We start from the raw sequence: 71,522 nt of genomic DNA on the forward strand, positions 1-71,522 counted from the left end.
CTGTCATGTGTAAGTAACAATCACCACTGGGCAGTATAATAGGAGCAGGTAACATGGTGTCAGTGATGTCTCCAGTAACACAGGTGCCGGGGCTGATGGGGACAGGGCTGGGGACAATGTGTCATGTGTAAGTAACAATCACCACTGGGCAGTATAATAGGAGCAGGTAACATGGTGTCAGTGATGTCCCCAGTAACACAGGTGCGGGGGCTGATGGGGACAGGGCTGGGGGACAATCTGTCATGAGTAAGTAACAATCACCACTGGGCAGTATAATAGGAGCAGGTAACATGGTGTCAGTGATGTCTCCAGTAACACAGGTGCGGGGGCTGGTGAGGACAGGGCTGGGGACAATGTGTCATGTGTAAGTAACAATCACCACTGGGCAGTATAATAGGAGCAGGTAACATGGTGTCAGTGATGTCCCCAGTAACACAGGTGCGGGGGCTGATGGGGACAGGGCTGGGGACAATGTGTCATGTGTAAGTAACAATCACCACTGGGCAGTATAATAGGAGCAGGTAACATGGTGTCAGTGATGTCTCCAGTAACACAGGTGCGGGGGCTGATGGGGACAGGGCTGGGGACAATGTGTCATGTGTAAGTAACAATCACCACTGGGCAGTATAATAGGAGCAGGTAACATGGTGTCAGTGATGTCTCCAGTAACACAGGTGCGGGGGCTGATGGGGACAGGGCTGGGGACAATGTGTCATGTGTAAGTAACAATCACCACTGGGCAGTATAATAGGAGCAGGTAACATGGTGTCAGTGATGTCTCCAGTAACACAGGTGCGGGGGCTGGTGAGGACAGGGCTGGGGACAATGTGTCATGTGTAAGTAACAATCACCACTGGGCAGTATAATAGGAGCAGGTAACATGGTGTCAGTGATGTCTCCAGTAACACAGGTGCGGGGGCTGATGGGGACAGGGCTGGGGACAATGTGTCATGTGTAAGTAACAATCACCACTGGGCAGTATAATAGGAGCAGGTAACATGGTGTCAGTGATGTCTCCAGTAACACAGGTGCGGGGGCTGATGGGGACAGGGCTGGAGACAATGGGGGTCATTTACTAAGGGCCCGCTTCGCGTTTTCCCGACGTGTTACCCGAATATTTCCGATTTGCGCCGATTGTACCTGAATTGCCCCGGGTTTTTGGCGCACGCGATCGGAATTTGGCGCATCGGCGCTGGCATGCACGCGACGGAAATCGGGGGGCGTGGCCGAACGAAAACCCGACGTATTCGGAAAAACCGCCGCATTTAAAAAAAAAATGGTGTCGCGAAAATTTCACTCACCTTCATCCTGGATAGGCCGGTGTATTTCGAGGCATTCCAGCGGACTTCAGCGCAGCAGCGCCACTTGGTGGACAGCGGAGGAACTGCTTTGATGAATCCCGGCCGGACCCGAATCCAGTGCAGAGAACGCGCCGCTGGATCGCGAACGGACCGGGTAAGTAAATCTGCCCCAATGTGTCATGTGTAAGTAACAATCACCACTGGGCAGTATAATAGGAGCAGGTAACATGGTGTCAGTGATGTCTCCAGTAACACAGGTGCGGGGGCTGATGGGGACAGGACTGGGGACAATGGGGGACATTTACTTAAAGTGTCGGTGTCTGCACTGGCTTTGTTACCGACCTGCTCTCGGAAAGAAGATACACATTTAATATTGTAGAGCTGTGCAGAGACATTTCTGGCGCCGAGACCATTTTCTGTCCCCGAGACCATTTTCTGTCCCTGGGACCAAAATCTGTCCCGAGCACCAGAAATATGTCCAACAGTCCCTGCTAGACCAGTTTTCTTTTGGTCTACTTTCCGCCAGTTTACAGCGCCCAAAAATGGCTGTGACACATATTAATTCTGTCTGAGTTTCCACTCCGCCAAAGCCACGCCCCTTTTCGGAGAAGAGTCGGAGCAGACGGAAAAAGTCATTTTTTCTGTCCCCGACAGCTAATAAATAGGTCTGAGAGCAGAACATGTGGTGAGAGCGCCACAAAACTGGCGGAAACACCATAGTACATGTCCCCCAATGTGTCATGTGTAAGTAACAATCACCACTGGGCAGTATAATAGGAGCAGGTAACATGGTGTCAGTGATGTCTCCAGTAACACAGGTGCGGGGGCTGATGGGGACAGGGCTGGGGACAATGTGTCATGTGTAAGTAACAATCACCACTGGGCAGTATAATAGGAGCAGGTAACATGGTGTCAGTGATGTCTCCAGTAACACAGGTGCAGGGGCTGATGGGGACAGGGCTGGGGACAATGTGTCATGTGTAAGTAACAATCACCACTGGGCAGTATAATAGGAGCAGGTAACATGGTGTCAGTGATGTCCCCAGTAACACCGGTGCGGGGGCTGATGGGGACAGGGCTGGGGACAATGTGTCATGTGTAAGTAACAATCACCACTGGGCAGTATAATAGGAGCAGGTAACATGGTGTCAGTGATGTCTCCAGTAACACAGGTGCGGGGGCTGATGGGGACAGGGCTGGGGACAATGTGTCATGTGTAAGTAACAATCACCACTGGGCAGTATAATAGGAGCAGGTAACATGGTGTCAGTGATGTCTCCAGTAACACCGGTGCGGGGGCTGATGGGGACAGGGCTGGGGACAATGTGTCATGTGTAAGTAACAATCACCACTGGGCAGTATAATAGGAGCAGGTAACATGGTGTCAGTGATGTCTCCAGTAACACAGGTGCGGGGGCTGATGGGGACAGGGCTGGGGACAATGTGTCATGTGTAAGTAACAATCACCACTGGGCAGTATAATAGGAGCAGGTAACATGGTGTCAGTGATGTCTCCAGTAACACAGGTGCGGGGGCTGATGGGGACAGGACTGGGGGACAATGTGTCATGTGTAAGTAACAATCACCACTGGGCAGTATAATAGGAGCAGGTAACATGGTGTCAGTGATGTCTCCAGTAACACAGGTGCGGGGGCTGATGGGGACAGGGCTGGGGACAATGTGTCATGTGTAAGTAACAATCACCACTGGGCAGTATAATAGGAGCAGGTAACATGGTGTCAGTGATGTCTCCAGTAACACAGGTGCGGGGGCTGATGGGGACAGGGCTGGGGACAATGTGTCATGTGTAAGTAACAATCACCACTGGGCAGTATAATAGGAGCAGGTAACATGGTGTCAGTGATGTCTCCAGTAACACAGGTGCGGGGGCTGATGGGGACAGGGCTGGGGACAATGTGTCATGTGTAAGTAACAATCACCACTGGGCAGTATAATAGGAGCAGGTAACATGGTGTCAGTGATGTCCCCAGTAACACAGGTGCGGGGGCTGATGGGGACAGGACTGGGGACAATGTGTCATGTGTAAGTAACAATCACCGCTGGGCAGTATAATAGGAGCAGGTAACATGGTGTCAGTGATGTCTCCAGTAACACAGGTGCGGGGGCTGATGGGGACAGGGCTGGGGACAATGTGTCATGTGTAAGTAACAATCACCACTGGGCAGTATAATAGGAGCAGGTAACATGGTGTCAGTGATGTCTCCAGTAACACAGGTGCAGGGGCTGATGGGGACAGGGCTGGGGACAATGTGTCATGTGTAAGTAACAATCACCACTGGGCAGTATAATAGGAGCAGGTAGCATGGTGTCAGTGATGTCTCCAGTAACACAGGTGCAGGGGCTGATGGGGACAGGGCTGGGGACAATGTGTCATGTGTAAGTAACAATCACCACTGGGCAGTATAATAGGAGCAGGTAGCATGGTGTCAGTGATGTCCCCAGTAACACAGGTGCGGGGGCTGATGGGGACAGGGCTGGGGACAATGTGTCATGTGTAAGTAACAATCACCACTGGGCAGTATAATAGGAGCAGGTAACATGGTGTCAGTGATGTCCCCAGTAACACAGGTGCGGGGGCTGATGGGGACAGGACTGGGGACAATGTGTCATGTGTAAGTAACAATCACCACTGGGCAGTATAATAGGAGCAGGTAACATGGTGTCAGTGATGTCTCCAGTAACACAGGTGCAGGGGCTGATGGGGACAGGGCTGGGGACAATGTGTCATGTGTAAGTAACAATCACCACTGGGCAGTATAATAGGAGCAGGTAGCATGGTGTCAGTGATGTCTCCAGTAACACAGGTGCAGGGGCTGATGGGGACAGGGCTGGGGACAATGTGTCATGTGTAAGTAACAATCACCACTGGGCAGTATAATAGGAGCAGGTAGCATGGTGTCAGTGATGTCCCCAGTAACACAGGTGCGGGGGCTGATGGGGACAGGGCTGGGGACAATGTGTCATGTGTAAGTAACAATCACCACTGGGCAGTATAATAGGAGCAGGTAGCATGGTGTCAGTGATGTCTCCAGTAACACAGGTGCAGGGGCTGATGGGGACAGGGCTGGGGACAATGTGTCATGTGTAAGTAACAATCACCACTGGGCAGTATAATAGGAGCAGGTAGCATGGTGTCAGTGATGTCCCCAGTAACACAGGTGCGGGGGCTGATGGGGACAGGGCTGGGGACAATGTGTCATGTGTAAGTAACAATCACCACTGGGCAGTATAATAGGAGCAGGTAACATGGTGTCAGTGATGTCCCCAGTAACACAGGTGCGGGGGCTGATGGGGACAGGACTGGGGACAATGTGTCATGTGTAAGTAACAATCACCACTGGGCAGTATAATAGGAGCAGGTAACATGGTGTCAGTGATGTCTCCAGTAACACAGGTGCAGGGGCTGATGGGGACAGGGCTGGGGACAATGTGTCATGTGTAAGTAACAATCACCACTGGGCAGTATAATAGGAGCAGGTAGCATGGTGTCAGTGATGTCTCCAGTAACACAGGTGCGGGGGCTGATGGGGACAGGGCTGGGGACAATGTGTCATGTGTAAGTAACAATCACCACTGGGCAGTATAATAGGAGCAGGTAACATGGTGTCAGTGATGTCCCCAGTAACACAGGTGCGGGGGCTGATGGGGACAGGGCTGGGGACAATGTGTCATGTGTAAGTAACAATCACCACTGGGCAGTATAATAGGAGCAGGTAACATGGTGTCAGTGATGTCCCCAGTAACACAGGTGCGGGGGCTGATGGGGACAGGACTGGGGACAATGTGTCATGTGTAAGTAACAATCACCACTGGGCAGTATAATAGGAGCAGGTAACATGGTGTCAGTGATGTCTCCAGTAACACAGGTGCAGGGGCTGATGGGGACAGGGCTGGGGACAATGTGTCATGTGTAAGTAACAATCACCACTGGGCAGTATAATAGGAGCAGGTAACATGGTAACATGGTGTCAGTGATGTCCCCAGCAACACAGGTGAGGGGCTGATGAGGACAGGGCTGGGGACAATGTGTCATGTGTAAGTAACAATCACCACTGGGCAGTATAATAGGAGCAGGTAACATGGTGTCAGTGATGTCTCCAGTAACACAGGTGCGGGGGCTGATGGGGACAGGACTGGGGACAATGGGGGACATTTACTTAAAGTGTCGGTGTCTGCACTGGCTTTGTTACCGACCTGCTCTCGGAAAGAAGATACACATTTAATATTGTAGAGCTGTGCAGAGACATTTCTGGCGCCGAGACCATTTTCTGTCCCCGAGACCATTTTCTGTCCCTGGGACCAAAATCTGTCCCGAGCACCAGAAATATGTCCAACAGTCCCTGCTAGACCAGTTTTCTTTTGGTCTACTTTCCGCCAGTTTACAGCGCCCAAAAATGGCTGTGACACATATTAATTCTGTCTGAGTTTCCACTCCGCCAAAGCCACGCCCCTTTTCGGAGAAGAGTCGGAGCAGACGGAAAAAGTCATTTTTTCTGTCCCCGACAGCTAATAAATAGGTCTGAGAGCAGAACATGTGGTGAGAGCGCCACAAAACTGGCGGAAACACCATAATAAATGTCCCCCAATGTGTCATGTGTAAGTAATAGAGATGAGCGAACATGCTCGTCCGAGCTTGATGCTCGGTCGAGCATTAGGGTACTCGAAACTGCTCGTTACTCGGACGAATACTTCGCCCGCTCGAGAAAATGGCAGCTCCCGCCGTTTTGCTTTTTGGCGGCCAGAAACAGAGCCAATCACAAGCCAGGAGACTCTGCACTCCACCCAGCATGACGTGGTACCCTTACACGTCGATAGCAGTGGTTGGCTGGCCAGATCAGGTGACCCTGGGATAGACTAGCCGCTGGCCGCGCTGCTCGGATCATTCTGTCTCTGGATGCCGCTAGGGAGAGAGCTGCTGCTGGTCAGGGAAAGCGTTAGGGTGTTCTATTAGCTTACTGTTAGGCAGGAGTGATTCTACAAGAACCCAACAGCCCTTCTTAGGGCTACAATAACGTTCTACTTTTTTTATTTTAATTTGCATCTTTTACCATTTTGTGAGGAATTAGCAGGGGGACTTGCTACCGTTGTGTTTAGCTCTTAGTGGCACACATATCCATAGCAAAGGCCGAAGTGGCAAAATTCAGTAGGGGTTGGATTTCTATTAGGCAATAACTCAGTGTCATCTCATCTGGCATAGTAGTGTGCTTCCTTTGATACTTGGCTAGAAAATAGCCATAGGAGAATACAAACAGCTTCTTGAAGCCTACAGTAGCGTTCTATATATTTGATTTCTGGTTGATCTGCTGGTGGCTGTAGTTTCTGCAGTGCATGTACTTGCCAATTCTGAGCAATTTGTAGTGAGACTTGCGACCGCTGTGTTCTGCGCTTAGTGGCGCACATATCCATAGCAAAGGCCGAAGTGGCAAAATTCAGTAGGGGTTGGATTTCTATTAGGCAATAACTCAGTGTCATCTCATCTGGCATAGTAGTGTGCTTCCTTTGATACTTGGCTAGAAAATAGCCATAGCAATAGGATAGGATTGTTTGGTTTTAAAAACTCAAAAAAAAACAAAAAACACAAAAAAAAAAAAAAAAACACAAAAAAACACCAAAAAAACAAAAAGAAGTAAAAAAAAAAAAAAGTTATAACTCTCATTTTAAAAATGTTTAACCCGAGGGCTAGGGGTAGAGGACGAGGGCGGGGACGTGGGCGTCCAACTACTGCAGGGGTCAGAGGCCGTGGTCCTGGGCGGGGTGAGACACCACCTGCTGATGAGGGAGCAGGGGAACGCCGCAGAGCTACACTCCCTAGGTTCATGTCTGAAGTTACTGGGACTCGTGGTAGAGCACTGTTGAGGCCAGAACAGTGCGAACAGGTGATGTCGTGGATTGCTGACAATGCTTCGAGCAATTTGTCCACCACCAGTCAGTCTTCCACGCAGTCCACCCATGTCACCGAAATCCCCACTCCTCCAGCTCCTGCACCTCAGCCTCCTCCCCCCCAGTCTGCCCCCTCCCAGGAAAATTTGGCATTTGAACCGGCATACTCTGAGGAACTGTTTTCTGGACCCTTCCCACAGTCACAAACCACTTGTCCGGTTGCTGCTGAGCAATTTTCCGATGCCCAGGTTTTCCACCAGTCACAGTCTGTGGGTGATGATGACCTTCTTGACGTAGTGGAAGTGTGTAAAGAGGTGTCCGACGATGAGGAGACACGGTTGTCAGACAGTGGGGAAGTTGTTGTCAGGGCAGGAAGTCCGAGGGGGGAGCAGACTGAGGGATCGGAGGATGATGAGGTGACAGACCCAAGCTGGGTTGAGAGGCCGGGTGAACACAGTGCTTCTGAGACGGAGGAGAGTCCTCGACCTGAACAGGTTGGAAGAGGCAGTGGTGGGGCCAGACGGAGAGGCAGGGCCAGAGCTGGTGCATCAGCGCCACTGTCAACTAGTGAAGCTCCCGTGGTGAGGGCTCTTGCGGCGAGGGCTAGATCTTCAGAAGTGTGGAGGTTCTTTAAGGAAACACCGGATGACCGACGGACTGTGGTGTGCAACATTTGCCAAACCAGGCTCAGCAGGGGTTCCACCACTACTAGCTTAACTACCACCAGTATGCGCAGGCATATGAATGCTAAGCACCCCACTCAGTGGCAACAAGCCCGTTCACCTCCGGCCGTGCACACCACTGCTCCTTCCCCTGTGTCAGCTGCTAGTCAGCCCCCTGCCCAGGACCCTGGCACAAAAACCCCATCGTCTCCTCCACGATCCTCCACAGCATCCACCAGCGTTCAGCTCTCCATACCCCAGACGCTGGAGCGGAAACGCAAATATAGTGCAACCCACCCGCACGCCCAAGCCCTTAATGTGCACATCTCCAGATTGCTTAGCCTGGAGATGCTGCCCTATAGGCTAGTAGAGACCGAGGCCTTTCGCAACCTCATGGCGGCGGCCGCCCCTCGGTATTCGGTCCCCAGCCGCCACTACTTTTCCCGATGTGCCGTCCCAGCCCTGCACCAGCACGTGTCAGACAACATCATCCGTGCCCTGACCAACGCCGTTTCTGACAAGGTCCACCTGACCACGGACACGTGGACGAGTGCTGCCGGGCAGGGCCACTATATATCGCTGACGGCACATTGGGTTAACTTGGTGGAGGCTGGGACCGAGTCTGACCCTGGGGCTGCTCATATACTGCCGACGCCGAGGATTGCGGGGCCTACCTCGGTCCAGGTGTTTCAGGCCTACTATGCCTCCTCCTCCTCCCACCCCTCCTCCACCTCCTCCTCCGAACTACCATCCGTGGGCACGGCGCCATCAGTCGGTAGCTCTAGGCACAGCAGCAGTGCCGTCGCTAAGCGACAGCAGGCGGTGCTCAAACTGCTGAGCCTAGGCGACAAAAGGCACACCCCCCAAGAGCTATTACAGGGCATCACGGCGCAGACTGATCTGTGGCTGGCACCGCTGAACCTCAAGCCGGGAATGGTTGTGTGTGACAACGGCCGTAACCTGGTGGCGGCTCTGCAACTCGGCAGACTGACACATGTGCCATGCCTGGCCCATGTGTTAAATCTGATAGTGCAGCGTTTCCTCAAGACATACCCCAATCTGTCTGATTTGCTCACGAAGGTGCGCCGCATCTGTGCGCATTTCAGGAAGTCCAGCCCAGATGCTGCCACTCTCAGGGCAGCGCAGCGCCGCCTCCAACTGCCCGCTCACCGACTGTTGTGCGACGTGCCCACGAGGTGGAATTCAACACTGACCATGTTATCCAGAGTTTACCAGCAGCGCAGAGCGATTGTAGACTGCCAGATGTCAACTTCCACCAGAACTGGTAGTCAGGTCAGTCAGCTTCCTCAAGTCTACAATGAGGAGTGGACGTGGATGTCTGATATCTGTCAGGTGCTGAGTAACTTTGAGGAGTCAACACAGATGGTCAGTGGCGATGCCGCCATCATCAGCCTCACCATCCCGCTGCTTGGCCTGTTGAAAAACTCTCTGGTCAGCATGAAGTCGGAAGCTTTGCGCTCGTCACAAGAGACGGGGGAAGAATATTCCCTTGTTGATAGCCAAAGCACCCTGAGGTCTGTTTCTCAGCGCATATCGGAGGAGGTGGAGGTGGAGGAGGATGAGGAGGAAGAGGAGGAGAATGTTGGCGAGACACAAGAGGGGACCATTGTTGAGTCCTTCACTGTTCAGCGTGTATGGGCAGAAGAAGAGGAGTTGGAGGAGTTGGAGGAGGAGGAAATGGACAGTCAGGCCAGTGAGGGGAGTGAATTCTTACGCGTTGGTACTCTGGCGCATATGGCAGATTTCATGCTAGGCTGCCTATCCCGTGACCCTCGCGTTCAAAGAATTTATTCCAGCACCGATTACTGGGTGTTCACTCTCCTGGACCCACGGTACAAGCAAAATCTTCCCACTCTCATCCCTGGAGAGGAAAGGAGTGTGAGAATGCATGAATACCAGCAGGCCCTGGTGCACAAGCTGAAACAGTATTTCCCTTCTGACAGCGCTAGCGGCAGAGTGCGTAGTTCTGCGGGACAAGTAGCGAGGGAGAGTAGGCGAGCAGGCAGCTTGTCCAGCACTGGCAAGGGTACGCTTTACAAGGCTTTTGCCAGCTTTATGTCACCCCAGCAAGACACTGTCACCTGTCCCCAGTCTCGGCAGAGTAGGGCTGATCTTTACAGAAAGATGGTGAGGGAGTACGTAGCTGACCATACCATCGTCCTAAATGATCACACAGCTCCCTACAACTACTGGGTTTCAAAGCTGGACATGTGGCACGAACTGGCGCTGTACGCCTTGGAGGTTCTTGCCTGCCCTGCCGCTAGCGTCTTGTCCGAGCGGGTTTTCAGTGCAGCTGGTGGCATCATCACCGATAAGCGTACACGCCTGTCGACTGACAGCGCTGACAGGCTGACGCTTATTAAAATGAATAAAGGCTGGATTTCTCAGAATTTCCAATCTCCACCAGGTGAAGGAAGCTCAACCTGAATAATTGATCCACTCCTCCTCCTCCTCCTCATTTTCCTCCTTCTCCTCCTCTTTGTACAGTAAAGCAGAGGAAAATGGCTATTTTTTGACAGGGCCCACTGGCTCTTGCTATAGTACTTCATGCATTTAATTTTTCTGGAGGGCCACCTACCCGGTCCTCTGTTTGAAACAATTTTTGTGAGTGCCACATACAGGCACTCAATCTATTCCATTTTTCTGGAGGGCCACCTACCCGGTCCTCTGTTTTAAAAAATTTTTGGGACTGCCACATACAGGCACTCAATCTATTCCATTTTACTGCAGGGCCACCTACCTGCTCCTCTGGTTTGAACAATTTTTGGGACTGCCACATACAGGCACTCAATCTATTCCATTTTACTGGAGGGCCACCTACCTGCTCCTCTGGTTTGAAACATTTTTGGGACTGCCACATACAGGCACTCAATCTATTCCATTTTACTGCAGGGCCACCTACCTGCTCCTCTGGTTTGAACAATTTTTGGGACTGCCACATACAGGCACTCAATCTATTACATTTTACTGGAGGGCCACCTACCTGCTCCTCTGGTTTGAAACATTTTTGGGACTGCCACATACAGGCACTCAATCTATCCCATTTTACTGGAGGGCCACCTACCTGCTCCTCTGGTTTGAAAAATGTTTGGGACTGCCACATACAGGCACTATCCAAATTAAATTGTCTCCATAGCAGCCTCCACACGTTGTCTCCATTGCTACCTCCAAAAGTCGTCCATATAGCTGCCTCCATACATCGTCCCTTTATCAAACGAGGTGTGTCAGGCAGAAATTTGGGTTGTTTTCATGGATTCCACATCAAAGTTGTTAACTTTGTCGCCACCCTGCTGTGTTATCCACAAAATATACTGGCAAACTTTTACCATTTAGGGATATTATTTCAGCGCTTCTTGCGCATCTGTTTACATTCCCCTCACCCGGCATATCCTAAACTTATAAGAACGCTACTACACTTGATCTTATACAAAAGGTTCTTAGAAGTGCTGTTTGGGGAGTAGCCTAGAGACAGGGGCTTGGATTGGCGAAAGCTCGCCTGGCAGCGGAACGCCAGCTCCATGCGCATCATGCGCTTCTTGCGCATCTGTTTACATTCCCCTCACCCGCCATATCCCAAACTTATAAGAACGCTACTACACTTAACTTGGTGCAGGCTGGGACCGAGTCTGACCCTGGGGCTGGTCATATACTGCCGACGCAGAGAATTGCGGGGCCTACCTCGGTCCAGGTCTCAAAGGCCTACTATACCTCCTCCCACCCCTCCTCCACCTCCTCCTCCTCCGAATTACCATCCGTGGGCATGGCGCCATCAGTCGGTAGCTCTAGGCACAGCAGCAGTGCCGTCGCTAAGCGACAGCAGGCGGTGCTGAAACTGCTGAGCCTAGGCGATAAAAGGCACACCGCCCAAGAGCTATTACAGGGAATTCCACATCAAAGTTGTTAACTTTGTCGCCACCCTGCTGTGTAATCCCCAAAATATACTTGCAAACTTTTACCATTTAGGGATATTATTTCAGCGCTTCTTGCGCATCTGTTTACATTCCCCTCACCCGCCATATCCTAAACTTATAAGAACGCTACTACACTTGATCTTATACAAAAGGTTCTTAGAAGTGCTGTTTGGGGAGTAGCCTATAGACAGGGGCTTGGATTGGCGAAAGCTCGCCTGGCAGCGGAGCGCCAGCTCCATGCCAAGATCCAACTAACATAGTTTTAACTGCAGCACCTTTAATCTACTACTAGTTCACTGCCTCCATACATGGTCCCCTTATCAAACGAGCTGTGTCAGGCAGAATTTTGGGTTGTTTTCATGGCTTCCATGTTAACTTTGTCGCCACCCTGCTGTGTAATCCACAAAATATACTGGCAAACTTTTATCATGTACCGATATTATTTGAGCGCTTCTTGCTCACCTCCTTTGGTTCCTCTCTGCCACCCATTGGTTTGAAGCCTGAGTCCATTTAGGGTATGTCGCCATGACACTCTCTAGCCTGCTGCCGCTGCCTCTGCATGCCGTCCCCTATAGTGTCAGGGTCAATTATTGGATGTTTTAGATGCTATCTAGCTTCATTCTGTCACTCTGTCATGGCCATGCTGTTGCCCATAATTTTGGCATAATGGTGCGATTATGCAGCCTCAGAGGCATCCATGCATGCTGCCCCTGCTGTTTCCTGTCCATTTCCGTGGTGTTTCCATCCTTTTCTGAGGTTCCCAGGTGTTTGGCCAAGCTTCCCTGTGCAGAGCCTTGGTCCCCTTGAAAAATGCTCGAGTCTCCCATTGACTTCAATGGGGTTCGTTATTCGAGACGAGCACTCGAGCATCGGGAAAAGTTCGTCTCGAATAACGAGTACCCGAGCATTTTAGTGTTCGCTCATCTCTAGTAAGTAACAATCACCACTGGGCAGTATAATAGGAGCAGGTAACATGGTGTCAGTGATGTCTCCAGTAACACCGGTGCGGGGGCTGATGGGGACAGGGCTGGGGACAATGTGTCATGTGTAAGTAACAATCACCACTGGGCAGTATAATAGGAGCAGGTAACATGGTGTCAGTGATGTCCCCAGTAACACAGGTGCGGGGGCTGATGGGGACAGGGCTGGGGACAATGGGGGTCATTTACTAAGGGCCCGAATCGCGTTTTCCCGACGTGTTACCCGAATATTTCCGATTTGCGCCGATTGTACCTGAATTGCCCCGGGATTGTGTCGCACGCGATCGGATTGTGGCGCATCGGCGCCGGCATGCGCGCGACGGAAATCGGGGGGCGTGGCCGAACGAAAACCCGACGTATTCGGAAAAACCGCCGCATTTAAAAACCGAAAAAGTGTCGCTTGGGGACCGCTTACCTTCACCTGGTCCGAGGTGGTGCATTCCGGCGCGTGGAGATGATTTTCAGCGCAGCATCGCCACCTGGTGGACGGCGGAGGAACTGCCTTCATGAATCCCGGCCGGACCCGAATCCAGAGCAGAGAACGCGCCGCTGGATCGCGAATGGGCCGGGTAAGTAAATTTGCCCCAATGTGTCATGTGTAAGTAACAATCACCACTGGGCAGTATAATAGGAGCAGGTAACATGGTGTCAGTGATGTCTCCAGTAACACAGGTGCGGGGGCTGATGGGGACAGGGCTGGGGGACAATGTGTCATGTGTAAGTAACAATCACCACTGGGCAGTATAATAGGAGCAGGTAACATGGTGTCAGTGATGTCCCCAGTAACACAGGTGCGGGGGCTGATGGGGACAGGGCTGGGGACAATGTGTCATGTGTAAGTAACAATCACCACTGGGCAGTATAATAGGAGCAGGTAACATGGTGTCAGTGATGTCTCCAGTAACACAGGTGCGGGGGCTGATGGGGACAGGGCTGGGGACAATGTGTCATGTGTAAGTAACAATCACCACTGGGCAGTATAATAGGAGCAGGTAACATGGTGTCAGTGATGTCTCCAGTAACACAGGTGCAGGGGCTGATGGGGACAGGGCTGGGGGACAATGTGTCATGTGTAAGTAACAATCACCACTGGGCAGTATAATAGGAGCAGGTAACATGGTGTCAGTGATGTCTCCAGTAACACAGGTGCGGGGGCTGATGGGGACAGGGCTGGGGGACAATGTGTCATGTGTAAGTAACAATCACCACTGGGCAGTATAATAGGAGCAGGTAACATGGTGTCAGTGATGTCCCCAGTAACACAGGTGCGGGGGCTGATGGGGACAGGGCTGGGGACAATGTGTCATGTGTAAGTAACAATCACCACTGGGCAGTATAATAGGAGCAGGTAACATGGTGTCAGTGATGTCTCCAGTAACACAGGTGCGGGGGCTGATGGGGACAGGGCTGGGGACAATGTGTCATGTGTAAGTAACAATCACCACTGGGCAGTATAATAGGAGCAGGTAACATGGTGTCAGTGATGTCTCCAGTAACACAGGTGCGGGGGCTGATGGGGACAGGGCTGGGGGACAATGTGTCATGTGTAAGTAACAATCACCACTGGGCAGTATAATAGGAGCAGGTAACATGGTGTCAGTGATGTCCCCAGTAACACAGGTGCGGGGGCTGATGGGGACAGGGCTGGGGACAATGTGTCATGTGTAAGTAACAATCACCACTGGGCAGTATAATAGGAGCAGGTAACATGGTGTCAGTGATGTCTCCAGTAACACAGGTGCGGGGGCTGATGGGGACAGGGCTGGGGACAATGTGTCATGTGTAAGTAACAATCACCACTGGGCAGTATAATAGGAGCAGGTAACATGGTGTCAGTGATGTCCCCAGTAACACAGGTGCGGGGGCTGATGGGGACAGGGCTGGGGACAATGTGTCATGTGTAAGTAACAATCACCACTGGGCAGTATAATAGGAGTAGGTAACATGGTGTCAGTGATGTCTCCAGTAACACCGGTGCGGGGGCTGATGGGGGACAGGGCTGGGGACAATGTGTCATGTGTAAGTAACAATCACCACTGGGCAGTATAATAGGAGCAGGTAACATGGTGTCAGTGATGTCTCCAGTAACACCGGTGCGGGGGCTGATGGGGACAGGGCTGGGGACAATGTGTCATGTGTAAGTAACAATCACCACTGGGCAGTATAATAGGAGCAGGTAACATGGTGTCAGTGAGGTCTCCAGTAACACAGGTGCGGGGGCTGATGGGGACAGGGCTGGGGACAATGTGTCATGTGTAAGTAACAATCATCACTGGGCAGTATAATAGGAGCAGGTAACATGGTGTCAGTGATGTCCCCAGTAACACAGGTGCGGGGGCTGATGGGGACAGGGCTGGGGACAATGTGTCATGTGTAAGTAACAATCACCACTGGGCAGTATAATAGGAGCAGGTAACATGGTGTCAGTGATGTCTCCAGTAACACAGGTGCGGGGGCTGATGGGGACAGGTCTGGGGACAATGTGTCATGTGTAAGTAACAATCACCACTGGGCAGTATAATAGGAGCAAGTAACATGGTGTCAGTGATGTCTCCAGTAACACAGGTGCGGGGGCTGATGGGGACAGGCTGGGGGACAATCTGTCATGAGTAAGTAACAATCACACCCCTGGACACTTTACAAGGAGGCTGGTGCCTGGCATCATTGTTTCTCTTCTGTTACCCATGGTTATCTCTAAAGAAACACGTGCAGTCATCATTGCACTGCACAAAACTGGCCACAGGGAAGAGTATCGCAGCGAGAAAGATGTCACCTCAGTCACCGATCTATCGCATCATCAAGGAATTCAAGGAGGGAGGCTCCATTGTTACCAAAAATGCTCCAGGCGCCCAAGAAGGACCAGCAAGCGCCAGGAGCGTCTCTTACAAGTGTCTCAGCTTGGGGATGGGGCTCCCAGCATCACAGAGCTCAGGAATGGCAGCAGCAGGTGTGAGGCCTCTGCACGCACTGTGACACTGCGGAGACTCCTGGAGCAAGGCCTGGTGTCCAGGAGGGCAGCAAAGAAGCCACTTCTCTCCAGAAACCATCAGGGACAGACGGATATCCTGCAGGAGGTGCAGGGAGTGGACGCTGAGGACTGGGGGAAAGGCATTGGGGCACATTTACTTTCCCGGTCCATTCGCGTTCCAGCGGCGGCTTCTCCGACGAGCGTTTGGGTCTTCCGGCGATTCATGAAGGTCCTGCGCCCGATGTCCACCAGGTGTCGCTGCTGCGCCGAGGCCCGCCGAGTTGCGTTGGAGTTCACTGATCTCTTCCTGGTGCATGTAAGTATGGCGCGTGCGACCAATTTTTTTTTAAATGCGGCGGTTTTTCCAAATCCGTCGGGTTTTCGTGCGACCACGCCCCCCCATTTCCGTTGAATGCATGCCAGCACCGATGCGCCACAATCCGATCGCGTGCGCCAAAATCCCGGGGCGATTCAGGAAAAATCAGCGCAAATCAGAAATATTCGGGTAACACATCGGGAAAACGCAAATCGGGCCCTTAGTAAATGACCCCCATTGTCTCTGATGAATCCCCTTTCCGATTGTTGGGAGAAGACAAGGTGAGCGATGCCCCCACTCCTGTCTCCTGCACCTGTAAAGCTCCTGTAGCCATTCATGTGGGGGGGGGGGCGGCTTCTCAGCCAAGGGAATCGGCCTAAAAACACCTCCATGAATAAAGAATGGACCAGAATGTCCTCCAGGAGCCGCTTCTCCCAACCCTCCAGGAGCAGATGGTGATGAGCAGAGCCTCCTCCAGCATGATGGAGCACCGGCCATAAAGGGGAGAACTAAATGGCTCCGGGAACAGAACACAGAGATTCTGGGTCCATGGTTCCGGGAACAGAACACAGAGATTCTGGGTCCATGGCTCCGGGAACAGAACACAGAGATTCTGGGTCCATGGCCCGGGAACAGAACACAGAGATTCTGGGTCCATGGCTCCGGGAACAGAACACAGAGATTCTGGGTCCATGGCCCGGGAACAGAACACAGAGATTCTGGGTCCATGGCCCGGGAACAGAACACAGAGATTCTGGGTCCATGGCCCGGGAACAGAACACAGAGATTCTGGGTCCATGGCTCTGGGAACAGAACACAGAGATTCTGGGTCCATGGCTCCGGGAATAGAAAACAGAGATTCTGGGTCCATGGCTCCGGGAACAGAACACAGAGATTCTGGGTCCATGGCCCGGGAACAGAACACAGAGATTCTGGGTCCATGGCTCCGGGAACAGAACACAGAGATTCTGGGTCCATGGCCCGGGCACAGAACACAGAGATTCTGGGTCCATGGCCCGGGAACAGAACACAGAGATTCTGGGTCCATGGCCTGGAGACTCCCCAGATCTTATCCCATTGAGAACTTGTGGTCAATCATCAGGAGACGGAGGACAAACAAAACCGACACATTGTGACAGAATGCAGCAGTGATAGTGCAGGAATGGACGGCGATCAGTCAGGATCTGGTGCAGGAGGTGAGTGAGAGCTGCTGGGGAGAATTGCAGAGGTCCTGAAGAAGGAGAGGTCCTGCAGATACTGACTCGCTGCAGTAACTCCTCCCACCTGACAATAAAAGCTTCTGCTCCCCATAATATGATTGCACTTGTATCTCTGTATGTGATAAACATCTGACAGACCAGAGGGACACATCATGTGACCATAGAAGATTTGGGTCATTCTCAGGACTTATGGCCAGGACTGCAGTCACAATGAGGTGAAGACGATCCTGTGGATTCCTTCTATGTCAATCTCCAGGTCCACGATTCATTCTAGAATCCACTTGTGAGGAGACGGATGTGGAAGGGCTTCCTCCTGAGCTTGTCCAGCTTGTCCTAGTATACATTGCAGGAGGAGGCTGTAGCTTCAGATCTTAAGGATCGGTTAGATGAAGGGTTGATTGTGCCCATTTAGAGCTTTTTTTGTATCCCCAGATTACTGTACGCTGCATGACCCACAAGCAGTAAATGCTGTGACTGCCGAAATCGAGCACAATCCCCAATCCACTCACATTGCTCTGAGCCTCTAGATGCCAAAAATACTTGGAGTTTGGATCGTCTTACCACCCATGCACATGGTTTGCTCTAACCACACGGGGCTGCAAAGTCCCCAGACATAATTCACCCTTCATTCTGTTGATGATTTATTGTTATGTCATCAGACTACATCAGAGGTACAAAGTCTCGGTCTCCACTGAGATTTGGTGGGTTCAGCACTCATGGACCCAGAGAACGAGGTGCTGCTATTTGGGATACAGATCTGTGATCGGCGGATACTGCAAGAAGCAACCTGATGCACTGCTGAGCTACTAGTCATGCAGCTCGCTGCCCCTTAGCAACCACTGGACTGTCCTCTGTAGGCATGCCTGTGGTGGGCTGGGGTGGACATGTGACTCCAGAAGCCATTACACACAGAAGACACAGCTGGAAGTTGTTGCTGCTCATCATAGAGTCCGTCAGATAACCAGGGACTTCTGAAATAGCAATGATTGCACTTTTCAGGGCAATGTGAAGAACAGAATTAGGCTACTCATAAACTGCTTGGGGTGTCTGGGAGGCAGCCACAGACGACGCATAATGGGTAGGACACTTGTCTCTTCATTTAGTATTGAGGTGTGACTCATATTGTATTTGTATACCCTGTTGTACATCTATGTTTTGGATTTGGATTTCCTCTGCACAATTATATTGTTTTAATCCATGACAATACAATTTTGTGTTGTCTTTTGTGTATAATAAAGATTATATGTATGGATTTTATAAGAACGTTGTAACTCCGTTTTTGTGTGGTATTATCATAAACTGCTATAGTTGTTATAGAAATATCTCTATGATGTGGGTCCAAATTGTTGTATAGTACGAGCTGCTGGGAGAATCACTCACACCTTCACAAGTGTTTGAGACAACTCCATATAGATTGTGTCCTCACCTCGTGTCTCCATCTCCCCTCCATATAGATTGTGTCCTCACCTCGTGTCTCCATCTCCCCTCCATATAGATTGTGTCCTCACCTCGTGTCTCTATCTACCCCCTCCATATAGAATGTGTCCTCACCTCATGTCTCCATCTCCCCTCCATATAGATTGTGTCCTCACCTCGTGTCTCCATCTCCCCTCCATATAGATTGTGTCCTCACCTCGTGTCTCCATCTACCCTCCATATAGATTGTGTCCTCACCTCGTGTCTCCATCTACCCTCCATATAGATTGTGTCCTCACCTCGTGTCTCCATCTACCCTCCATATAGATTGTGTCCTCACCTCGTGTCGCCATCTCCCCTCCATATAGATTGTGTCCTCACCTCGTGTCTCTATCTACCCCCTCCATATAGAATGTGTCCTCACCTCATGTCTCCATCTCCCCTCCATATAGATTGTGTCCTCACCTCGTGTCTCCATCTCCCCTCCATATAGATTGTGTCCTCACCTCGTGTCTCCATCTACCCTCCATATAGATTGTGTCCTCACCTCGTGTCTCCATCTCCCCTCCATATAGATTGTGTCCTCACCTCGTGTCTCTATCTACCCTCCATATAGAATGTGTCCTCACCTCGTGTCTCCATCTCCCCTCCATATAGATTGTGTCCTCACCTCGTGTCTCCATCTCCCCTCCATATAGATTGTGTCCTCACCTCGTGTCTCCATCTACCCTCCATATAGATTGTGTCCTCACCTCGTGTCTCTATCTACCCTCCATATAGATTGTGTCCTCACCTCGTGTCTCCATCTACCCTCCATATAGAATGTGTCCTCACCTCATGTCTCCATCTCCCCTCCATATAGATTGTGTCCTCACCTCGTGTCTCCATCTCCCCTCCATATAGATTGTGTCCTCACCTCGTGTCTCCATCTACCCTCCATATAGATTGTGTCCTCACCTCGTGTCTCCATCTCCCCTCCATATAGATTGTGTCCTCACCTCGTGTCTCTATCTACCCCCTCCATATAGAATGTGTCCTCACCTCATGTCTCCATCTCCCCTCCATATAGATTGTGTCCTCACCTCGTGTCTCCATCTCCCCTCCATATAGATTGTGTCCTCACCTCGTGTCTCCATCTACCCTCCATATAGATTGTGTCCTCACCTCGTGTCTCCATCTACCCTCCATATAGATTGTGTCCTCACCTCGTGTCTCCATCTACCCCCCATATAGATTGTGTCCTCACCTCGTGTCTCCATCTACCCTCCATATAGATTGTGTCCTCACCTCGTGTCTCCATCTACCCCCCATATAGATTGTGTCCTCACCTCGTGTCTCCATCTACCCTCCATATAGATTGTGTCCTCACCTCGTGTCTCCATCTCCCCTCCATATAGATTGTGTCCTCACCTCGTGTCTCCATCTCCCCTCCATATAGATTGTGTCCTCACCTCGTGTCTCCATCTCCCCTCCATATAGATTGTGTCCTCACCTCGTGTCTCCATCTACCCTCCATATAGACTGTGTCCTCACCTCTTGTCTCCATCTACCCTCCATATAGATTGTGTCCTCACCTTGTGTCTCCATCTACCCTCCATATAGATTGTGTCCTCACCTCGTGTCTCCATCTCCCCTCCATATAGATTGTGTCCTCACCTCGTGTCTCCATCTACCCCCCATATAGATTGTGTCCTCACCTCGTGTCTCCATCTCCCCTCCATATAGATTGTGTCCTCACCTCATGTCTCCATCTCCCCTCCATATAGATTGTGTCCTCACCTCGTGTCTCCATCTACCCTCCATATAGATTGTGTCCTCACCTCGTGTCTCCATCTACCCTCCATATAGATTGTGTCCTCACCTCGTGTCTCCATCTCCCCTCCATATAGATTATGCCCTCACCTCGTGTCTCCCTCCATGTAGATTTTGTGTCTGGTTTCCTCCTGGTTCAGGATTGGCTGCAGATGAGCAGTGAGTCCCCGCCCCTTCTATCAGTCTCCTCTATGAATGATCACATGGCCCCCACTGCTCCGCCCCCACCTAACAGTCATATGATCATGACGTCATCACAGGTCCTGTAGCTCCTCAGCTCCTCTCGCAGTACCGGTCACATGACTAGACGTCATCAATGTCCTCCAGGTTCTGGGCTCCGCCCCCGGCACTGGTCACATGTTGGTGACGTCATCGCAGGTCCTCGGCTGTGGTCAGGTAGGTGCCGGTGTGTCTCTGGTGGTGACGGCCGGAAGCAGGGAGGACGCGCCATCATATCCCCCCCAGCTCTGCCCCGTCATATCCCCCCCAGCTCTGCCCCGTCATATCCCCCCCAGCTCTACCCCGTCATATCCCCCCCCCAGCTCTGCCCCGTCATATCCCCCCCAGCTCTACCCCATCATATCCCCCCCAGCTCTGCCCCATCATATCCCCCCCAGCTCTACCCCATCATATCCCCCCCCCAGCTCTGCCCCATCATATTCCCCCCAGCTCTACCCCATCATATCCCCCCCCAGCTCTACCCCGTCATATCCACCCCCCAGCTCTGCCCCATCATATCCCCCCCAGCTCTGCCCCATCATATCCCCCCCAGCTCTACCCCATCATATCCCCCCCAGCTCTACCCCATCATATCCCCCCCCAGCTCTACCCCATCATATCCCCCCCCAGCTCTACCCCATCATATCCCCCCCCAGCTCTGCCCCGTCATATCCCCCCCGGCTCTACCCCATCATATCCCCCCCGGCTCTGCCCCATCATATCCCCCCCCCAGCTCTGCCCCGTCATATCCCCCCCAGCAATACCCCATCATATCCCCCCCAGCAATACCCCATCATATCCCCCCCGGCTCTGCCCCGTCATATCCTCAGCTCTGCCCCATCATATCCCCCCCAGCTCTACCCCATCATATCCCCCCCAGCTCTGCCCCGTCATATCCCCCCCCAGCTCTACCCCATCATATCCCCCCCCAGCTCTACCCCATCATATCCCCCCCCAGCTCTACCCCGTCATATCCCCCCCCCAGCTCTGCCCCATCATATCCCCCCCAGCTCTGCCCCATCATATCCCCCCCAGCTCTACCCCATCATATCCCCCCCCAGCTCTACCCCATCATATCCCCCCCCAGCTCTACCCCATCATATCCCCCCCCAGCTCTACCCCATCATAATCCCCCCCCGGCTCTGCCCCGTCATAATCCCCCCCCCCCCCGGCTCTGCCCCGTCATAATCCCTCCCTTCCCGGCTCTGCCCCGTCATAATCCCCCCCCCCGGCTCTGCCCCGTCATAATCCCCCCCCCCCCCCCCCCGGCTCTGCCCCGTCATAATCCCCCCCCCCCCCCCCCGGCTCTGCCCCGTCATAATCCCCTCCCCGGCTCTGCCCCGTCATAATCTCCCCCCCCCGGCTCTGCCCCGTCATATCCCCCCCCCCCACCTTTGAAGGTTGTTGTGTTTTCTGTTGTATTCTTTTGGCATTTATATTAAAAAACCAGCGGGGGCCGTGTGTGTGGCGGCTGCGGGGGCTGTGTGTGTGGCGGCTGCGGGGGCCGTGTGTGTGGCGGCTGCGGGGGCCGTGTGTGTGGCGGCTGCGGGGGCCGTGTGTGTGGCGGCTGCGGGGGCCGTGTGTGTGGCGGCTGCGGGGGCCGTGTGTGTGGCGGCTGCGGGGGCCGTGTGTGTGGCGGCTGCGGGGGCCGTGTGTGTGGCGGCTGCGGGGGCGCTGTGTGTGTGTGGCGGCTGCGGGGGCGCTGTGTGTGTGTGGCGGCTGCGGGGGCGCTGTGTGTGTGTGTGGCGGTGGCGGGGGCCGTGTGTGTGGCGGCGGCGGGGGCTGTGTGTGTGTGGCGGCGGCGGGGGCTGTGTGTGTGTGTGTGGCGGCTGCGGGGGCTGTGTGGCGGCTGCGGGGGCTGCGTGTGTGTGGCGGCTGCGGGGCTGCGTGTGTGTGGCGGCTGCGGGGGCTGCGTGTGTGTGGCGGCTGCGTGTGTGTGGCGGCTGCGGGGGCTGCGTGTGTGTGGGGGCTGCGTGTGTGTGTGTGGGGGCTGCGTGTGTGTGTGTGGGGGCTGCGTGTGTGTGTGTGGGGGCTGCGTGTGTGTGTGTGGCGGCTGCGGGGGCTGCGTGTGTGTGGCGGCTGCGGGGGCTGCGTGTGTGCGGCGGCTGCGGGGGCTGCGTGTGTGCGGCGGCGGCTGCGGGGGCTGCGTGTGTGCGGGGGCCGTGTGTGTGGCGGCGGCGGGGGCTGTGTGTGTGTGTGGCGGCTGCGGGGGCTGTGTGTGTGGCGGCTGCGGGGGCTGTGTGTGTGGCGGCTGCGGGGGCTGTGTGTGTGGCGGCTGCGGGGGCTGTGTGTGTGGCGGCTGCGGGGGCTGTGTGTGTGGCGGCTCCGGGGGCCGTGTGTGTGTGGCGGCTGCGGGGGCCGTGTGTGGCGGCTGCGGTGGCCGTGTGTGGCGGCTGCGGGGGCCGTGTGTGGCGGCTGCGGGGGCCGTGTGTGGCGGCTGCGGGGGCCGTGTGTGGCGGCTGCGGGGGCCGTGTGTGGCGGCTGCGGGGGCTGTGTGGCGGCTGCGGGGGCTGCGTGTGTGTGTGGCGGCTGCGGGGGCTGCGTGTGTGTGTGGCGGCTGCGGGGGCTGCGTGTGTGTGTGGCGGCTGCGGGGGCTGCGTGTGTGTGTGGCGGCTGCGGGGGCTGCGTGTGTGTGTGGCGGCTGCGGGGGCTGCGTGTGTGTGTGGGGGCTGCGTGTGTGCGGCGGCTGCGGGGGCTGCGTGTGTGCGGCGGCTGCGTGTGTGCGGGGGCTGCGTGTGTGCGGGGGCTGCGTGTGTGCGGGGGCTGCGTGTGTGCGGGGGCTGCGTGTGTGCGGGGGCTGCGTGTGTGCGGCGGCTGCGTGTGTGCGGCGGCTGCGTGTGTGCGGCGGCTGCGTGTGTGCGGCGGCTGCGGGGGCTGCGTGTGTGTGGGGGCTGCGTGTGTGTGGGGGCTGCGTGTGTGCGGCGGCTGCGTGTGTGCGGCGGCTGCGGGGGCTGCGTGTGTGCGGCGGCTGCGGGGGCTGCGTGTGTGCGGGGGCTGCGTGTGTGCGGCGGCTGCGGGGGCTGCGTGTGTGCGGCGGCTGCGGGGGCTGCGTGTGTGCGGGGGCTGCGTGTGTGCGGCGGCTGCGGGGGCTGCGTGTGTGCGGCGGCTGCGGGGGCTGCGTGTGTGCGGCGGCTGCGGGGGCTGCGGGGGCTGCGTGTGTGCGGCGGGGGCTGCGTGTGTGTGTGTGCGGCGGGGGCTGCGTGTGTGTGTGTGGCGGCGGGGGCTGCGTGTGTGTGGCGGCGGGGGCTGCGTGTGTGTGGCGGCTGCGGGGGCCGTGTGTGTGTGTGTGGCGGCTGCGGGGGGCTGCGTGTGGCGGCTGCGGGGGGCTGCATTTGGCGGCTGCGCTTCCTCTGCGCATTTCTTCCTCTCGGAGTGATGACTGTTTGCTCAGATCTTTAGTTGAACGAGTGAATAGAGCGAAAATGAGACGACCTTGGCCTGACCACACCCCCTTGTGACCACACCCCCCTTGTGACCCCTGTGTAGCGTGGGAAGGGCTATGAAGGGCTTTATCATATAGGAAAGGCTCGATAACATAGGAAGGGTTATCCGGGGTTCTGTGGCGTGGGGCGGGCTCTGTGGCGTGGGGCGAGCTCTGTGGCGTGGGGCGAGCTCTGTGGCGTGGGGCGGGCTCTGTGGCGTAGGGGTTATAGATGCTCGATGCAGCACGTGGGGTCCATCACATGTCCGTGTCATTGGACGGCGCCGAGGCCTTGGGGTGGGATATTGGGCCGCACGCTGACTTCTATGATGGCGTTGTATATGCGTCACCCATGTGTAACGGCTGCACCTCCGCTAACTTAACCCTTAGCAGCGCTACCACACAAGGCCGTCCAGTTTCACCTTTAATTTCCACCACGTTCCCATGACGGCCCCCACCTGGAGGTTGCTCCTTATATCCTGTAGGGGCTGCGTGTGTGTGGCGGCTGCGGGGGCTGCGTGTGTGTGGCGGCTGCGGGGGCCGTGTGTGTGGCGGCTGCGGGGGCCGTGTGTGTGGCGGCTGCGGGGGCTGCGTGTGTGCGGCGGCTGCGGGGGCTGCGTGTGTGCGGCGGCTGCGTGTGTGCGGCGGCTGCGTGTGTGCGGCGGCTGCGTGTGTGCGGGGGCTGCGTGTGTGCGGGGGCTGCGTGTGTGTGGCGGCTGCGGGGGCTGCGTGTGTGTGGCGGCTGCGGGGGCTGCGTGTGTGTGGCGGCTGCGGGGGCTGCGTGTGTGTGGCGGCTGCGGGGGCTGCGTGTGTGTGTGTGGCGGCGGGGGCTGCGTGTGTGTGGCGGCTGCGGGGGCCGTGTGTGTGTGTGTGGCGGCTGCGGGGGCCGTGTGTGTGTGTGTGGCGGCTGCGGGGGCCGTGTGTGTGTGTGTGGCGGCTGCGGGGGCCGTGTGTGTGGCGGCTGCGGGGGCCGTGTGTGTGGCGGCTGCGGGGGCCGTGTGTGTGGCGGCTGCGGGGGCCGCGTGTGTGGCGGCTGCGGGGGCCGCGTGTGTGGCGGCTGCGGGGGCCGCGTGTGTGGCGGCTGCGGGGGCCGCGTGTGTGGCGGCTGCGGGGGCCGCGTGTGTGGCGGCTGCGGGGGCCGCGTGTGTGGCGGCTGCGGGGGCCGCGTGTGTGGCGGCTGCGGGGGCCGCGTGTGTGGCGGCTGCGGGGGCCGCGTGTGTGGCGGCTGCGGGGGCCGCGTGTGTGGCGGCTGCGGGGGCCGCGTGTGTGGCGGCTGCGGGGGCCGCGTGTGTGGCGGCCGTGTGTGTGGCGGCTGCGGGGGCCGTGTGTGTGGCGGCTGCGGGGGCCGTGTGCGTGGCGGCTGCGGGGGGCTGCGTGTGGCGGCTGCGGGGGGCTGCGTGTGGCGGCTGCGGGGGCCGTGTGTGTGGCGGCTGCGGGGGCCGTGTGTGTGGCGGCTGCGGGGGGCTGCGTGTGTGGCGGCTGCGGGGGGGCTGCGTGTGTGGCGGCTGCATGTGTGGCGGCTGCGGGGGCTCTGTGGGGCCCCCCCCCCTCCGGATGAGGAGGCGGAGTCGCTTTGTATTTTATTCTGATCACTTTAGAATAACATAGAATTTCTGCATTTATCTTTTGCTTTCTCTGACGTGAAGAAGGTGATTATAAAGATACTTCACACTGTACCCCGAGAACTGTGGGGGGCGATGGGAACCGGGGTCATCATATTAGGGTGAGATCCAGGGGAACGCTGGTAACCCTGTACACCCCAGACGCTTCCTCTGCGCATTTCTTCCTCTCGGAGTGATGACTGTTTGCTCAGATCTTTAGTTGAACGAGTGAATAGAGCGAAAATGAGACGACCTTGGCCTGACCACACCCCCTTGTGACCACACCCCCCTTGTGACCCCTGTGTAGCGTGGGAAGGGCTATGAAGGGCTTTATCATATAGGAAAGGCTCGATAACATAGGAAGGGTTATCCGGAGTTCTGTGGCGTGGGGCAGGCTCTGTGGCGTGGGGCGGGCTCTGTGGCGTAGGGGTTATAGATGCTCGATGCAGCACGTGGGGTCCATCACATGTCCGTGTCATTGGACGGCGCCGAGGCCTTGGATGGGATATTGGGGCGCACGCTGACTTCTATGATGGCGTTGTATATGCGTCACCCATGTGTAACGGCTACACCTCCGCTAACTTAACCCTTAGCAGCGCTACCACACAAGGCCGTCCAGTTTCACCTTTAATTTCCACCACGTTCCCATGACGGCCCCCACCTGGAGGTTGCTCCTTATATCCTGTAGGGACAGGAAGTCACAAAAGTTTAAAAGGCTCCTCCCTAGCACCCCACACCAGTGTCTTCCTGTCCCTAGGGGATACAAGTCGCAAGAGTTTCCTATCTGAGGAACACAAATGGTAAGGTTCTTAGGAACCAGTCCGCTCCCACACTTTCTTAAGTGCTGGGAAAAGACCTAAAAACACCCCCGTCCCCTGTACTCTCCCCGGCTAGAACCTATCCAACGGTCCTGCGCGGCTAATGCTGGGTTCAGCAAGGGGAAAGAAGAATAGAGTACAGGGGCAGAAAAGTTACCTGCCGGGCCGGCGGCCAAAAGTTGGTCCTCCGCTCCGGGGAAGAGGAAAATTGGAAGCGGCATACCTCGGGAAAAATCTGTTGCACGTTCCGGCATCGAGTCATTGTGGCGCGAAATTTCTGGCGCATCACGAGGAACTTCCGGTCCGGACATCCAATCAGGTAACACTTCCGGGTCTCTCCGGAGGGGGTGGGGGAGGAGCCCAGACATAAAACCGCCAAGCCTCAGGCATATGGCGCTGGTCTCGGACAAACACTAAGTTGGCTCCAGCGTCTCCATCTCCCACATGGCAGATGAAGCGATTAACGTGTTCCAGGTCCTGGTACCTGTAAGTACAAGCCCTGGGCTACCCCTCTGTCACATTTCAGCTTTTCTATGTATTAATGGCTGTTATTATGTGTACCTTCTCAGGGCAAGGATCAGAAAGAGCCCAGAGAAAAGGAGCCAAGTGAGAGGGAAAAACCAGTTAAAAAGCCTTCCAAACGTTGTGGGCCGTGTAATACAAAAATGGCAGAGGATTATAGAAAGAGTTTATGTCCAGACTGCTGAATACAATCCTCAAAGAGGAGAGAGAGAGGGAAAAACCAACTAAAAAACCATCCAAACGTTGTGGGCCGTGTAATACAAAGATGGCAGAGGATTATAGAAAGAGCTCATGTCCAGACTGCGTAATACAATCCTCAAAGAGCAAAGATCTTCTTTAATAGATGAACTAAGATCAGTGATTAAAGAGGAAGTATCCTCATCTATTGCGGCCCACTAACCTGAACCCCCTAGGAAAAAACTAAATATATCCAAACATTCTCTTCTGAAGAGGATTCGGATTTTCCCTCAGGATCCTTTAGTGAAAAAGTGGAGGATGACCTTGAAGAGACTCAACCTGGAGAACTAAATCAGGCAAAATATCTATTTTCCTCAGAGGATCTGGATAATCTATTAAAAGCATTAAAAAATCCTCTAGATATCGAGGAAGTGGTTGAACCATCCTCGGTTCAGTCTGAACTCTTCGGAGGACTATAATATAAAAAGAAAGGGGTCTTTCCAGTGGTAGACACATTAAAAGATCTAGTTCTAGAGGAGTGGAAGGTCCCTGAGAAAAGAATATCAGTCCCTAAAGAATTTCGCAATAGACTACTGTTTGAAGTTAACGCTTTATGGGACTCTATACCTAAAATAGAAGTTCAGGTCACCAAGTGGTTAAAAAACTGACCTCCCCTTTGAGGATATCGCACAGCTTAAAGACCCTTTAGATAGGAAGGCTGATGCCCTTTTGAAAAAAGCGTGGGAAGCATCCTCCCTAAACATAAAAACAAACATTGCGTCCACTTCTGTAGCTAGAACCCTCTTTTTGTGGCTCTCAGAATTAGAAAACCACCTTATAAATAAAACCCCTAGAGAATCCATCATAGAGTCCATGCCCCTCTTAAAATCCGCTACCGCATTCCTTGCCGATGCATCTGCTGAAGCCTTAAGATTCTCGGCTAAAGAAGCGGCCCTGACTAACTCAGTCCGTAGGTCATTATGGGTAAAACAGTGGGCGGTGATCATGTTATGTGGAATTCCATTCCAGGGAGAATTCGTATTTGGCAGCGAACTGGATTCTATCCTGGAAAAAGCTGCGGACAGAAAAAAGGGGTTTCCAGTTAACAAACCTTCCCCCAAAAGACCCTCTTTTTCCTTTCGCCCCTCTAGGGAAAATAAAACCCAATATAGAGGAAAGGGAAAGACTGGCAGGTGGAGCTACGCAAAAGGCGGAGTAGGTCGCGGGTACCTCTTTAACCCTGACCAAAAACAAAAAAGACAATGACTTACAGGTGGGGGGGAGGCTTTCTTATTTTGTAACAAAATGGGAGGAAATTTCCCCGAGTCCTTGGATTCGGCAGATTATAAAATCGGGTTACAGGATAGAATTTCTCCATTCCCCCCTCAAAACTTCCAGATTTCTCCCAAATTTACCAAGACTCAAAATCTTCAGTTATGGGCCAACATTCAGCAGCTGTGTCACATGAATGTGATTGTCCCGGTACAGGAGACAGAAGAAGGTAAAGGATTCTACTCCCCTCTATTTTTAGTAAAATACCACGCACCGTTTAATCATAAATCTAAAAAAATTGAACAAGTTTATAATAACCAAACATTTCAAGATGGAGTCAATAAGATCTACAGTACCTCTCATAGGTCAAAATTATTTTCTATGTACAGTGGATCTCAAAGACGCGTACTATCACGTCCCAATTTTCCAAAACCATCAGAAATATCCGAGGTTTGCGATTCAATCCCCTCAGGGGAAAATCCTTCATTTCCAGTTCAGGGCACTACCGTTTGGAATTTCATCCGCTCCACGCATATTCACCAAGATAATGGTAGAAGTAGTAGCCTACCTAAGAATGAGAAACCTTGTACTAGTACCCTACTTAGACGACCTGCTCTTAGTGGCCAGAACAGAAGTAGAATTAAAAAGTCACCTACAGACATCTCTACTTCTCCTTCAGGATTTAGGCTGGGTAATAAACCAGGAGAAATCCAATTTCTCTCCAGAAAAAACAAAGATATTTCTAGGGGTAGTGCTGGACTCAATGAAACAGAGTTCCTTCTTGCCACAAGAGAAGTGCAAAAAATTAAAACAATCTGTAAGTCTCTTTCAGGAGAAAATCTTTTGCAGCATCCGAGCAGCTCTAAGTCCATTGGGACTCCGGACCTCCTGTATCCAGTGCGTGGCCTGGGCACAAAGTCATACGAGAATCATGCAGGCCTGGACGATCCGAATCTGGGACAAAAATCCACTATATCTAGATCACAAGGTAAAAATCCCTTATCTAGTAAAACACTCGTTAAATTGGTGGAAAAATCCCCAAAATTTAAGGAAGGGGGTCTGGTGAAATCCCTCCCCGGTTCTCACAATACAGACAGACGCAAGCCTGAAAGGTTGGGGGGCAGTTCTTCCAGGCCTACATCTTCAAGGGCAGTGGGACAATCTATCCCGATCCATGTCCTCAAACTTCAGAGAGCTGAAAGCGGTCTTAGAAACGCTCAAAGCTGCCCACAAATCCATAGAAGGTCAACATATCAAAATCTTCTCCGACAATACGACTACGGTCGCTTACCTTCGCAGGCAAGGGGGAACAAAATCAAAGAGCCTGACAAATCTATGTTGCCAAATTTTCAGATGGGCAGAATCTCACCTCCTCTCCCTCTCAGCAATCCACTTAAAAGGGATAGAGAATACAGAAGCAGATTTTTTGAGCAGGGTCATACTGGACCCAAACGAATGGTCTCTAAATCCAGAAACCTTTTTGGAGATTTGCCACCTGTGGGGAACTCCAACTCTGGATCTGTTTGCCACCTTCCAAAACAAAAAGACGACCCTATTTTTCTCTCTGGATCCCAGGGGCTCTCCATCAGGCCTAGATGCTCTCAGCCAGCCATGGGGAACAGGTCTAGTCTATGCCTTTCCCCCTATATCTTTGATTCCAAAAGTGCTGCAGAAACTGAGATCCGAAAAGATTTTACTGATACTCATTGCTCCATTTTAGCCGAAAAGAAGCTGGTTCCCGGCTGTTCAAAGACTGTCAATAGACAATCCCTATCATCTTCCCTACCGTCAGGACCTTCTAACACAGGGACCATTATATCATCAAAACCTAAAACAACTAAATCTGACAGCCTGGATCCTGAGAGGTCGTTCTTAGCAGCCAGAGGACTCTCTAGTGAAGTGATCAGCACCATAAAAGCAAGCAGGAAACCAGTAACAAATGCCATCTATCAAAAGATTTGGAAAATATTCTCCTCCTGGTGCGGAGACCGTCCTCCCCCTCTGGGAACCCCATACCTAGCTCAAGTGTTAGACTTCCTACAGTCAGGGTTTTCCTTGGGTCTTAGGCCAAGCACACTCAAGGTCCAGATTTCTGCACTTAGTGTTTTTCTTGATTTTCCCCTGGCCAACCATCAGTGGGTCAAAAGATTTATCAAGGGGTGTCCCCGTATTAGACCTTACATTAAAAACCAAACTCCCCCTTGGGATCTTTCCTTGGTGTAAGACCATCTTACAGGGCCTTCCTTTGAACCTCTAGAGGCAAAAAACATAAAAAGCCTTACACTAAAAACAGCCTTTCTTATAGCCATCACTACAGCTCGTAGATTAGGAGAAATTCAGGCCCTTTCATGTAAAGATTCCTTCTTAAGAGTCCTAGAGGATAGAATAGTCCTTAAACTAGACCCCTTATTTCTCCCAAAAGTGGTCTCAGACTTCCATCGCAAACAAGAAATTATTCTTCCCTCTTTCTATCCTAACCCTAAAACAGACGGTGAAAAGGAATGGCAGACCCTAGATGTTAGGAGGACTGTGCTTCTGTATCTAGAAGCTACACAAAGTTGGAGGAAAGATTCTAACCTATTAATAATGGCTGTAAAGCCTCTAAGGCAACTCTAGCCAGATGGATAAAATCTACCATCATACTTTGTTATAAGTCAGCAAACACTTCCCTACCAGAAAGTATTAAAGCTCATTCTACTAGAGCCATAGCAACTTCATGGGCAGAAAAGAGGCGCATCCTTAGACCAGATCTGCCGCGCAGCCACGTGGTCAAGCTCCTCAACATTCGCAAAGCACTAGCGCTTGGACATTGCCTCTCAGAGCGATCTGTTGTTTGGCAGAAAGATTCTCCAGGCAGTGGTCCCTCCCAAATAATGAGTAATCTGGTAAGTCTCCAGGTGGGGGCCGTCATGGGAACGTGGTGGAAAAGATGGAATTAGTCTTACCGGTAATTCGGTTTCCACTAGTGACCATGACGGCCCCCCATTATTTCCCTCCCTTCCTTCCTTCTTGGTAACGGGTCCAAAGGTGTATGCACTTACATCCTTCCAGGTGGTACTTTGGTAGACACTGGTGTGGGGTGCTAGGGAGGAGCCTTTTAAACTTTTGTGACTTCCTGTCCCTACAGGATATAAGGAGCAACCTCCAGGTGGGGGCCGTCATGGTCACTAGTGGAAACCGAATTACCGGTAAGACTAATTCCATCTTTTTCAGCTTGGTGATTGAGACGCTTGCAGCGGCCTTAAGGGGATTCCCCCACAAGAGAAAATTCTCGCGTTTCTACCCCCCAGTGATGTTACACAATAAAGATCAGTTTAACCCCTTCACAATGTTACTCAGTGTTATTGGTGTTTTTGCTCCTATCACTCCCTCGGCTGCTCAGTGCAAAATCCCAGGGTGTGGGCGGGGCCTCTCTAGCAGACACATATTCTATCTAGTTCTGTGGGGTGACAATGTGGTTACATTATCAGGGGACAGGTGTATATTGTACTGACACAGAGAGGAGACGGATCAGAGATGATGACATCACATACAGAGGCCTCCTCCTCCTTCTCTGACACATACACCGCATACAGAGGCCTCCGCCTCCTTCTGTGACACATACACCACATACAGAGGCCTCCTCCTCCTTCTGTGACACATACACTACATACAGAGGCCTCCTCCTCCTTCTGTGACACATACACTACATACAGAGGCCTCCTCCTCCTTCTGTGACACATACACTACATACAGAGGCCTCCTCCTCCTCCTCCTGTGACACATACACTACATACAGAGGCCTCCTCCTCCTCCTTCTGTGACACATACACCACATACAGAGGCCTCCTCCTCCTTCTGTGACACATACACCACATACAGAGGCCTCCTCCTCCTTCTGTGACACATACACTACATACAGAGGCCTCCTCCTCCTCCTTCTGTGACACATACACCACATACAGAGGCCTCCTCCTCCTCCTCCTGTGACACATACACCACATACAGAGGCCTCCTCCTCCTCCTCCTCCTGTGACACATACACCACATACAGAGGCCTCCTCCTCCTCCTCCTGTGACACATACACCACATACAGAGGCCTCCTCCTCCTCCTCCTGTGACACATACACCACATACAGAGGCCTCCTCCTCCTCCTCCTGTGACACATACACCACATACAGAGGCCTCCTCCTCCTCCTCCTGTGACACATACACCACATACAGAGGCCTCCTCCTCCTCCTCCTGTGACACATACACCACATACAGAGGCCTCCTCCTGTGACACATACACCACATACAGAGGCCTCCTCCTGTGACACATACACCACATACAGAGGCCTCCTCCGCCTCCTGTGACACATACACCACATACAGAGGCCTCCTCCTCCTCCTGTGACACATACACCACATACAGAGGCCTCCTCCTCCTTCTGTGACACATACACCACATACAGAGGCCTCCTCCTGTGACACATACACCACATACAGAGGCCTCCTCCTGTGACACATACACCACATACAGAGGCCTCCTCCTCCTCCTGTGACACATACACCACATGCAGAGGCCGCCTTCTTTGATAAGAAAAGTGAAGTGGATGAGCTTTAGCTTCTCAGAAAGATAGGGCTTAGCCTCAGGAACTTCTTACACATCCGAAGCCTCTGGTATGTAGGGAGTAAAGAGCTGCACATCGCACATCAGCAGGACTTACAGGACAAGGGGTGTTTGCTGTCATTGGCAGCCGTTACACAAACAATTCCTGTCTGCCAGCTATGACGCTATAGAGCGGAATGATAAACCTCATTACAGGTCACAATGGAAAAAGGACCTTCAGGATGATTTCACCAAAGTGGAATAAGAGGAGATCTGAAACAAGTCTACGGCTTCTCGAGATGCATCGGGCTAAAGAAGATCCCTACAAAATAGTGACAAGATGGGACCAAGAATGATGAGTAAAGCTTCATTACAGACACCTTCCAGCTGATGATTGCAGATAACATCCAGAGAGGGCAGAGGGGTCCGTCTGTAACTGGGGGTCCTCTGTAAGTCCAGTGTCCTTAAGTAGGGAACCTGTAGGTAGGTTTGAAGAAATGGGACACTGGGTGTCTGGCTCTCGCACAAAGTACCTACGAATTTGGTCACCATGGATAGGTCAGAAATGGATGATTGCATCCTGACTCCTCCCAAGACAGCGGCTCCCCTCTTCTACTCCCCCCTTCTCTCCTCTCCTCTCCTCTCCCCTCTTCTCTTCTCTCCCCTCTTCTCTCCTCTCCCCTCTTCTCCTCCCCCCTCTTCTCTTCTCCTCCCCCTTCTCTCCTCCCTCCTTCTCTCCTCCCCCTTCTCTCCTCCCCTTCCCCCCCTCCTCTCCTCTCTTTCCCCCCCCCCTCCTCTCCTCTCCCTCCCCCCCTCCTCTCCTCTCCCCCCCCCTCCTCTCCTCTCCCTCCCCCCTCCTCCTCTCCTCTCTTTCTCCCACTCCTCCTCTCCTCTCTTTCTCCCCCCTCCTCCTCTCCTCTCTTTCTCCCCCCCTCCTCTCCTCTCCCCCCCTCCTCTCCTCTCTTTCCCTCCCCCCCCTCCTCCTCCTCCTCTCTTTCCCTCCCCCCCCTCCTCCTCTCCTCTCTTTCCCTCCCCCCCCCCTCCTCCTCTCCTCTCTTTCCCCCCCCCCCTCCTCCTCTCCTCCCCCCCCCCCTTCCAATCTCCCACGCTCTCAACCCCTTTGAACTGGGTTATAGTTTGTAATAACTAAGTTCTTAGCCCCCCCCCCTCCACCTTTCTTTGTCTTCATGTGCAAGTGATCTGTTTCATGTCATTCCTCTTCTTGTCTCTCAGGTTCCTGAGGTATAGGACTCTGCCGACTAAAGTCTCTTTAGGAACACACTGGTTCCATTCATCAAAGACCCAAGAAGGATGGAGGAGGACAGAGAGCACATGGCTGCAGAGATCTTACACCTCACCCTGGAGATGATGGACCTGATAACTGCAGAGGTGAGAGTCTTACATGATGTCTCTCTTATCTCTATTCACAGAATCATCGTTTATACGGTGGACGGGAGGAACGGCCGGGACTGTGGGAGGTAGGGCCGGGGCTGGGGGAGGAAGGGCCGGGGCTGGGGGAGGAAGGGCCGGGGCTGGAGGAGGAGGGGCTGGGGGTGGAAGGGCCGGGGCTGGGGGTGGAAGGGCCGGGGCTGGAGGGGGAAGGGCCGGGGCTGGAGGGGGAAGGGCCGGGGCTGGAGGGGGAAGGGCCGGGACAATTCTATATAACATAAGCATCAATGTGATTTAGGTGTAAAGAGGCATCTGGACCTTCGTACAATATAATAATAGATTATTAATGAAGAGAATAATGTAACATCACTGCCAGATCAAAGAGCACGGGAAGGGCGATAGACTGAGAAGAGAGGTGAAGGGGGGTGAAGCATTATGCAGAGCTTTGTGGATGAGGGTGATTATTTTAAACTGTTTTCGGAAGGAGACAGACAACCAGTGCAGTGACTGGCACAGACTGGAGGCGTCCGTGTAGCGTTTGGCCTGGCTGCTGCAGTAAGTCTTGGTGAGGAGAAAGCTTAGTATCAGTAGAGAGTTGCAATAGTCTAGTTGATAGTGAATCAGAGCAACAATTAGCATTTTAGAGGTTTTCAAGAAATGGATCATTTCTAGAAAAGTTTTTAAAGGTGCTTCTGGCAAGAGTTGGCAACAGATTGAATGGTGCAAAGAAGAGGTCAAAGTTCAGCACAAGCCCAAGACCGCATGCCACTTCCTACTTGGTTCCTTCAGGCCAATGAAGCGAAGCCTCCTGATGATGAGCTGATGGAAGCGCACCCGAGAGATGCAGACGAATAAGGAGAGAAGAGTCACCTTTGGCGTTCCAGGAGATGAGAGATTAGAGACTGGTCGGTAGTTGGTAGCACTGGACGGCTCCAGGGAAGGTTTCTTCAGTAATGAGGGAACGACAACAGAAAATAGAGAGAGAGGTTGAAGATTTTAGTGAGATGAGAAGTGACCACTGGGGAGAGAGACTGTCCAAGGTGTGAGGAGGAGGAGATGGGGACAGTGATGGCCGCAGGTCTCTGTCAGAGTGATTACTAATGGCATGAGCTTTCGGAGAGGAACTATCAACAGTAAAATACAGAAAGTTCTGACCTAAAAGGGAAGAGACAGAATTTTTTTTAAATCAGATATTTTTTTATTGAAACATTTTTGACATTGAGGACAAACCCCAACAAACATTACCCCCCCCCCTCCTAAAACCCCTCTTCAGAACACCCCCACCCCCAATTGCCAGTACAATCCTGTATGAGTCCGTCATTTGGCCTCCTAGCGTGGAGGAAAGTCCATTCGTGGTATTGTTTTTATCCGTGGTCAGATATTGCAGAATACCATCTTATTTAGTTCAGTTACCTCGGACATGCATCATTCATTCCGACATGGACACCGCCATAACCAAGAGGGCAGGGGGCTCATCAACAACCTGGAGGGGAGGCCTGGTGTAGCAATCCAAGAACCCCACACGGCATCAAACTATTTCATAGCCTTTCTTTTTTTATACACTCCCTTTTCTAGTCTAATTACTTCACGAAGGCGTTCCTTCAGGAAGTGGTTGGATCCACTTGGACGCAATTTATTTACGTGCCTGATACAATATGCGGGACATAGGGTGTAATGGTCATGTCATCCTCCAGCAGTCCCATCAGGCAGATCCGTGGGGATGTCTCCAATCGTGTTGAATATACCTTGACGATAAGATCCAGCGCTTTCTTCCAATACCCACCTAACTGTATACATATGCATCAAGTCTGCTTCAGGCATGTTACATTTTGGACAGTTTGAGTCCGGCCAGGCCCCTATTTTAGCTCGTAGAACTGGTGTTTTCTAGGCCCTGTGCAGCAATAATAGTTGTGAGAATCTCCTACTCTCGCTGAGGGAGAGCACTGGTATTGGGGAAAGGATAGTGTCCCATTGAGTGTCTGTAAGTGGCCCTATGTCAGTCTCCCATCTGGATCTGCTAGGAAATGTGAGGCCTTGGAGAAACTTGTCTTGTAACGCCCCATACAACATGTAAATAAGCCCCTTGGCAGAAGTGCCTCCAACACTCCCAATCTATGCACTGTCATATCTAGGGACTCGTATGCATGCCACAACTGCACAGACCTGAAGAAGGCAGTGTTTGGTATTTGATATGTCTCCTTAATGGCATCAAAGCTTTTTAATTCCCCATTGGTCTGAATCTCTTTGATGGACATAATGCCCCTACTGGACCAAAATTGGGGTTCCTCCATTTTCAGGAATTCCCCGAATGTTGAATTATGCCAAATGGGAGTGTGATCACCCACACCCGTCAATCCCAGCATGCTCTTCCCTCTATCCCACACCTTGTAATGTAACGCCAATGTGGGATATATTGGTCTCATCCTCTCCCCTCTTCCTGCCTCGTGTATGGGTATGTCCCATGGCGAGTCTTCTGTTATTATCCGACCCCCTGTTCCATGTCCCTCTCTCGTACCCCAGCCCCGGAAGTGTTGTAGCTGCACTGCAATGACGTATACCCAAGGGTTTGGTACTGCAAGTCCCCCTTTCCTCTCTGAAGGGATTCCAGTTTAATTCCGGGGTGTCCTTTCTTCCAAATCAATCCCCTAAATATTGTGTTGATCCTATAAAAGTGTTTCCTAGGGATCCATACTGGTAAGTGTGGATAATATAGAGGAGCTGTGGCATCAATACCATCTTGATTAAATTGCATCTACCTTCTTCCGTCGGTGGCAGCTTGCACCAGGTGTTCACCTTGACCTGAAACCGGTCCATTAGCGGGAGCAGATTGTTCTGCACATACTCCTGAGGCCTTCTGGAACCCCCCCCCCCCCCCCCAAGTATTTAAAGTCGTTGACTATTCTAAGGGAAAGAGAGTCAAGCGGCATGTCAGGGTTAAGCCCATCAACCGGCAGTAGGACGGGATTGTCCCAATTGATCTTGAGACCGGAGTGGTTGCTGTATTCTGTGATGAGTTGTATCGCTGGATGTAGTGAGCTGTATACGTCCCCTAAGAACAGCAGAATGTCATCCGCATAAAGACAATCCACTCCTCCATGTTACCACAATTAAATCCCACTAAATTTGGTGCCCTTCTAATCTGGCAGGCTAGAGGTTCTATGGCCAGTGCAAAGAGGAGGGGGGACAAAGGACAGCCCTGCATTGTCCCCCTTTCCAGTACAAAGCTATCTGATAATCTTCCGTTTGCCCTGACACGAGCCCTGGGTTCCGCATATAGAAGCTTAACTAGTACTATAAATTTGGGCCCGAAGCCCATTCTGCTTAATACTGTCCATAGAAATTCCCACTCAACGCTGTCAAAAGCTTTGGCAGCGTCGAGAGAGACAACCGCCAATATCCGAGGAGGAGACCTGCATGACGGTGAAAAGTCTATGTATATTGATCGCTGTAGATCTACTAGGCATAAAGCCGGACTGCCCTGTCAGAACCGGTATATTAATCCCTGCCAGAAATTCCTCTATCCTATCAGGGTTTTTTTTAGTTTAGACCTATACAACCGCCCATAGAATTCTCGCAATTCTTTAAGGATACCTCATCATCTGTTATCTCCTGTCCCTCCGCAGAGTGTAGGCATTGTATATGGGAACTGCTCACCTGATTTTTCACCACTGTGGCAAGTGAATGCCCAGAGGCCTCCCCTTCTGCGAAATATTGTTGTTTCAAGAAGAACCTCTTATATTTATGAGATGCCCTATCTAGTATATATCCTGTGGGAGATTTGGCCCAGTAGAGTCTGAGGTAGCGGGGTGTTGGGATGCAGTTCAAGACAGTGACACCAAGGTACAGTCCAAAACAGGTCTCGCCTGCGTTTATTGCAGCAGCAAAATAAAACAGCCTTTACATTCAGGCATTAAACAAACAAAATCCTACCCGTCAGGGTGCTAACTAAACAGAGTTTCTCTAACTCCCCACTAATACATAAAATAAGTCGCTGCTCCAGGCACAGAGGTCAGGGCTGTGTGCTCTCCAGCCTCCTTTCAGAGAGACAACGCTCTCAGCTCTGCTCAGCCACTTTATGCAGCCTGATTAGGCTGTTCCCACCACCTGTGTCCAAGGTGCTGGACAACACAACCTCAGCACTAAGGCCTTGCATAGCAGGAAAACCTAGGGGAAACATACCGCCCATCCACCGTTAACCCCTTCAGTGTCTCACAATCCTTATATAATGTTTGAGCTTCCTCCCAGTTATGTTTGGAGTTTTCATCTGAGCGTTCTATAAACTCTCTCTCTGTGTCGAGTACGCGCTTTTCTAGTTCCACCAGTAGTTTCCTGGATTTAGTTTTATATCTGGAGATGTGGGCGAATAGTAAGCCCCTTGCTTCGCCTTTAAGAGCGTTCCAAAACGCAAATGAGGGACAGAACCCTCATTAACCCTTTCACGACCCGTGACATAGTAGCACGTCACGGGTCGGCCGCGGGTGCATGGAGAGGGCTCACGCGCTGAGCCCTCTCCATAGCCGGTAAGTCTTTGCTGCATATTGCTAGCACCGATCCGTCGCCATGGTAACCTCGGGTCTCGCGAAGACCCGAGGCTACTTCGGGTTAACCCATGCATTACAATGTGCTATCAGCACATTGTAATGTATGAGTAGTAAAATCCCCATATACTGCCATACTGTAGTATGGCAGTATATGATAGGATCGTGCAGACCCCCTAGGGTTAAAGTACCCTAGGGAGTCTGAAAAGTACTAAAAATAAAAATAAAAAAAAGTTAAAAAAAAAAAAAAAATTATAATAAAAAACCCTAAAAACTCAAATCACCCCCCTAACCCTAGAACTGATATAAATATAAATAAACAGTAAAAATCATAAACACATCAGGTATCGCCGCGTCCGAAAATGCCCGATCTATCAAAATATGATAACGGTTTTTCACTGCGTTTAATCCCGTAACGGAAAATCGCGCCCAAAGTCGAAAATAGCACTTTTTTTTGTCATTTAAAAAAATTAAAAAATTCTATAAAAAGTGATCACAAGGTCGAACAGTCCTAAAATTGATAACATTGTAAACGTCATCAAAATCCGCAAGAAACGACACCACCCACAGCTCAGTACACCAAAGTATAAAAAAGTTATTAGCGCCAGAAGATGGCAAAATCCCCAAAAAAATTTTTGTACAGGAGGTTTTAATTTTTTTAAATGTATGAAAACATTATAAAACCTATACAAATTTGGTATCCCCGTAATCGTACCGACCCAAAGAATAAAGTAGACATGTCATTTGGGGCGCACAGTGAAATCCGTAAGATCCAAGCCCACAAGAAGGCGGCACAAATGCGTTTTTTTACCAATTTCACTGCATTTGGAATTTTTTTCCCGCTTCCTAGTACACGGCATGGAATATTCAATACCATCTCTATGAAGTGCAATTTGTTACGCAGAAAATAAGCCGTCACACAGCTCTGTACATGGAAAAATAAAAAAGTTATGGGGAGTAAAAAATGAAAATGAAAAAACAAAAAAGGGCCAGGTCCTGAAAGGGTTAAATTCCAGGAACCTTTACAAGTCTACCACCAACCAATTTCCTATTAAGTCTAACCAAAATGGATTGACTTTCCACATTGGTCTCTCTCTATTTCCTGTCCCGAAATCCCGTTCTACCCGTATTGGTGTATGGTCAGAAATACTCCGGGCTATGTACTCTACTTCCCTCACCTTGTCCACCACGTTTTCTGACCCTATTACCAGGTCTATCCTGGACAAGCTGCGGTGGGAAGCCGAGTAACAGGAATATATATCAGCCCCACCTCCCCTAGTACCCTGGCCAGTGAAGTGGGAGGTGTAGTTTCTGCTATGGTACCCTGATGGAATTTATCTAAGAACGGGTGCAAATAATTATTAAAATCCCCTACTTTGAGGGGCGAGTATGTGGGGGAGCCAGCAGCCAGACGTAAAATATGTTTCAAGACCTCCGCCGTGTACGGTGGCGGTATGTAGAGCGCTACCAGTAGTATAGGGTATTCCCGAATAGTGCAGAACCGGCACACGTATCTGCCCTCGAGTCAATGACTTGTCTGGAACACTGAAAGGGGATAGATTTTTGGACCAGCACACTGACTCCCCTGGCATGAGTGGAGTATGTGGAGTGGTATTGCTGCCCTACCCATGACCGGCCAAATGTTCCCACAGTATCAGCTGCATAGTGGGTCTCTGACAGACACACAATCGCCGGTTGGTATTTTTTAAGTAGCTGGGATACAGCACAGCGCTTGTTGGCATCTCCCATACCCTGCACATTCCATGCTATAATGTTAAAAGTATTCGCCATATCTTTCCGGAGACCTATGCATTGACAGTTCCTTGTGTGTTCCCCTAGGGCAGTGGTGGCGAACCTATGGCACAGGTGCCAGAGGTGGCACTCAGAGCCCTTTCTGTTGGCACTGCGGCCTTCACACCAAGGCCAGATACGACTTAAGGCTTGCTCCTGCGGTCCAAGACAGCCCAGGACGTGCCATGCTCAGCGCTATTTTAAAGCGACATCCTTGGCTGCCAGGACTACAGGAGGAGCGAGGTGTGGATAGAGATGGATTGTCATTTGAGCTCCTGCTCTTGGTTCCCTGCTTCTTCCTCTTCAGGGGACCCTGGGGGGAAGCTGCAATCCAAATTTCTCTATCATCTTTCTATTTTATCGGTGAACTCAGGTCACTAATACGATTAACACCTGTGATTAATAAGTTACTGCTTAAATTGTCATGCTGGCACTTTGCGACATACAAGTGGGTTTTGGTTGTAGTTTGGGCACTCTGTCTCCAAAAGTTTCGCCATCACTGCCCTAGGGAGTGATGCAGTCATACAAGCCTTGCTCTTAACCAGAATTGTACCGGTAAAACAATCCCCTTTACCCATCCCCCAACAAAGACAAACATAGAGACAACATATACCACTCATACGACATCCTTTCCAACTCCAGACGCCGGGGTATCCAAAATCCTGAACCTTTTAACTGTGAAAGGTCCTGGTTGGTAATCAGTCAGTAATCCGCGGTAAACCTCTCCGGTGCTTATAACAATAGGCGTGTAGTCCTGGCATCAGATCAACTTGAAGAACACAAACTATAGCGGCTGAACAGATAGTTTCCATTCCTTCCCCTGAAAGAGAGCATTACAAACATCACAGTGTCTAAGGTCAGTCCCTTTCTTGTCGCCGGATGCGGCCTTCATTGATGTCGAGCCAATTCATGGCTTCTCTCGGCTGTTCGAAGAAGTGGGTCTCTCCCAGAGCTACTACCCGCAATCTTGACGGGTATAACATGGCGTATGATACCTGCGCTGAGCGCAGTCTCCTCTTAACAGTTTCGGAATAGAAGTCCGGATTGAAGGAGACCCTGTTGCCCTCAATTTTGTTTTTCTGGTTTATTTCTCACGTGGCGGAGTATCATGTCATGGTCCCTAAAATGAAGCAACTTGATCAGGATGCGTCTAGGGGCCGGTCCTGCTGGCAATGGTCGATTTGGGACCCTATGGGCCCTTTCAATGGCGAACAGGGATGTCAACTGGTCCCGCCCAAAGGTGGAAAGTAGCCACTGTTCAAAGAAAATCACTGCGTCTCTCCCCTCCGTCCTCTCCGGAACGCCCACTAGACGTTATTTCTTCTGAGCCTATTCTCCAGGTCATCAGTTTTGTCAAATAGTGCACAAACATCCTGGTTACATCTTCTAATATCTCTTTGCATAGGTGGAACAGCATCCTCCACAGTGCTAATCCTTCCCTCCATCTCCTTCACTCTTTCATTAATCTTGTACATATCATGCCTCATGCGTGTGAGTTCTTCTTTAAGGCCCCCATGTGCAGTTCAAGGTTGGAGTTGCATAGAGCCACTGCAGACAGGACATTCTGTAGTGTAGGTTCTGGTGCTGCCTGTTTCTGCTCCTCTGTGACTGCTGTAAGTTGTGTAGGGGTGTAGCCGCCCTTATTATGGGCAGGGCCTTTATTTGCGGTTAAATGTCCCTGGGAAGGCTCTGGTACCTGGGTCACACTGGGGCATGAAGGTCCTGCATCTGATGCCCCATTATTAGCTGCAGAGCTTGGGCTGACAGGGGTCCTATTCCCCTTTGAAGAGGTCTGGGGGGAGGTGTGGGCAAACTGACTGAGCCACGGAGCCCCATAGTGTCTCGACGTGGACCGGGTGTGATGGGGCCGAGATCGGTGTCGCTCCCGTGCTGTGTGGCGCCAGGACACAGGATGGTGTAAAGGTACGGCACCGGAGTTCCCTCAGCGTGCGGCCGATCACATCGCTGGTCAGGCCACGCCCCGGAAGAGACAGAATTAGTGAAGTCGAAGACTGAAGAGAGTTGAGCAAAGACCAAGTCTAGGATGTTTCCCTCCTGGGGAGTAGGAGAATGAGAGAGTTGTGGGAGTCCTAAAGAGGAAGTTACTGATAAAAGTTGAGAGGCCAAGGGGGAGATTTTGATGGGGATGTGAAAGTCTCCCATGACGAGTGTTAGGATATGACGGGACAGAAAAAGCCAAGAAGCAAAGTGGTTGAGGATCTGCTAGGGGGAGCCAGGGGGACGATGCACTACAGCCACATTTAGGGTGAATAGGCGGAATATCATGAGGGTGTCGTCCTCAAAAGAATAGAAGGTGAGAGTACAGGAGGAATCACCTGGAAGGTGCACCACGGGGAGTATGCGTATCCCTCCTCTCTGCCTATTTGTAGGTCAGAATAAGTGAGAGAATTGCAGACCACCGAAGCACAGAGCAGCAGGCGAGGCAGAGTCCTCCTGATGGCCAGCCGGTCAAACAACTGAAAGAAACAGATCATTAATGGATTTACATTTATTGCAAATTTCAAAGGAGCTGTAGGAGGAGCAGAGATAGCGTAAGGGATTCATTGAAGAGGTTTGCAGGATTTCTAGTGGAGTAGTGGAATGTTTTGTAACTGAAAGAAGATGGACCTGGGTTAAGAGAGATATCACCTGCTGCTAGAAGTGTCAGAGTAGAACTCTTCTAGTAGCCCATGGCATCCAACAAGAACTCAGCTTTCATTTTCCCACAGCTGTTTATAAAGTAAAGCTGTTCTCTGATTGGTTGCCATGGGCATCTCAAACAGTCCTTTTTAGACACTTTTGATAAATCCCCTATAGAATATATGTAGTGATCAGTGTCTCCCCGTACACAGGATGACACCGTAATGATGACGTTACCTGATGAGTTTGTGACACCCCATGTGCCGGGAGGATGGAGCAGAATCCCAGGCCCCATCACTGAGCCAGGAGGAGGATGGAGCAGAAGCCGAGGCCCCATTACTGAGCCAGGAGGAGGATGGAGCAGAAGCCGAGGCTCCAGCACTGAGCCAGGAGGAGGATGGAGCAGCAGCCGAGGCCTCATCACTGAGCCAGAAGGAGGATGGAGCAGAAGCCGAGGCCCCATCACTGAGCCAGGAGGAGGATGGAGCAGAAGCCCAGGCCCCATCACTGAGCCAGGAGGAGGATGGAGCAGAAGCCGAGGCCTCATCACTGATCCAGGAGGACGATGGAGCAGAAGCCCCGGCCCCATCACTGAGCCAGGAGGAGGATGGAGCAGAAGCCCCGGCCCCATCACTGAGCCAGGAGGAGGATGGAGCAGAAGCCCCAGCCCCATCACTGAGCCAAGGGGAGGATGGAGCAGAAGCCTAGGCCCCATCACTGAGCCAGGAGGAGGATGGAGCAGAAGCACAGGCCCCATCACTGAGCCAGGAGGAGGATGGAGCAGAAGCCCCGGCCCCATCACTGAGCCAGGAGGAGGATGGAGCAGAAGCACAGGCCCCGTCACTGAGCCAGGAGGAGGATGGAGCAGAAGAGGAGGCCCCATCAGAGTGTCTTCCCCTCCCCTCATCTTATATACCAGGAAGATTCTAGAATTTATCAACAAGATCTCAGAGCTTCTGACTGGAGAGGTGACACTGCTGGGAATGCTGGGAAATTATCCAGTTACAGCACTGGGGGGGTCTGGGTGATGACTGTGTCATTGTGTGTCTCAGGTTCATATAAGGTGTCAGGACATCGCTGTGTATTTCTCCATGGAGGAGCGGGAGTATATAGAGGGACACAAGGTTCTCTACCAGGACATCATGATGGAGGACCATCAACCAAGGATGGAGGAGGACAGAGAGCACATGGCTGCAGAGATCTTACACCTCACCCTGGAGATAATGGACCTGATAACTGCAGAGGTGAGAGTCTTACATAATATCTCTCTTATCTCTATTCATACAACTGGTAAATGGCTGGAAAGATGTTGGAGACTTAGAATGTATGTAGTGATCATTGTCTCCCCGTACACAGGATGACACAGTAATGATGACCTCAGGAGGAGGATGGAGCAGAAGCCGAGATCCTATCAGATTGTCTTCCACTCGCACTATGCTACGTGAGCAGAAGATTCTAGAATTTATCAACAAGTTCTCAGAACTTCTGACTGGAGAGGTGACACTGCAGGGAATGCTGGGAAATGCTCCAGTTACAGCACTGGAGGGGTCTGGGTGATGACTGTGTCATTGTGTGTCTCAGGTTCCTATAAGGAGTCAGGACATCGCTGTGTATTTCTCCATGGAGGAGCGGGAGTATATAGAGGGACACAAGGATCTGTACCAGGACATCATGGAGGAGCGGGAGTATATAGAGGGACACGAGGATCTGTACAAGGACATCATGGAGGAGCGGGAGTATATAGAGGGACACAAGGTTCTGTACCAGGACATCATGATGGAGGAGCGGGAGTATATAGAGGGACACAAGGTTCTGTACAAGGACATCATGGAGGACCGGTCACTTACATCACAAGGTAAGAGGGAGAAGAATTGATAATACAGCAATATCCCTGAGGGAAAACCTACCCATAGTCAAGGTAAGTACATTAGCCCCAAACTCTTCTATATTCTGAAAAAAAACATTTACTCAAAACAAATCATATGACAAAAATAAATGGTTGAAAACAAAAGTTGAAGATGAACCATTTCACCAGGAGGAGCCCCGGCTAGATGACAAAGCACTCTCGATTCAATGGGTAACATTTGTGTGTCCAGTGTTTACTTGTGTGACGAGAGCGATCTAAGGAAATAAAAAGTGTCCATATCATAAGGTAAAATTAATACCCAACAACCGCACGTGGAAAGGACCCTAACCCCGAGTCTGGGGAAGCTCCTCAAGATGGAGAGTTCTGTGCAGACACGATGTAAGAAGGGTCAGGTCATGCTCACAATATCTACAGATAGTAGCTGGTGCCAGACCTTTCCATTTACAGTGAGAGCTTGTCGAGATGGCCTGGGGCTCAATCGGGGACTGGTGGGCAATGTTTAGCAGGATGGAACCGGAGCTGGAGACAATCGCTCCTCCAATCTTCACCAATCAATTTTTTATTAATACCTTAATTACAAGAAAGAAGGTTACAGTGTGGGGGGGGGCAGTGGAGTCAGATGTAGAGACGTCCAGGTGTATCATAGTGCGTCACAAAGGGGGGGATGGAATGGGTACTCGGTCAGTGGATGGGACACTAAGATTAGTAGGGGGAATGTCCAGGTGCTAGTTCTAGATTGTGTACAGAGATTCATTGTTCAGAGGCTGGAAAGAAATTGGATTGGAGGTCAAGTTACATTCTACATTTTCTACAAAGGCGCGAGGGGTCCGTGTTATCCTTTATATCACTGACTCCCTGGACATGGGGCAATTCTATCTTTGATGACTGTATGTTTGAAGGTTTAAGGTGTATACTATCATTTGTTCCTTTACCGTACTTATGTGATGTTATTAGGAATCTGTTACTATCGTATCTTGTGGAGATTATAATTGTGTGATGGCCAATTATATCTCTATAAATAGATTTAAAGGAGAATCTCCATTAAGACACTGGGGCTTAATTACTAAGGGTCCCGTGGCCGCATTTTCGTCAGGTTTTCCGACGTTTTCGGGGACTGCGCCGCCAGGACAGGGAAGGGGATTATGTGGCACGCGATCGGATTGTGCCGCAGCTGCGCTGCTTTCATGCAACAGAAATCGGGGAACGGGTCGTCGGACGATTCGGCAACATTCAGATTTTTGGCAACATAAGTAAGGGGGGGGGGTGTTTCCTGTTTTAGTGGACCCCATAAATCAATGTCAAGAAATGACCTCGCTCTGTGTAATGCTAACTATCTAGAATATCTAAAAAGATGGAATATGAACCAAACCCTGAGCATTGGCTGATGATCCTGATATGGAGCGTAATAAGGATGGTATTCCAGCTCCACGGAGAGTTCTTCCTATGGTTGTCAATAATTAATGAAGATGTAGAAATAATGAGAGCAATAAGGGCTCAGGAGGTCCACGATTCATATGGGATACACTTCAATCATTTATCTGCGGGTAAAGAAACTATCTAGAGGAAAAGAAGGGTAAGTGATAAAGTTCAGCGATCCGACACATGAAATATAGAAGTAGAAGATGAGGCTCAGCGCGCCGGTTTTTTCTTAGTATAGAAGCCATAAAACGAGAGCGGGTAAAATAATGGTGGCTAAACCAGAGGTAATGAAAGTGTGGTGAATAATTTACCTCTGAAGTAGAATTGTGTCCTGAGGCTGTGCAGGATTATTTCTCAGAAATGGCCTTTCCAACCTTATCAATTTGTCAGAGGGAGAAATAAGAAAATCCAATAACCCTGGAAGAATTGGAAAAGGTTTCCAGGAAATTTATAGGAGATATCGAAAGTCACTAATAGTAAAAGTCACAAATCAACTGATATAAGAACAAGCCTGATGTATAACACTTTAAACACTGAATATTTTCAAATATTCCATTGGGCCTGGGCTGAGGGGGGGGAGACCCGCTCCAACTTGTCGATTAGATGCCTCAAAAGCTTTCAACAGGGTGCAGTGGATCTTCCTCTGGGAGAGTCTGAAGAGGTTTGGACCTAATAATATCAGTATATACAAGACGGAGAGCAAGTATTAGGCTCAGCCGATTTCTAGAGGTGCTGGACGAGGGCGTCCCTTGACCCCATTGTTATTTGTGTTGTTTTTAGAGCCATTAGCAATAAATTGTCAAGGTAGTAAGTACATAAGGGCTTTAGCTGTGATGGGATAGATGATAAAATACTATTATACCCTCAAGACGGGCAGATAAAATAATTTTGATCAAATGATAATCTTCTCTATGTGATGTGCAGCATCTATGTCATGGATTCCAAATAGAAACCCTTCTAAATGATCTCATTAGGGGGAGGAAGAAAGTGAGAATTAAGAAATATTTTTCTGTAGGCCTAGGGTTGGGTAAGGGTTTCCCAATTTTTTTTGTATTACTTAGGTCCAAGGATGTTGTGTACAATAGAAGCGTCACAGATTCTGTGATTAAGATTAAGGAGACGTTACACAAGGAGATGTAACACCTTCATGGCAAAATATTTAATTGAAAGAATTTCTAGGATTTCATGGTAGGAGAAAAGAGGAATTAATCAATTTCACACATTTTTGTCAATGGAAGAATTATTGCATTTTCCTCTCTAAAAGAAAAGTACAGGATTGAGGATAAACAAGTCGCAGCATTGGGAAAGGTGAAATATTTCATATTAGGGCTTGTAGGGAAATGTCTGTGAGATGTAAGACAATAAATAATGTCATAGCATTAGATGTAAAGGGATTGGAGATATTGGCCCTCGTAGGTGATTTACAGTGGATTCATATTTTGATTAATATTGAAGGTTTAGCAATGTCCGAAGCTTTTAAGATTATCCAATCATATATAGATTGTATCATTCACCTAAGCTGCTTTGTAGATTTCGGAAAGGGAGGGAAGGTGATGTCATAAATGTAATGGAATAAATGTGGATTCTTTACGAATGTTATGGAATTGTAGAGTAATTGCTCATTTCTGGCAGTAGGTCTTTGCAGACATATATAAAGAGATAAACTTTATTCCCTCCCCTGATATTTTGGTGCTGGGACTATTCATAAAAAAATTGGATTATCTCGGCATTATTTATTGCCAGATGTATTCTTCGAAAATGTAATTCTTCTTCATCCCTCAATTTGAAAAGTAGTAAAAAACAATTAGAAAGGGCACACATATTATGAAGTCAACACATCGGCGGTGCACACACAATGGAGCAGAAGACTGAATCGGAGCAACGGAAGAAAGAAGAGGAGCTGCGTGGGGCATCGGAAGGGTCTAGAGTTAATTTTCTCTTATAGGCTTGGCACACTCTAGGCAAGGGCTGCTGCCTATATACTAGGGGATGGCTAGGAGGATATACTAGGGGGCAGATTCTGGCTATTTCCTCGGGTACATGGGCTGGCAGGCTATATCATGGTATCATAGTATATTAGTATAGTATGTGAGCCTGGAAGAACCTCCTCTCCTCTAGGGGTAGACGATGCCCCTATCTGTGGTGACGGTAGAGCATCCTCTCCTCTAGGTGTAGAGGATGCCCCTGTCTATGGTGATGGTAGAACCTCCTCTCCTCTAGGTGTAGAGGATGCCCCTGTCTATGGTGATGGTAGAACCTCCTCTCCTCTAGGTGTAGAGGATGCCCCCTGTCTATGGTGATGGTAGAACCTCCTCTCCTCTAGGTGTAGAGGATGTCCCCTGTCTATGGTAATGGTAGAACTTCCTCTCATCTAGGTATAGAGGATGTCCCCTGTCTTTGGTGATGGTAGAACCTCCTCTGCTCTAGGTGTAGAGGATGCCCCTGTCTATGGTGATGGTAGAACCTCCTCTCCTCTAGGTGTAGAGGATGCCCCCCTGTCTATAGTGATGGTAGAACCTCCTCTCCTCTAGGTGTAGAGGATGCCCCCTGTCTATGGTGATGATAGAACCTCCTCTGCTCTAGGTGTAGAGGATGTCCCCTGTCTATGGTAATGGTAGAACTTCCTCTCATCTAGGTGTAGAGGATGTGCCCTGTCTTTGGTGATGGTAGAACCTCCTCTGCTCTAGGTGTAGAGGATGCCCCTGTCTATGGTGATGATAGAATCTCCTCTCCTCTAGGTGTAGAGGATGTCCCCTGTCTGTGGTGATGGTAGAACCTCCTCTCCTCTAGGTGTAGAGGATGCCCCCTGTCTATGGTGATGGTAGAACCTCCTCTCCTCTAGGTGTAGAGGATGCCCCCTGTCTATGGTGATGGTAGAACCTCCTCTCCTCTAGGTGTAGAGGATGTCCCCTGTCTATGGTGATGGTAGAACCTCCTCTCCTCTAGGTGTAGAGGATGTCCCCTGTCTGTGGTGATGGTAGAACCTACTCTCCTCTAGGTGTAGAGGATGCCCCCTGTCTATGGTGATGGTAGAACCTCCTCTGCTCTAGGTGTAGAGGATGCCCCTGTCTATGGTGATGATAGAACCTCCTCTCCTCTAGGTGTAGAGGATGCCCCCTGTCTATGGTGATGGTAGAACCTCGTCTGCTCTAGGTGTAGAGGATGCCCCCTGTCTATGGTGATGGTAGAACCTCCTCTCCTCTAGGTGTAGAGGATGTCCCCTGTCTGTGGTGATGGTAGAACCTCCTCTCCTCTAGGTGTAGAGGATGCCCCCTGTCTATGGTGATGGTAGAACCTCCTCTGCTCTAGGTGTAGAGGATGCCCCTGTCTATGGTGATGATAGAACCTCCTCTCTTCTAGGTGTAGAGGATGCCCCCTGTCTATGGTGATGGTAGAACCTCCTCTCCTCTAGCCGTAGAGGGTGCCCCCTTGTTCTGGTCACTGGCCTAGGTATAAAAAGATCTTTGGAAAGATCCTTCTTCTATCCGTTCAGGTATTTGAACATTGTATAATGAGGTTTCCCCTCAGCTGTCTGTTTTCTAAACTGAATAATCCCAAATGTTGTAATCTTTCCTTGTATTCTAGTCCCCCCATTCCTCTAACAATCTTGGTTGCTCTCCTCTGCATTGGTTTTGCTGGTGCCCAAAACTGTCCACAATGTTCCATGTGTGGTGTGACCAGTGATTTGTAAAAGGGCAATACTATGTCCCATTCTATATACTGGGGGCAGGGGCTGCTTGCTGTTACGGCCACGGGTGCCCCTGCAACCCATATCCCGGGTCTCAGGCGCACCCGTGTACCTTACTCAGCTGGCGGCAGGCTCCAGGGGCAAATTCACCTGTCCCGGCTCCAGCTGCGGTCCCCGCGATGTCCGCTCGCCGGGCCATGCATTTCTGTCTCCAAGGGCACGCGCCTACTCTATAAAATTTAAAGGGCCAGCGCGCCGATAATTGCCGTCTGCCCAGCTGCCTTCCATATTAAATTCCAACCCCTTCCTTTGTCCCCTGATGGATCTTTGTGCCTACGCCTTAGAGAAAGCTCCCCTGCAATATTCCTGTGTGTTCTTGCTCCTGCGTTCCAGCTCCCGTGCTCCTGTGCGGTCCAGCTCCCGTGCTCCTGTGCGGTCCAGCTCCCGTGCTCCTGTGTGTTTGTGTTCCCGTGCTCCTGTGTGTTCCAGCTCCCGTGTTCCTGTGTGTTCCAGCTCCCGTGCTCCTGTGCGGTCCAGCTCCCGTGCTCCTGTGCGGTCCAGCTCCCGTGCTCCTGTGCGGTCCAGCTCCCGTGCTCCTGTGCGGTCCAGCTCCCGTGCTCCTGTGCGGTCCAGCTCCCGTGCTCCTGTGCGGTCCAGCTCCCGTGCTCCTGTGCGGTCCAGCTCCCGTGCTCCTGTGCGGTCCAGCTCCCGTGCTCCTGTGCGGTCCAGCTCCCGTGCTCCTGTGCGGTCCAGCTCCCGTGCTCCTGTGCGGTCCAGCTCCCGTGCTCCTGTGCGGTCCAGCTCCCGTGCTCCTGTGCGGTCCAGCTCCCGTGCTCCTGTGCGGTCCAGCTCCCGTGCTCCTGTGCGGTCCAGCTCCCGTGCTCCTGTGCGGTCCAGCTCCCGTGCTCCTGTGCGGTCCAGCTCCCGTGCTCCTGTGCGGTCCAGCTCCCGTGCTCCTGTGCGGTCCAGCTCCCGTGCTCCTGTGCGGTCCAGCTCCCGTGCTCCTGTGCGGTCCAGCTCCCGTGCTCCTGTGCGGTCCTGTTCCCGTGCTCCTGTGCGGTCCTGTCAGTTTCTGTGTTCCCATCTGCCTGGACCATACTGTGGGGCAGGGGATATTAGTTGTATGCTAGGGGGCAGAGGCTGCTGGCTGTATATTAGGGGGCAGGGGCTGATGGCTATGTACTACGGGGTTAGGGTTGGCTATATACTGGGGGCATGGGCAGGCTAGCTATATACTGTGGGGCAGGGGTTATTAGCTGTATATTAGGGGGCAGGGGCTGCTGGCTGTATATTAGGGGGCAGAGGCTGCTGGCTATGTCCTAGGGGGCATGGGTTGGCTATATACTGGGGGGAAGGGGCAATTGGCTATACACTGATGGCAGAGGGTAGCTATATACTGGGGGAAGCTGTGACCAATGATTGGTTTTCCCAGTTTTTTGTGTTAAAATTGGGCACATTCGGCTTACACTCTGGTACATACAGTATATGGAAGAAAAAATGGCTGCTAATGGTCTTTCTCCTCTCTACCGACCAAGATTTGGGTGGAGGACTGTGATTGTTGGGGGATAAAAATATGTATTGTAATTGGTTTTAAAATATTGTATTGAGAATAATAAAGGGGAAAAACGTAATTTGAGAAAATTACCCCCCCCTCCTCTCCAATCGGAGAGAACAAAGTCATATCGACATATGATATTCTTTAAACAGTTGGGAAACTTGTCTTGTTATTTTGCCAGTCCAATATTCCTTGGAGTGAGAAGCAAAGTAAGTGAACCCTTGTATCCCCTGTATCCCCTTCATCTGATTCCTGACTTCTCTTTATAATTTACACACAAGCCGTTTCCACAGCCGACCGGACTCGAGTACTTCCATAAGATAAGTAAATTACCCCCTGAATATGAAATGCAGCAGAATCCTTAAATGTTATTATGAGATGCCAAATAATAAAGACCAAAATATGGTAGGGAGCCCCCCCCCATTATCAGATTGGCAAAGGAGGATCACGCTTCATCCTCAGATCAAATCATTCATCAAACACAACGTAATGAGGATCTATTAGGAGGAGCCCGGACCTGATACTCACCTTCACCATAATCCTGGTCAGCAGACGAATCAAACTAACACTTATTCCACGATAGTCAAATTGTTGCTGCAAATCTTAAACCATCAGTCCTTTAATTGAGTGGAAATTTCCAAGAGGCAACAAGAAATACTTAGTCCTTAGTCCACACCCATAACCTCTGAAATAGAAGTATCCGAATCAGCAAAGCTGAATATCATCTGCACATAGTAGTGGCTCATCCCCCAAACCATGGGTATTCCTGTTCTTCCAAATGGCTGGAGCCAAAGACTTGGTAAGATGGGGGATGAGGGGGAAGCCATGGCCAGTGCCTCGTGATAAAGCGAAACTGTGTCATACAGAGGGGGGGGGGGGGGTCATATATCAGCTGAATGTCCACAGCCAAAGGCCTCAAAGACCTTACAAAGAAATGTCCACCCCATCCTATGGAAGGTCGTACTAGAGTCTCGTATACATCTGTGGCTTCTATTATATAGAGAAGTCTCACTCTCCAGAATGTATGAGGGGGAACCTGCTTAGGGACATGTACGTTCTCACCGTAAGTACTCAAGGGTCAGACGGTCGGTGTTCTCCTTATGGAGAGATTGACAATTAGGGCCACCTTAAAGGCATGTGGAGACTTAAAGCCATAGATGCTCCACTAGGGAATTCTGGGAAGTATGCAAATACGTTTCCCATGGTGTTATATAGAAAACCGCGCCTCCTTGAAAGGCCGCCCCCTTAATTGGCTTAGTCCCACATCATGTCTTTAGACTTCTTGTAGGTCGTACTTGGTGGTAATGGCGCCGCCTTTCTAGGTAGCAAAAGGAGGCGGGGTCTTCTATTTATCACCATGGAAAATGTATTTGCATATTTCCTATATGTAATCAACCAGAATTCATGGAAAATGTAACGACTGCGCACAATCGCGCTACATGAGCCGCTCTAAATACAGAAGTGGCCTCTCAAATACCGAACAACAAAACGGGAAACTAAGAGAGAACGGCCGCAGATCCCATCAAATAATCACACGTGGATGAACGGATAGAACTAATGGTGCTGATCAATAACACAAGTATAAAAACCACGGAGGCCATTGTCTCCAGAACGCGGGGACACGGTAACATCAAAAGACATAAAAAGTAGGAAGCAATTATAAATAGGGTCAGGTGGGCGTGGTCTATTACCTCCGATGGGTGGAGAGACCTCGCTGTCCAGCACCAGCCCCGTGACCAAGCTCTGCTGACCCAAACACGTGCCGGGCCGCTTCTCTCCACTCATCAGGTTCTACTCATCATCACTATGGGGTCCTTCCTCATCATTGGCGCCATGTAGAGGCAGCGCTAGCAGTGATACACAGTCAGTTATGATACATGGATATATGTCTCCTTATATGTCTATAGAATTTCTGGGACTCGTTTTCTTTCTTTTCCAGGTAACGGCCAGATCCGAGGCTCCGGCAGACAACTCCTTCCACTTCCCGGTCATAAAGTAGAAGATAATCAGTTATGGATTGGAAGAAAGGGACAGGAGAGAACGTCTCCATGGACTAAGTGTGGGGAACATTGTAGAGGGGGATGTAAACTCTCCAAACACACGAGAACTCACACAGGAGAGAAGCCGTGTACATGCTCAGAATGTGGGAAATGCTTTACTTACAAATCCCACCTTGTCATACATCAGAGAACTCACACAGGAGAGAAGCCGTTCACATGCTCAGAATGTGGGAAAGTCTTTATCTATAAGTCAGAGCTTGTTATACATCAGAGAACTCACACAGGAGAGAAGCCGTTCACATGCTCAGAATGTGGGAAAGGTTTTATCTCAAAATCAGAGCTTGTTAGACATCAGAGAAGTCACTCAGGAGAGAAGCCATTTACATGTCCTGAATGTGGGCAATGTTTTCTAAGGAAAGGTCACCTTTTAATTCATGAAAGACGTCACACAGGAGAGAAGCCGTATTCATGTTCAGAATGTGGGAAATGTTTTACAGCCAAATCCGAGGTTGTCGTACATCAGAGAATTCACACAGGGGAGAAGCCATTTACGTGTTCAGAATGTGGGAAATGCTTTACCCGGAAATCAAAACTTGTTGCACATCAGAGAAGTCACACTGGAGAGATGCCGTATTCATGTTCTGAATGTGAGAGACGTTTTATTTACAAGTCAGATCTTGTTAGACATCAGAGAAGCCACACAAGAGAGAAGCCATTTTCATGCTCAGAATGTGATAAACGTTTTATTTACAAGTCGGATCTTGTTAGTCATCAGAGAAGTCACACAGGGGAGAAGCCATTTTCATGTTCAGAATGTGGAAAATCTTATACTTACAAATCAAACCTTGTTGAGCATCAGAGAACTCACACAGTAGAGAAGCCATTTACATGTTCAGAATGTGGAAAATGTTTTACCTCGAAATTAGAGCTTGTTAAACATCAGAGAAGTCACGTTGTACGTAAACCGTTTTCATGCTCAGAATGTGAGCAAGGTTTTACCCGGAAATCCCACCTTGCCATACACCAGAGAATTCACACAGGGGAGAAGCCGTTTTCATGCACAGAATGTGGGAAATGTTTTATTCGTAAATCAGAGCTTGTTATACATCAGAGAAGCCACACAGGAGAGAAGCCGTTTACATGTTCAGAATGTAGGAAATGTTTTACCCGGAAATCAAAGCTTGTTAAACATCAGAGAACTCACACTATGAAGCATCCACAATTATATCCTGAAGAAGCTAAAGGTTCTAGCGATGAATCCAGTTTTGTGGAACCTTTTCAAGGTAACTTGGAGGAGAAGCCATTTTCATGTATGGAATGTGGAAAATATTTTAGCCGAAAATCTGGTCTTCTCCTACATCAGAGAACTCACACAGGACAGAAGCCATTTTCATGCACAGAATGTGGAAAATGTTTTATTCAGAAATCAGAGCTCGTTGTACATCAGAGAAGTCACCCAGTAGAGAAGCCATATCCATGTTCTGAATATGGGAAAAGCTTTAACCAGAAATCAGGTCTTGTTAAACATCTAAGAACCCACACAGTAGAGAAGCCATATTCATGTCCAGAATGTTGGAAAAGCTTTACTCAGAAATCAGGTCTTGTTAAGCATCTAAGAACTCACACAGGGGAGCATCCCCATTCTTATCCTGAAGAAGCTAAAGGTTCTAGCAATGAATCCAGTTTTGTGGAACCTTTCCAAAGTAACTTGAAGAAGAAGCCATTTTCATGTATGGAATGTGGGAAAAGCTTTAACCAGAAATCAGGTCTTGTTAAACATCAGAGAACTCACACAGGGGAGAAGCCATTTTCATGCTCAGAATGTGGGAAATCGTTTAGTCAGAAATCTGGTCTTATCGTACATGAGAGAATTCACACGGGAGCGAAGCCATTCTCATGCCTGGATTGTGGAAAATCCTTCATGAATAAAGACTTACTTGTGGAACATCTAAGAAGCCACACAGTAGAGAAGACATTATCGTGTCCGGAGTGTGGGGAACGCTTCATGCTTCTAGGTCATCTCGAGAGACACCAGAAGATTCACACAGAGGAGAAGCCAATTATATTCTAGAAATGTGGAACGTGTTTTATTCAGAAATGAATATGGAGATATTTTACCTGCCACGTATCACGTGGTTTATGTATGAGGGAGCAGGGACGTGTCTGGTAGCCCCGGCGGCCCATGTGAAGGTTGTCCTACTCGTGGTCTGCCACATAACCATATTCCTTACAGGGTGGACGGTCACCGTGAATATTCGCACTAATGGATTTCGTACTGATTTTGCTGTTTTGTGGTAAGTGAGCTTCCGCTCCGGTATCGGTGGCATCTGTGGGATATTTCTCGGCTCCTCTCATCTCTGGGCCGTGTTCCCGCTGGTGATGTAGGAATTGATGTGGTGATAACATCTCCTCTACGTCTGCCGTCTGATATTTAGGATCGGGAGACTTGTAACTATATGAGCGATTTTTACAATTTACTGAGAGAATAAAACCCGCCGTTATCTGCGGAGACGTCGCTGCTCATTGGCTGTGGAGATTCTTACATTAACCCTTTCCTAGTGTGACCCTACGGGGCAATAGGTTTCTGGGAGGGAGGGCTATAATCTTCATATATAAACACTTCCCCTCACAACCCTAATACCTGGGGGAGGGGGGGGGGGGCAGGCTGGGGGCCCCCAGTTACCTCCTGTGTGGGGAGGAGGGGGGGAATATCATCTATACTGTAGGAGGCAGCAGCTACTTGTGATGGAGACATTAACCCCTCGTTGTACCGTCCTCTGGTCGTCCCTGCGATGTAGAAGAATTTTAGAAGTCTGTGTTATTCTTAAAAAAAACTTTACTGAACTTTACTGAACAGTTTTGTGCGTCTTAGATTCCTTAGCTTATTTTTTGAGGGAACAGCTCAGGTTTCCAGTGACTTTGAAGACCCATAAATGACCCTGTTATACAATTACTTATGATGTAACCCAATAAGAGCGTGTTCACACATTGCAATCTGTTTTTGGTGCAGTTTTGTTAATATTTGAAAGACATGAACTGAACGAGAAGGGGAAACCTGATCAATAAATTTTATTATGAAAAATCCAAAAATAAGAGTATAAAATCTTATATTGAGCATCGCAGATTTCCCAAATAATTGTCCCGGGGACCTCCTTTATCTGCCCCGTATTCCAGAACCTGAAGATAAACAACGTTTTCCTTACGGTGCGAAGACAAACAGGTTTTTAGCAGCTTCACCTCCTGAACGGGTCACATAAAGCCGACCATGACCATGGAGAGAGCAGGTGAATGGATGATTGCAGCTCTGGATGTGGCCGGAGTATATAATGGCAAGGATAAGACTGCAGCTCCGGATGTGACTGGAGAATAGCTGTAGGCATCTGAGATGATCTAACGGTAGATGATTTCAGCTCTGGATGTGGCTGCAGTATCACAGATGATAGGAGTTAATGTGTGAAGTGATGCTTTCAATTACAATGCTTATATCACCGCACATATCACCTCACATATCACCTCACATATCACCTCACATATCACCGCACATATCACCTCACATATCACCGCACATATCACCTCACATATCACCGCACATATCACCTCACATATCACCGCACATATCACCGCACATATCACCTCAAATATCACCGCACATATCACCGCACACAGCACCGCACATATCACCTCACATATCACCGCACATATCACCGCACATATCACCTCAAATATCACCTCACATATCACCGCACATATCACCTCACATATCACCACACATATCACCTCACATATCACCGCACATATCACCGCACATATCACCGCACATATCACCTCACATATCACCTCAAATATCACCGCACATATCACCTCAAATATCACCGCACATATCACCTCACATAGCACCTCACACAGCACCGCACATATCACCTCACACATCACCGCACATATCACCGCACACAGCACCGCACATATCACCTCACATATCACCGCACATATCACCGCACACAGCACCGCACATATCACCTCACATAGCACCTCACACAGCACCGCACATATCACCTCACACAGCACCGCACATATCACCTCACATAGCACCTCACACAGCACCGCACATATCACCTCACACAGCACCGCACATATCACCTCACACAGCACCGCACATATCACCTCACACAGCACCGCACACAGCACCGCACATATCACCGCACATATCACCGCACACATCACCTCACATATCACCACACACATCACCTCACACAGCACCGCACATATCACCTCACATATCACCACACATATCACCTCACATATCACCTCACACAGCACCGCACATATCACCGCACATGTCACCGCACATATCACCTCACATATCACCACACATATCACCGCACACAGCACCGCACATATCACCTCACATATCACCGCACATATCACCTCGCACATCACCTCGCACATCACCTCGCACATCACCTCGCACATCACCTCGCACATCACCTCGCACATCACCTCGCACATCACCTCGCACATCACCTCGCACATCACCTCGCACATCACCTCACACAGCACCTCACACAGCACCGCACACAGCACCGCACACATCACCTCACATATCACCTCACATATCACCGCACATATCACCTCGATATCACTTATAAAGATCACGGCCTTAGATCCAGGAAAGGAGACTATCGGGTTACACTGGACCGCCCTCTGAGAGCTCTCTGCCCTCCAGAACGGGAAGTTCTCCTTACAGAGAGTGCCACCATGTAGGTGTGTGGAGTTTTATAGCCTTGGATGCTCCACTAGAGGGATTCTGGGAAAACTTAAGGCCTCTTGTAGGTCATGCTTGATATCAAGGGAGCTGCCGTAGCTAAAAGAGGTGTGGTTTTCTTTATCCCATCCCAGAAAACTTTTTGCTTTCAGTGCATTCACCTGCCACCACTTATCACGTATAAGGTTGATGAGACACTTTGCCCAAATACAACACAAAACTCAATGGTTAAAGTCAAACAGAGGGGGGCGTGGCCTGGCTATGCAGGAGGTAGGTGCTCCCGCTCTAGCCCCGTAACCCACCGGCATCAGAGCAGTCAAATGGGGGACAGAAAGAAGAAGAAGGGGACGGAGACTCTCGCCGACCATTGCAGCTCCAGGGATCGAGAAGTTCTTCTCCCCAGATCTCCCCACTGCCACGTCCAAGATGGCCGCCGCAGCCTCCCAGGTGAAGGCGCAGTCCACACGGTCTGAGGCTTGGGTCATTGAGGAGAGGGTGTCTGCAACAGAACACACTGCCACAACTACCAACTCCAGACTTAACTGCCATGAGGAGCTCCTTGCTACGCATTCTATGCAACTCCAATATCTCCAAACTCATAAGGGTACGAGGACTCCCCCGCCATCTGGACGCTACCCTGCAACACCTGTTCAATGAGACCTTTGGAGCTTGATTGGGCATATAGATCCCGGGGCCCAAAACCACCTGAGAGCTGGCTTCCCCTCGCGGGGCTTCTGCTGGCTGGAGTCAGGGGTGGCTAGACCTTCCTGGTCCTTGACCCCACCTCTGTTTCCACTGTTTATCTATTGTCTTGTCTGTAGTGTTTGACTAGTCTTTGTTGCCCCTACACGTTTCCTGTGTTACCCACCCTCCCTGTGTGCATCCTTACCCCCCCCTCGGTGTACCTTCTTAATGGCTACCATAAAGTGCTGCTAATCTCTTAATGCAAGAGATGGTCTGACCTTTCCTCAGAAACGTAACCAGATACTATTCCAAATGCATAAAGCCAATGTTCTTTTCCTCCAGGAGACTCACTTCCGCACCAAAGCTCTGAAACAGATACTACCTGGTTCCACAGCACGAACCCTTCTTCCAAATCTAGAAGGGTCTCCATTGGGCTCCACAAGAGGCTGACACATGAGGTGCTAGATTTACCCCATAGGACGTTATGTCTTTCTTAAAGTGAGATTGTGGGGACACCTGATTACCCTGTTTTCCCTCTACCTTCCCAATAAGGGGCAGGTTGCGGCCTGTGGCTCAATACTAGCCAAACTGTGTGACTTTGCAGAAGGGGTGACGGTGCTTTGGGGTGACTTCAACTTTGTCATGGACCCTGGCATGGACTGCTCATCCCACAGACCCCATGTAGGCCCCTCCCAAATGTGCTCCATGACTTACAACTAGTAGATGTGTGGCGCATCCTCAATCCACATGGCTGGAACTACTCCTATTACTCCCACGTCCATCAGTCATACAGCTGACATGTTCTGGCTGAGCCTTCATCCACCATCACCCCGACACTATGGTCCGACCACACCCCGATCTCGGTAACCTTGAATGTACCAGGTCCATTTGCAACTCTCTGGGCTTGGCGCCTGAATGACAATTTATGAAAAGATGCTGTTTGAGTGTCCCACATGAAGCAGCAGATCTCACATTGACGACTTGACCCCCGTCCCGGTGCAGTGGGAAATGTTGATGGGTGCAATCTGGGGTAATTCATCAAACATGGGTCGTGTCTGAAGTGGGAAAAGGACGCCAATGTCTCGATAAAATACAGACTCTAGCGGCGGCCCACAAAGCGAGAGGATCACAAGCGGCTCTAAACGAGCTCCTTAACACCAGGGAGGAACTAAGGGACATACTAGACCAGAAATACCTCCGATACTGGGATAGGAATAAGCGATTCTTTTATGAACAAATGCAGCGGCCCCCTAGCGAGGCTCCGCCATATACATCCCGACAATCCAGGACAGGTTCATCACCATATCACTATCTCTGACATTTTCCGCTCTTATTACCAGGAACTATACAACATACAGGGCCAATATATGGATATGACCCCAGGACAGCTACAGGCAAAAATCGATGCATATATAGCAGAAACAGCTCTCCCCTGTTTGGACGGGGAGGAGCTGGGGTCCCTTGAGGAAGACCTTACCGAGCAAGAGCTCTCAGAGGTGATAAAATCAACTCCAGCAGGCAAATCCCCGGGGCCGGAGGGGTTTAAACCATGCTTTTATAAGAATTTCCGTCCCATCTCCCTAATCAATGTGGACTTAAAATTATACTCGAAGCTCTTGGCTAATAGGTTAGGCGCCTTCCTACCCTTGGTTATCCATGGGGACCAGGTGGGCTTCCTACGGGGGAGGGAAGCCTGGAACAACACTAACAAGACTCTGCTGTTGATCTTACGGGCCAAGACCACAAAGCAGCCGCTATGCTCGCTTTCAGTGGACGTAGAAAAAGCCGTTGACCATGTGCACTGGGGGTTCCTCAGCCCTGAACCAAATGGGGATCTCCACACCATTCCCGATTAAAAATGGAACCCGTCAGGGTTGCCCCCTCTCTCCACTCCTGTACACCATTTATGCAGACGACCTGCTTCTGTACATGTCACAGCCCCGGGTCTCCCTCCCATCCATCCTTGTGGAATTCACCCGATTCGGCCCGCCTGAGTAACTTCAAAGTTAATCTTTCCAAAAAAGAGGCCCTAAACATCTCTCTCCCCGAAGCATCTCACCTAGCGTCCCAATTTCCCTTTAAATGGCAGAGATCATTTATTCACTACCTGGGGATAGGTATCCCGGCAGACCTTTCCTGACTTTACAGCCTTAATTACAAGACCCTCCTAGACCGCACCATAGGGGACCTGGCTAGATATCGTAATAATAATCTGTCCTGGGACAGATGTATTAACATCATTAAAATGGACATAGGGGGGCGTGGCCTGACTGCGGATGGAGATGGCCGCACATTAGAGCTTGTCCTGCCCGTACCCTGCTCCAGCACCGCTAACGGCACCGAATCCAGTCCTGATCCACCTGTTCATGGGAGCTAAGAGGAGAGGGGGTACCCGGACCCCAGCAGCGCCGCTAAATCGGTCCTCTGCACGCGGAATTGGACGATTCCTCATGGCGGCGGCCGCCGCTACCCAGCCCGCAGCCGCGGTCGCCCCGACTCCGGCTCTAAGACCAGCACCACGGGAAGCCCCTGCAACAGATGGCCCGCGGACCGACTTACCTATCACGGATCCTCCGCAGATGTCCGCAATCGAGGGGGTACCGGAGCCCGAAGCAGCAGGACAGGCGGCATCACCTCGGCTCCACGTGGCCAAGATGGCGGGCGACCGCGTGCCGGCGGGCGCCACAGCGAGCGCCGATGCCCCGACTGACTTCAGCACTCGCCACCCGGGGGAATCCAGCCAGCTACAGCCTTATGAGGAGGCAGAGCGGCACGAGTCCGGAGAGGGAGCTGCCAGCGCAGATGAATCCCTGCAGCTCCATATGGGCAAGATGGCGGCCGTGCACGGCCCTTCAGGTACTGTGGGGCGCAGGGGGATTAATAACCTTATCAGGACAGTGCAAGTGGAAGCCCAAGTTCACACTGCCCCGCGAAGCCCAAGTGGGGGAACGATTCTGGGGACACCCCAACACCAACAGTCTGGGCCCTGCTCGCCCCTATGTGTGGTTACTACAATGCAGGCCCAAGGGGCAGTGGAAACACCAGTGGAGCCCTATGGCCCCGTTGGGCTACCTCAGGAAGGCCCCTTCACCCCCTCCAGTGGAGCTGGCCCCTCATGGGCTGAGCAGGTGGAGTTACAGCAAGTGAGAGTGGGGGGTAGGGGGGACCCTCAGCGGGGGATGGTTTAGATTTGTTTTCTTTCTCAGGGTTGTGGCACCAAGTGGAGGGGCGGTCACATTGGGACGGATCTTGGGACGCGGACGAGGCTCCCACGGTTATTATCGCTGGTTTACACTGACAGTCGGACCCTTTGGGGTTCACGAGTAGTTGGATGTCCCATTGTGACCTCCTCTGCATGCCAAATGTTTACTACTGCCCTAATTACTTAATAATGTTTTCTCTTTTCCTCTGTATTTTTCTCTTGAAACTGGATTTGGTTTATTGACTTTATATAGATATACTGTGTAACATGCGGTTGTGGGGGTGGGGGGAGGGGGAGCCTTTCGTAATCAATTCACTACCCACCGGGGAATCCGTAGCCAGCGGGCCTGTCTATGGTATTATAAGTGTTGTTTCCCCACTGTTTAGTGTTAGTCTGTTGAGTGTTTGTCTAGCAAGTGTCTCGTCTTAGTGTATAGCCCTTCCCCTCCTATACCCCTACCCATTCCCTTTACTACAACACCTGAGGATCCTGTATTGGTCGCTATCCTCCCAGTTGGGCGGCGTGAGGTTAGAAGGGAACCAGAATAGCTATGGATACTGTTCGCCTAGCATCCCTCAACGTTAGGGGACTTAATGTCCCACAGATCCTATATGACATGCACAAACAGAGAGTTAACATCCTCTTCTTACAGGAGACTCACTTCCGCTCCACCAGCATGCCAGACATCCGGGATCGTTACTTTGTGCGTTGGATCCACAGCGCCAACCCTGAGGCCAAATCGAAGGGAGTGTCAATAGCATTTCACAAATCTCTGCCATTGGAGGTCCTGGAGACAAAGGTAGATGAAGGCGGCAGATATGTCTTTGCGAAGGTAAGAGCCTTCGGGCAGTTGCTCACTCTCGCCACCTGGTACCTTCCCAACAACGGCCCCATCCCTGTTTGCAGGACAATGCTGAGCACACTGTCCGACTTTATGGAGGGTCACCTTATAGTGGGGGGCGACTTTAATTTTCCCTTAAACCCTTCAGTTGACACGTCAGGGGGGCGGGGTGCTATCCCGCTCAACCACCTCCGTGGCCTGCGGAGGGACCTGCATGCCCTGCAGCTGGTCGACATCTGGCGGACCTTACATCCCCGGGATCGGGACTATTCCTACTTTTCTCCAGCACACGGATCTTATAGCAGAATTGATTTTTTCCTTTTGAGCCACAACGCTCTTAAATGGGAACCCACGGCAACAATTGGGAACATCCTCTTCTCTGATCATGCCCCTGTTTTCTTGACATTGTCCTTTCAGCGTCATATTCGCAGTCCTTGGCGGTGGAGATTAAACGACAACCTCCTCAGAGATGCTATTTGTGCAGAGGAGATCAGACAGCATATAGCCTCCGTTAGCAATGACCCGGAGTGGAGCGAAACGGCTCACTCTCCTCGGAGTTGGGAGCAACTCAAGGGGGCATTGCGAGATATTTTTGTTCGTCATGGTACCCGCCTTAAAAAAGAAAATAATGCACGAATTATCGCTCTCACGGCACAGATCCAGAAATTGGAGTTGCGCCATAAGTTCTCCTTATCTGCATCCAATCTGGCTGAGTTGGCAGGGGCTAGGGAATCCTTAAGGTCTCTCTTGGACCAGAAATACTTGCAACATAGGGCTCGGTTTCAGAGCTATTTGTATGATCATGCAGACAAATGCGGTATACCTCTGTCCAGATTACTACACCCCCGCTCTCAGGCTTCCTACATCCCTAAGATCAAAGGCCCAGGGGGATTGGAGGTTTTCCACCCTGATGAGATAAGCAACAGCTTCGCTTCTTTTTACACCTCGCTATACAACATTAGGGATACAAAGGGTTCGACATCGTCCCCTTCCCAAACACCCCTCATAGACTCGTACGTGGTGGAGACAAGCTTACCAGTCTTGTCCATGGAAGTAACCGATACATTGGAGCAGGATATAGAGGAGGCAGAGGTCTCTGCGGTGATTAAAGACACACCCACTGGTAAAAGTCCAGGGCCGGACGGGTTTACACCGGCCTTCTTTAAACAATTCAGAGAATTGCTGTCCCCCTTGCTAGCCAAGGTATACGGTGCCGTATCCTCGGAGTCAGGCTATTCCCCCAGTAACATGGAAGCCCACATTAGTGTGCTACCCAAACAGGGTAAGGACCCCTCGCTCCCAGCCAGCTACAGACCCATATCCCTAATAAATGTGGATGTGAAGTTATTTTCTAAGGTGTTGGCGGAAAGATTGGCCCCCCACATCCCGTCAGTAATACACACTGACCAGGTCGGATTTATCCTGGGAAGGGAGGCACAGGATAACTTAAACAAAACTATTCTCTTAATGTCACACGCGAAGGCGCGCTCCATACCCACCTGTCTCCACTGGGGTTTCATGACGGCGGCACTTAGACAGATCGGGCTGGGTCCTAGGTTCCTGGAAAAATTCTAGCCCTATATTCCAACCCCACCGCTAGGGTGAGAGTTAATGGGAACCTTTCCGGGTCCTTCCCCATCAGGAATGGTACTAGACAGGGGTGCCCGCTCTCGCCCTTACTATATGTCATAGTGATGGAGCACTTAGCCACAGCTATCCGGAAAAACCCCAATATCCATGGGATCACAATGGGATCCAGACATTGTAAGGCTGCGTTGTACGCAGATGATTTGTTGTTGTACGTTTCTCAACCAAGGATCTCTTTCTCGTCGCTCATACAAGAGTTCAAGAGATATAGCGCGGTTAGTGACTTTAAAATCAACTATACTAAGACTGAGGCTCTCAACATATCACTTCCTGCTTCAGAGGTGGACCACATTAAAGACAACTTCCCCTTTCAGTGGCAGCAGACGTCCCTCAAATATCTGGGAGTAATGATTCCGACCGATCTGTCGAAGTTATACACTCTTAATTACTCACCCCTTCTGGATCGCACCCTGAAAGATCTCCAAACATACGATTGTAAACGCCTTTCGTGGTTCGGCAGGATTAACGTCCTAAAAATGGATGTGCTTCCACGGTTTTTATACATTTTTCAGGGCGTGCCGATTCTACCCCCTGCGGGCTTTTTCCGCATTTTACGATCTGCTATGTTGCGATTCATTTGGGGATCTAAACGCCCTAGAATAGCCTGGAAGACGCTGATTAGACCAAAGTCAATGGGGGGGCGGGCCTCCCTGACCTTAAACTGTATCATCGAGCATCATTGCTCCTCAGATTGCTTGACTGGACGTATAACATGGTATCCAAACAATGGGTCACTCTGGAACAAACATGTTCAGCATCACTTCTTAAATTGTTGCCTTGGGTTCCAGCGGGAACCTTCCCTGCTCCGGCGCCCCAGGCAATTTTGCTAAGGGACGCGCTGCGCCTGTGGAGATCACTAATAGCGAAGAAATGCTTGTCCCGGGAGCTTGGCCCTCTCACCCCGATCTTCCGGAACCCGGGATTCCAACCGGGAATGGCTAAGTTGTCCTTTTTGGGCTGGGGGGTTCTAGAGGACCCACGGATGTACGACCTACTGCAGGGATCTCCACTGCCTCTCCATAAGGATTTTTCATCCGCGTCAGGGCCATACGGGTAGTTCTTGGTTCGAATACTCACAATTACGGTCCTTCATAGTGGGGGCGGGTGACTCGGCGGCCTTCGCCGATTCCCTTACAGCCTTTGAGGGTTTATTTCGACTGGACGCAGCCCCACCACATGCCATTTCCCAAATTTACTCTATTCTGACGGATGACTCTAAGACCTCAGAACTCCCATTTGTTAGGAGCTGGGAACGCGAGCTGGGAACTCCCCTGTCACAGGAAGACTGGGACAAATCTTTCCTTTTTACGCACAAGATGTCCTCCGCTTGCTCAGCACAGGAAAAGGGATATAAGATAGTCGCACGATGGTACCGGGTGCCGACAGTGTTGCACCTAGCCTTCCCCTCGGTCTCGGACATATGCTGGCGCTGTGGAACTGATAAAGGAGATATGCTGCACGTCTGGTGGAGCTGTGAAGCTCTTAAACCCTTCTGGAGCCAGGTGTTCAGCATATACAGGCAAATTTCGGGCAAAACAGTGACTGCTTGCCCACATGTGGCCCTTCTCTCAGTTCTCCCTGGTCAAATCGGAGCTCAAAAGAAGGACATACTACGTTTTTGCTTAATTGCAGCCAGGGCGGTAATACCTCGCCACTGGCGGTCCACCACATGTCCCTCCCTCACCGAATGGGCCACAGAAATGTCTCACCTGTTCCGCATGGAGAACTAGCTATCTTAACACCTGAAGGCCATGAAAAGTTTCTTCATGTTTGGTCCCCCTGGATGAGTTTTAGGGACTCTCAGGACTTTAAGGCCCTCTTCGAAGAGCAGGCCCCAGCATAGACTTCCCTAAAGCCCATGTAGCGGTATTTATATATAGCCTCTCTGCAGAAGACGGGGAACTCCTGATGCTTCTCCTTCCACTATTCGGAACACACCCCACAGGATCCCTCCCCCTTGTATATACTATCCCTTTTGTATCTGTCTAATTATCTGTCTTGTCGAGTTCTGTGTTTTAGTCTTATTAACATGCTCATTCCAGGCGCGCAGTTCACTGCAACTCAGGAAACTAAACTGTTATACTACCCGGAAAGGAGTAGGTTGACATGTTATCAGGGATGGGGAGGCAGCGGTCAAATGATGGGTACTTTTCAGAGTTTAACTGTAGAAACCGCTCCCTTCTCCATCCGGAAAGGCATTATACTCATTCGGGACTCCACTGGAGACATAATGTGTGACCTGGATATATGCTTATGTTTACCATACATTGTATGTTTTACACTGATTACTGTAGGCTCCTGTCTAATGTTATGTGAGTTCTTGTTTTACAATGTTCAATAAAATGATTCAACATAAAATGGACGTAATCCCTCATTTCCTATACCTATACCAGACTTTACCGATCCGCCCTCCGGGTTCTTTCTTTACTAGCCAGACCCAAAACTGCAAGGGGGGGGGGGGGGGTAGGCCTCCCAGACCCCAAACTGGGGTATCCCTCGAAACAGATCTTACCCTCAACTTCAGACTACCCCGTGGCTGCAACCGTTCAAATGACCCGTGGGATTTACGCATTCTCTCTACTGTCCCCTACTGTCCTGGAGGATCTCATCGGACTCCCATTCCCCCTGCCCACGTGCTATCCCAGCTGTATGGTATCCTGCTTACCGAATCCTCTCGGGGCAATCCAGGGTAAGTGGCGGCCTGGGAAACGTAGCTGTTATCAACCCTAGCTGACGCCGAGTGGGAAAAGGCCTTTTTATTCTCCCACAAACTGCCCCTACCTTGCAGTGCGCAAGAGAAAAATTATAAGGTCCTTTCACGATGGTACAGGTGTCCCCTGACACTTCACAGAATTTACCCAGGAGTCTCAGAGATCTGCTGGAGATGCGGTGCGGGATCCATCCTACACATCTGGTGGAGGTGCTCGGGGATTCAGGACTTCTGTCAAATAGTGTTTGACACTTACAGCAAGTTCTTTGGTAAAACTATACAGTTCAGCCCACAGGTCACTCTTCTTTCTGTACTGCCGGGCACCATCTCCTCCATCAAAAGGGGCCTCTGTCCCCACTTCCTTGCAGCAGCGAGGACGGTCATTCCTCGACATTGGAAGAGCGCACACCCTCCTTCTGCAGTGGAGTGGATACAGGAGTTCCGATACATATGTAGGATGGAGGAGCTGGTGGCCGGTGACTCCTCAGACCTGGGTAAAGCTAATATGGCCTGGGTTCCCTGGGTTAGGGTTGACCCCTGCCTTTCAGAAACTATAGAGAGATGTGGTTGCCTAACGTTACTAAAGTATAACAGAGAGTTGATTGTGAAGCCCCCCCTTGTCCTGTATGTCTAGTTTTGTCATGTCTGTCACCCCCTGTCTGGTATAGTTACTATTTCATTAGCGAAAAGGGTGCAGTTATGACTCTAGTATTATGTTGTTTCTGCTCATTCTCATGATACTGTTTTGTTGAATCATTTTATTGACAAAAGACAAAAGGTAAACAATAAACAATGAACAATAAAACCGAATATAGCCACAGGGAGACATAGTATGGTACATCATATGTCATACAGGGGGTTAAACATATCCCCAAAGTAACTCACATAACTCACTTAAGGAGCACCAATTATAAGGCAATCGGTAAGGCAGGGCTGCTAGAGGATTGAGCCCCATGCCAAAGATACATTGCGCCACACCAGTAAAAGGAAAGACTATAAAGGGCGGCCTAATACTTTACCCATTACAGGGGATAGGAGCTCACCTAGGCACTGGTGGATAGCTATGCGAAACCAAACAGCTCACCTAGTACCTGTTCCTGGGCCCGAGGTTCTCCTAACTGGCAAAAAACATATTAACATTGTTTGGTATACGCCAATGACTTGCTAGTTTACGTGTCCCAGCCCAGGATATATTTTGCCTCAATTATTTAGGAATTTAACAGATATAGCACAGTTAGCAATTTTAAGATTAATTATTCTAAGTCTCTAAATATTTCACTCCCCCAAGCTGAGATACAACATATCAAAGATAATTACCTGTTCCAGTGGCAAACAAGTTCCATACGATACTTGGGGGTATTGCTCCCACATGATCTTTCCAAACTGTATGCTCTGAATTACACTCCACTCGAACAAGAAGGAAACTATCCTGGTTTGGTAGGATCAATGTTTTAAAAATGGATGTACTCCCCCAGTTCGAGTGCCAACCTGGATACCATGTATGTTAGGGTTCCTACGAATGGCCGTGGCCAGGTGCTCCATCACAATTACATATAACAGCGGGATAATGGGCAGCCCTGTCTCATGCCATTCTTTATAGGGTAGTAAGTGGATAAATGACCATTAACCCTGAACCTGGATGTGGGGCCAGAATACAGCGCCAGTATTTTGCTCAGGAATTTTGGACCTAGTCCGATTTGCCTCAACGCTGCCTCCATAAAGCCCCAATGTGCCCGGTCGAACGCCTTTTATGCGTCGATGGATAACAAGCAAGAGGGAATTGACTGTGCACGGGCATGTGACATGAGAAGGATCCTTTTGTTCAGATTGTCACGGGCCTCTCGACCCTGAACAAAGCCGACTTGATCAGTATGAATTACCGATGGCAAATGAGGGGCCAGCCTTTCCGCCAGTATTTTAGAGTACAATTTGATATCAATGTTTATAAAGAAATGGCTCTATAACTGGCTGGGAGAGACAAGTCCTTCCCCGGCTTCGGCAAAACACTGATGTGAGCCTCCCAAGAGGCCATGGAGACAGCGTTGAATATTTTGGCCAATAACAGGGATAGATTGTCCTTGAATTGTTTATAAAATGCTGGGGTAAAGCCATCTGGGCCTGGACTTTTCCCTGTTGGTGTATTTTTTATCTCATCTAAAGTAGGCAAGCGGGTGTCCTCAATGTAAGATTCTATTTGGGTCATGAGAGAGTCACACCGGGGCTGGGTAGGCCCATCTATTGCATATAATGAAGAGTAAAAGGAATTAAAGCTCCCGCACATCTCATCAGGACGGTACACTTCTGTCCCCCCAGGTCCCCTAATTTTAGGTATGTAGGCTCCGTGGATGGAGAAGACAGGACAGGGGGCGACCACATTTGTCAGCATGGTCATATAGGTAACTCTGAAAGCTTGCCCAATGGTGAAGGTATTTCTGATGGAGCAGTGATCTCAGGGTGTCCCTAGCCGTCGACAAGTCAGCCAGGTCCGCCGCACTTAGGGAGGATTTGTGGCGCTGCTCTAGCATCTGAATTTGTGACGTCAGTTCACCTATCCGGGCCGAATTTTCCCTTTTCAGGCGAGTACCATGTTTAACAAAAATTCCCCCCAGGTCGCCTTTGAGTGATTCCCATTGGCTAGGCAGGCAGGTAGGGTCATCAGTCCCTAGAGACTGTGTACAGGAGGTAATACGTTCCCTGACCTCAGTGGCACACAAGGTGTCTCTGAGGAGATTATCATTCAAGCGCCACGTCCACGCTTTGCGGGATTTCTGTGGTAGAGTGAGAATCAGGTATATGGGGGCATGATCAGAGTGAAGTATGTGTCCGATTGAAGCTGTGGGCTCCCATGTCAGAGCATTAAGGCTTAACAGAAAGAAATCAATCCGGCTATAGGAACCGTGCGCAGGGGATAAGTAAGAGTAGTCACGGTCTCGAGGGTGAAGGACTCGCCATACGTCTAGCAGTTGCAGGGCCTGTAGATCCTTTTGCAATGAGCGAATATGATGAAGGGGGGGTGCTACTGCGTCCCGCAGAGGTGTCTAGAGATGGGTCTAAGGTGAAGTTAAAGTCGCCCCCTACTATTAAGTGACCTTCAGCAAAGCCTGATAACAAGCCCAGTATCACTCTAAAAAAAGGGACATGGTTGCTATTAGGCAGGTACCAGGTAGCCAGAGTGAGAATTTGACTCCATATTTTGACCTTCACAAAAACATACCGACCTTCGTTATCTTCTCTCCTGGCCAACACTTAATGCGGCAGCGATTTATGAAAGGCAATGGACACCCCCTTTGATTTTGCCTCCGGGTTGGCGCTGTGGAACCAATGCGGATAATAGGGATCACGTATGCTAGGCACGCTGGAAGACCTGAAGTGTGTCTCCTGCAAAAAGAGAATATTAACCCGCTGCTTGTGCATATCATATAAAATCTGAGGTCGTTTCTGTGGGACATTCAATCCTCTTGCATTAAGCGACCCTATCTTTAGAGTATGCATGTTGATGCTCAAGACCCACCAGCCAGAGGGACACACGAAAGGTAATACACCCAAAGAAGGGGATGATGTAACAGGGGTGCCACAAAAATATATGAGACATTGCGGATCCTGTCTCTGTATAAACAAATGTTAACAAGGACAAACAGGTAACAGAACACGACAAAGGACAAGGATGATAGGACAAAC

General features: G+C 50.7%; 1 protein-coding gene and 1 pseudogene across 2 annotated transcripts; both read left to right on the forward strand.

Moving 5' to 3' along the window:
- The first annotated feature begins 20,759 nt into the window (after positions 1 to 20,759).
- Positions 20,760 to 56,627, forward strand: LOC140085260 (uncharacterized). 2 transcript variants are annotated; one of them, XM_072126518.1, is made up of 7 exons: positions 20,760 to 20,904; positions 34,345 to 34,500; positions 43,682 to 44,437; positions 44,522 to 44,713; positions 44,826 to 44,966; positions 45,051 to 45,324; positions 53,938 to 56,627. In XM_072126518.1, the coding sequence occupies exons 2-7, from the start codon at positions 34,423 to 34,425 to the stop codon at positions 56,067 to 56,069; spliced, it is 3,573 nt and encodes a 1,190-aa protein (XP_071982619.1). In that variant the 5' UTR covers positions 20,760 to 20,904; positions 34,345 to 34,422; the 3' UTR covers positions 56,070 to 56,627. The 2 variants fall into 2 exon arrangements, with proteins under 2 accessions (XP_071982619.1, XP_071982620.1); XM_072126519.1 differs by lacking the exons at positions 44,522 to 44,713; positions 44,826 to 44,966.
- Positions 56,628 to 56,687: 60 nt separating this feature from the next.
- Positions 56,688 to 58,703, forward strand: LOC140134283 (uncharacterized; annotated as a pseudogene).
- Positions 58,704 to 71,522: the final 12,819 nt, after the last annotated feature.

Source organism: Engystomops pustulosus, chromosome 1 (assembly GCF_040894005.1).
Source record: "Engystomops pustulosus chromosome 1, aEngPut4.maternal, whole genome shotgun sequence".
Classification (NCBI taxonomy): Eukaryota; Metazoa; Chordata; class Amphibia; order Anura; family Leptodactylidae; genus Engystomops; species Engystomops pustulosus.

Coding starts and splice junctions, on each gene's coding strand:
- LOC140085260 (XM_072126518.1), top strand. CDS start 34,423: ATGGAGGAGGACAGAGAGCACATGGCTGCAGAGATCTTACACCTCACC. Junction 44,967..45,050: donor CAGAACTTCTGACTGGAGAG/GTGACACTGCAG, acceptor TGTGTGTCTCAG/GTTCCTATAAGGAGTCAGGA. Junction 45,325..53,937: donor CCGGTCACTTACATCACAAG/GTAAGAGGGAGA, acceptor TTTCTTTTCCAG/GTAACGGCCAGATCCGAGGC.